Genomic DNA, 72,089 nt, shown 5'->3' with positions numbered 1-72,089 from the left:
ATCATGCTGGTCACAAGCAAACGAGACATTCTTAAAACCTCTTGAATGTTTGTATAACCAAGCTCTTAAAATCATGGCTAAAAGGACTGCATCACCATCACTATATACTGAACAAATATAAGATAAGTTTTGAAAACAGAACCACTTTGGCTGATGTGTGTTTAGTTTTTAAATTCCTCTATGATCTGTCACCTGCACCTCTCGAGTTCATTGTTTTCCATAACTTCCAACTCCCAACTCACTTAAAAACTAATACAGGTTATACAACCTTTCTGGGGGAATCCTTTCTGGATTTTAAAACCCATTATGTGTTCATTAATTTTTCTTAAGACGTATATTTACATGGGTGAAACCTTTACCTGCATGTGGATGACCGTCTCTGGACTTCAGTCTTTGCATTATCCAGAATGAGGATCTGCTGCCCCGCATCGGGGGACAGGTTCCTCCATGACACGTAATACAGTCGTCGATCGGTCAATCCATCATTGCTCAATAGCAATATAGCCTGATTGTACAGTCTAAATATGTAACACACAATTCACAGCTCTGTACGCAGTTTTACTTCGCTCTATTCGCCCAATTTGTGCTGTTCTCATTGTTGACAGTCAATACGCTCCTGAACGCGCCTTTACATATCATGTAAATCACTCCCTCCATTCAACTTGTTTGCGTTCGATGTGATCGTACCTTCACAGGTCTCCAGTCAGCAGACTCTCCAAGCTTAGATGTGAATCTCTGCAGCTCCTCCAGAGTTGCCATAAGCCTCTTGGTTGCCACGCCTGGGTAGGGTTACAAATGTGTCATACAATTTCCACTTCAGGAATTTGTATCGAACTGTCTTACATGACATGACCAAAGCTTGAGATATTATTGGTTTATGAATTTGTGACCTATCTGACCTGTAAACTTCTTCATATCCTTCTTCATGTTCTGTCTGTCGTACTCACTGATCTTCATGATACTTTTTGTTCACCACCATTCTCTAGAAAACCTCCAAGGCCTTCACTGAACAGCTGGATTAAAACTGGAAATAAAATACACACAGGTGGGCTGTGCTTAAGCCAGGCGTACACTGTACGAGTTTTTGCCCTTTTTGAGCCGATTCTTCAGCGGTGCGAGATTTATTTGGATCGGGCTGAGCTTCAGCTTGATTGTGCGTCCTGCGTCGTGTAGTATTCAGGGGGTAACAAGGGCCGATTTGCCTCTTGTCACCACCTCCCGATCAGGAATCGTACAGTCGGATAAAAATCAAACATGTTTGAAATTGAGTCGGCCCTCGTGAGTGATCGTGAGCGCGTCCTGCTGTTGAAGCAGAGCTACGACCGATTTCACCTAACCTCGCTCAACGCGCATGTGCAAACAAGGAAATTCTTCTTCTCCTTCTCAGACGAAAATAAAGCCGTGTAGAGAGAAGAATGGTGGCGGTTCGTGTGACATGGAGTCAAACTACGGAGGTGCAACTCATAGAATTGCCAAGGCAGTGCGTTTTGTTCTAGTGAGCCTCATATTTAACAGTGAGCATCGACACTTCCGCCTTTTTCTTCTTCTATCGTTAACATTTGGCTTCCGGATAGACGAGTCCGACAAGCGCCATCTCTCTACGGGGCTAAGTCCAACGTGGTTTTTATACGTACAGTGTGAGCAGTCAGGTCGCATCAGAGCGTCGAGCCGCACAGTGTAAGAACAGATATGGTGAGCAGTGAACTTTTAAACCCTGCAGTATCGTTGTACAGTTTTAAATGTATCTCAACGACTGAAAATATCGTACAGTGTACGCCCGGCTTTACTGATAATCTCACTTCTATCAGTTGCAACAGATTTAATGTACAGGTATTAAATGCAAAGGGGCGGAAAACATGCTACACTTTTAATATTCTTATTTGTTAAAATTTTTTAAAACACATGACACTTTCCTTCGACTCAGTCAAATGTATTGAAGTTTGTGCTTGGAAAACTGCAAGCTGTGAAAAAGAGGTTTGAACTAATTCAGCGAAACACTGTATCTTGTTATAAGAGATTCTTCAACAAATAAAGCCATGTGTGAGAAGTAGGTCTCCTCTTTAAGATTATGGGAATAAAGAAATACCACTTTCATCCCTGCAGTGTGCTTCTGGCCTGAAAGTTTACAGTTATTTGTGTTTGTTCTTCTTTGAGTGACCTTTAACACACGTGTCACAAGCATCACAACGGCTGGAAAGCCTGTGTGAACATGCGCCGCAGAAATGTTCTCATGAACTTTGACACTGGCAGTGTTTAGCGCAGAGGACTTGTGGCTTGGCGTTGATTCATAACGTCGACTACGAGCGAGGGGCTTTGTCTCGCAGTTGTGCTGAGGTGGTCTGACAGGAAAAAACACTGATAGAAGCTGTAGGCGATAAGTCACCAAGAGGCCATCCGACTCTTTTTCTGAGCATCGTTTTATGTTTTTAAGATCCTATCACACTTTTTCTCTTAGGTTAATCAATCCCACATTGAATCGTCTGTAACTACCTTTAAAGTACAGTTCAGCAGGGCATTCTTTCTCCAGCTGGTCCAGTGGTCATGTACCACGGATGGTTTTCTCAGCATCTCACTGTCCTGTGTCAGGATCAGGGGTGGCCAGGCCATGTGAGAAATTAAGAGAGGACTTTCTTTTCCCAGAGGACAGGAAAAGTTGGATCTGGATCAGGCCTGGGTCAGGAGAGATTCTTCACTTCTGTACATCCTGATGTACTTCCTTTAAGCATATGTTTACGCTTGCACTTTTTTTGCCCTCCGTCAATTGTGCAGGATTAGATTAAATTCCTGTGAACGTTCTTGGCCGTCTCAGGATGCTGGCTCTGTCACTGTATCATATGTTTTTATCCTGATCCTTTATGTATTTTATTTATTATTTTTTTAGATTTGTTATAATGTTCATCCCTGGACAGATGTCCAGTGATGATCAAGTAGTAAGTCATCTACCCACAGAGGTTTGTGTATGGGAACAAACTCCTGCAAGCGGGTCTCCCATAATGATGCTGGAGTGAGTAAGAGCAACGGGATTCATGGCAGCTTCCCAGCTCACTGGATGTGGGAGGGAGAATAGAAGCAAAACGAAGACTGGGAATGTTCAGAGTAACTTTACAAGATGCATGTCTGTCTGGGTCAGATGCAATGACCCGAATTCTGTCCTGTGCCATCTTCTCCATCCTTAGCTGTAGAACTTCTCTGTTTCACCCGTCTACTCTTTCCTATTCTTCTTCACACTTCCCAAACCCTGTTTCACACAGGTCATAATGAAATTGTCTCCACATCCGCTTTAATCTTCTCCGTGCCGCTTCCTCTTCTTCTTCTAGGGGTGTTTGGAGGCGTTTCCGCTCCCAAACTCACCATGAGCCCTGCTCTCCCCAGCGGGATATTAATAGGAGAGTGGAGTGGGACACGGAGATGCACTCCCAGGAGGGACGATGGGTGGGAAGTAAAAAGTGGGAAAAGGGCCAATCTGCACATTCACCAGCAGTTGTAAATCCATCATGCATGAGTTGCAGACACACACACACACACACACACACACACACACACACACACACACACACACACACACACACACAGAGATAACAGCTTGTTCTTGTGGAAGAAATTAGAAATAAATCAGTTGAGAAAATATGAAGTGTATTATATATCAAGTACAAATCTATGTTCCCTTTTCCCATAAAGGTTCTAAAAATAAGTTACTGTCTTGGTGGTAAAATCTGCTTTAATCTGTTTTAATTAATTGGTTTGCATGGAAAAAAGAGGAAACTACACCCCTTTAGTTAAACCATTTATTAAATTAATTACATTTCGGTAAAATTCGAGGTTTATAGTAATTTCATGGTTGTATTGGGAATTGGAAACTAACTCACATTTTTTTTACGTGGATGGAAAAGAGCCCAACGGTTTTAAATTTATGCTAATTAAATTAAACTGAATTCTGTTTGTTTCTTTAATGCCAATTCACACCCAATTCATCCTCCAGAGGCAAAAAAAGAAGTCAGAACATACTCATAAAAAAACACAGAAGTACTTTCTATGTTAAAGAAAAAGTAGACAGCAGTAGCTCCTTCAGTGACTCAATCTGAGACAGAAATACTTAAACTGAACCACTGATATAGACAATAGGATAAAGGAAACCACATACAAATAGTTATTTGAAAAAAAAGGATTGGTCTGCATATGTATTCACCTCCCCTTTCTCAGATACTCTTAATAAAATTGTGTGTAACCAATCACATTTGAAAAGTTATCAATTATTTTGTACATGTAGCCCACTTATGTAAATTAATCTCATAGTCAGTTGTTTAGTGAAGGCTTCTGATGTTTGTTAGATAATGTTAATGAACAAAAAAATGCCATAAACACCAAGGATAACATTTTGGAGAAGTTTATAGCAGAGATATGTTCTAAAGTTACATCCCAAGCCTTGAACATTTCACAGAGCGCCGTTCAATAGATTTTCTGGAATTGAAAAGAGCATGGCATAACTGTGAAGTTACTAAAACATTGTCGCCCACCTAAACTGGCAGGCTGGGGAGTGGGAACGTTAATCTGAGAAGCAGCCAAAAGGCTCGTTGTAACTCTGGAGTAGCTACAGAAATCTGTGGTTTAGGTGGAACAATCTGTTGTTAGGATTCAAAAGTTTCTGGCACAACTTCACCAACGTCCAAGGTACATGAAGAGAGGGATTGACCCAGAAGAAAGCTACAAGCCGAAACACGTTGGTCTGCAAGTAAAGTCTGCTAAAGTTTTTATCTTACCAGAATCTGTTGTTAGCACATGTATTAATTGTGCACTCCACACATCTTTCTTTTATGGAAGAGTGACAAAAAATACAACGATAAGAGAAATCCATCAGAAGCTTTACGTGTTGTTTGCCACAAGCCATGCAATTCCTGAAGTTTTTCTTTTTTTTTCTGCAATATCGACCCAGAGGGGCTAAACACAAACTAACACCACAATCTGACAGATCTTTATGTACAAAAAGAATGTCAATTTCATTCCAGCTTTGTATTGGTCTATTAAATTAAATCCTAATAAAAAAAAGGATTTCAGAGGCTCTACATCACTGAGCGGCTCTGCCTCTGATGTAGAGTTGTTGTCGCTTGTATATGGCAACATCTGAAGTGTCTTAACGTGTTAATTTGTGTCCACAGAAGACTGCTGAGTCCCTGTATTCCCTGTATTGAAAATAAACTGAAGTTAGCAAAACACTGTTAGCAAAACAAAAGTTAGCAAACATGAAGTTTTCTCTTGTGTGTTTTCCTGCACGTAAGTCAGGAAAGCACAAAACGTGCCATTGCTAATCTAGGGTTTAGTTCCTTTATCCTTATAGTGATCTGGTTTCTGTAGTGCTTGAAATCCAACCAAGTAAAGCACTTGGAGAATATTCTCCCATGTCTCTCAGTTACACCAGCGAAAATTGGGCTGAGATTATTTTGAATTCCTTAACATAAGTCCAGTTTAATTGATCTGGTTTTCCTAGTAATTTCCTTTTATCCTTATAGTGACCTGTTTAGCTCGATGAGGAGATGACTGCTCCAGCGTCTCATGAGCCTGGAACCCACGTTCAGATCTGAAGAGGGCTTTTCAATAATAAGTTAAACATCTTCAAGAAACAAACAGACAAACAAAAAAAATCCTATAGTCTTTTTATTTAATTACCTTGTATCTGGAGTTTTGAACTGGGGAAGTAATGTAGAGTGCTTTCATAACTATTTTATCAGAGAGGATACTACTTTTATTACCATTATCTACATTTTGTCTCAACGTAGAAAAACAAATATGTTGACTTCAGCTGAAGTTGAGGCAGAATTTGTGTTAACAGCAAACCTTCTTGTAGCGTATTGTGGGTCTCAAGATGTTAATGGTTTTGTTTGCAGGAGAAACATCACAGACTTACAGTCTTTAAAAATTTTTGGACAAAAACAATATACAGCAGAAACATCCCTTCCTGATATGATGCTATCAAGTAACTCTGCCATGATATTAATCTGCTCAGACAAACAAAACCTCTCTAATATTTCTAAATGTTACGATTGTTTCAGACCTGTTTATGCCACATTTCTGGTTGAAGATACCTCATACTCCTACAGCCATCTTTTTTTTAATGTTTTGGAGGTCTATGCACTGTTAGTTTGCTGAAGGAGGATGTTTAAAAAGTTAAAGGAAATACAACACTTTGAAGCAGGAGGCTTGTGTTTGCATCCTGTAACTTGACCGTCTCTGTCACGCGCTTGTTACGAGTGTTTTGCACCAGCTTCAGTTTTTATTCAGTGTCTGAGTAGTTTTCTTGACCTAACCAAACTTCCCAAAACTAAGAAAACATTATGGCAGGAAATGCATTTCTCTGTGCAACAAGGCTTCCCTTTTTGTGGTTTATTGAGACAGTTCCTGCTGCCTCAGATATTGGTAAAAGCTTTTTTTTTTGTACATTCGACAGAACTGTTCTGCACAATATGTTAAACTGCTGCCCTGCTCTTTTAGACCTAAAGGGGTCCTGGGCCTTGAAAGGACACAGCAATAATTTTGGGAAGTAAATCTTCTGTCTGTTTAAAAAAAAAAAACGCTCAACAATTTTCAAATTCCAGATAAAATAACATATGTGGGCATTAATGACACGACAAACAAAGACAGACAATTTTAATTACAGTGTATTGCACCCTCCAGGTTGGGAGTAATTCTCTCCCATAAGTTTAGGGGGTATCGGGATGCATCTTGCTATCTTGTTCACTAATGCTGGTTAGAAGGAGTAAGTTGAAAAGAGAAGCACTGAAACCTCCTCTGAGTTTAGTACTATAATCAAGACAGGCTAAACCGTAACCAAGACAGGACTTAACACACTGGGTGTCCTTTCTTTCTGTGTATTTTACAAATAGAAACATCTGTGTTGCTACACCGACAAATAATTCTCCTTCTTGCACTCATCCCTTTCATCTTTTCATCCTCAATACGTCTGTCCTGTGATTTTAATATTTTTCAGCAGAGTTTATTTTCTGACTATTTGATTTGACAGTAGTTTTAGTTATCCTTTTATTTTCCTGTGCCCATTTTGCTTTGTTATGTTTCTTTAATTGCCTTAAATCCCAGGTACCCCTCACAGCTGCTCTTCACCAGTGTAATAAGAATCATCTTTTTCTTGTCCCAGTAATTACCGTCCCCTGTATTTATACGGCTGATTTGCTCTTTTTTAGGTCCACTTGCCACTTAATGTTGTAAGATCTTGATCCATGAATCCCATCACCATCATTCTCTCCATCTCCTCCCTGCATTTGGGTCCAACTCAACAACAACATGTTTTTTAATTGACACTTTTGAAGGATGGTGGCAGTCGGGTGTTGAACAACTTACTAATCCACCCTAGATAAATAGCATATATAGTCTTTTTTGTTGATCTTCTGCCGTTCAACAGAAATGTCATTGTTTCATTCTCTGTTCTCTTGAAGCAAGGGAGCTGATATCAGCAACTATCAACCTCTGCTTGACGATCTTGAAGAATGACACAAACTGACCTCAGTGTTGTCACTTCTTCTATTCAGTTTGTTTCCAGTTTAATCAGACATCCGCAAAAGTCAATTAGTCATAGATGTGTTAGTGCCTGCACCATGGCCTTAAACCAGTTGTTCTACTCTAAAATGTATATTTAAACCTTCATCTTTTGCACAGATTGATGGTCACTTCTGTTTCAAAATCAGCTTTCTTTGTTTCTTTTTACACATTTTAAGCAAGAAGGTTTCATGTCTAATAAAAAAAAAATTAGAAACAGTTGTTTTGCAATGTTATGACCTTAGATTTTACAACAATATGAGGCACTGGGAAACAGGATGGACTATTCTGTTATGGTTGTGGTAGAAAGGACCAAAGAACAAAGCTTGGCAGTAGCTAAACAGAGTTTTTTTTAAATGATATAAATAAAGAAATGTACAAACAAGATTACAGGAGGAATAAGTCACGGACATTGTGACTAATCTCTACGTGGAGGAAGTGGTCAAGAAAGCACAGAGTTCATCCGAAGGAAAACCACCAACCCACAGACTTGCGTATATGGATGAAAGCCGGATCAAAACCCAAGCAAAGGAAGTAGAAGCTTTCACCAGACACGTTAACCCTCTAGATAACAACTTCAACTTCACCGGAGAGGACAGCAATAGCAGCAAGTTGGCTTTTTTGGACTATTTGGTCCACAAGAGAAAAGAAATAAAAGTCTCAGCATTGGAGTTTAAATCCAACCAATCCACTAAGATCAGTACTTTCTGTTTGACTTTCACTTCTAGAACACAAACCTTCTTTCATAAGAACTCTACAGCGGTGGGCTGAACACGTTCATATGAAGACAGAAAGAAAAGGAAAAGAACAGAAGCACGTAAAAAAAAAGCTCTTTAAACTTGTGGATATCTGAACTCAGCTTTTTTTCAAGGCAGCGAGGACATACGGAAAACAGAGAACTGAAAAGGACAAGAAAAAACAACAAAGACAAAAACATTTTCATCCCCAGAAGAAAACCAGAAAGATTTTCCTCCAAACACAACACCTCGGTGCATTTCAGAACGAATCAAACTCTCAGACAGAGGTTGGTTCTTCCCAATGACAAAATCCCTAAACACAAACTGAGCAGCGTGGTGTATGCAGTTTAAGGCAGCGAGGAATGTCCACACCTCAGTATCTGAGGAACAAAAGAACCTCTCCACAAATGCATGGCTCAACACAGGAGGGCCATCGCTTCTGGAAAAAAACATCAGCTGTGCACCTACACCTCAAGGATGAGGGACAGATATGTTCACATTTTGGATAGAGAAGATAGATGGTTTGATAAACGGAGTGAAGGAAGCAGTTTACATCAAAAGGGAACAAACAAATCAGCATTGAGTCTGATGCCCCAGTGAGTTTCAGGATAGTTCACATCATCTTGCATGTGACCAAACATCTCTCAGTGAGCTAGGCAAACAACAGCACTAAGGGGAGTCCAATCTGCATGTGAATTTAGATCTGCAGAACAGCACGGCCCTCTACCTTTAAAAAGCTGGGAATTTATCTCTTACCAGCTCTGAAAAAGGGCTCAGAATGAAGAGCGAAATGTCTTCAACTACAAGACTTGAATTACAGTCATCTTGTTTTTAACCTTTTCGTTTTGGATGAGTCATGGCTCACAGAAAGTAACAGCTAGTCTGATGGACAAGGTAACAGAGTAAATGTCAAAGTGCAACTGTTCACGCTCCGATGTGATTTCTTTGAAACACACAGGATTCAACTAGAGGTTTGCAATATTGGATATTCATGCGAGATAATGTAGCGGAAATTGCGACACAGCATAAACACAAACTTAGGCAATGATCACAAAACAGCAGTTGCTGCTTGAACAAGCTCAAAGAAGATCATCATTTAACTTTTTTTTCAGTATGTTTGTGCTCCTACCGGAAGAAAGTCAGTTCTATTCCATCCCTACTGACCGCCAGAGGCGGTGCTTTAAGCACTGAATGATCATTCTTGCGCATGCGCAGGTCGAGTACTAATGACAACAAAGTCACCTGTGACCTGCCGGGGACCCACGTGACTCTATATAGTCACGTGGCACCCGGCGTTCAATCCCTTCGTTCTTCTCGCGCGCAGGTATGGTCGTGTGAAGCTGACTGCTTCTGTGTTTAGCACGTGCTAAATCTAGCTGCTTGTTGCTGGTAGCCCCGTGACCGGGTTTGGTCGGAGCTGCGGGTAAGTTTCGCCCTCCAGGGGCTGCACAAGCTGCTTTCACTTTACCAGATTTGCGGTCGCCGCGACATGAACTGGTAAGTTTTGTTCTTTTCTCAGCAGTAGTTTACTGCTCGCGCTGAGTTACCACGGTAATTTTGTGGTTCTTTTTACTCACCAGTAGCGTTGCTGCTCGCGTTGAGTTCTCTATAAGTTTGTTTATCTGACTCACCTGTAGCGTTTTCTGCTCGCGTTGAGTTCACTATAAGTTTGTTTATCTGACTCACCTGTAGCGTTTTCTGCTCGCGTTGAGTTCACTATAAGTTTGTTTATCTGACTCACCTGTAGCGTTTTCTGCTCGCGTTGAGTTCTCTATAAGTTTGTTTATCTGACTCACCTGTAGCGTTTTCTGCTCGCGTTGAGTTCACTATAAGTTTGTTTATCTGACTCAGCAGTAGCGTTTTCTGCTCGCGTTGAGTTCACTATAAGTTTGTTTATCTGACTCACCAGTAGCGTTTTCTGCTCGCGTTGAGTTCACTATAAGTTATTTTATTTGACTCACCAGTGGCGTTTTCTGCTCGTGTTGAGTTCATCCTTAGTTAACAAGCGGACTCGCTGGTGGCGTTTCTGCTCACGCTGTGTTCGAAACCTCTAAGGGAGTTTTCCTACAACAGAGTCGCCGGTGGCGTTTCCTGCTCGTGGTGACTTCTTGTTGGTGGCGGGCTGATCACGCCTTTAGCATTATGATGCTGGAAAATTTGTGTTGCTCGACCTGTCTGGCTCCGCTTCAGCCCGACGACGGGCATGATTTGTGTCCCTCCTGTCTTGGTGTGGAACATCTCCGGGAGGCGCTGTCGGATAACGCCTGCCCTAACTGCTCCGTCATGCCCCGGTCGGTCAGACTGAGTCGGTTGGCTGCGCTGCAGCAGCCTACCGACTGGGCGGGCGCTGCGCCGCATAGTCTGTTGCCACCGGGAAAGACGATGTGCAAACGGCCAACTGTGGCTGCACCTTTGGTGCCGCCAAAACGAGCCAGACAGACTGATGCAGGGAGATTGTCCACAAGAGTGGATCATCTCACCTCGGAGCTGGCCGAAATGAAGGCCCTTCTCCAGTCCTTTCAGGCTGGGGGTGATGGCAGCGCAGCTCTCCCTCCCCAGCAGGATGAAGTGTCAGTCATGGATGATGATGATGCTATTTCTGTGGCGGCCTCTGGCACCCACTTCTGTGAGGACCTCCAGGAGCTGGGCTCCGGGGCCTCCGGGTCTGATTCCATTGCCTCCCAGGAGGATGCGGGGGAGTCTGTGACAGCCGCCATCCGAACGGCACTTGCCCGTTTAAATATTGATGTTCCTCAGACCCAGCCTGCAGCTTCCAGCGCCTTCTTTAAGCGCAGTAGATCAGAGACTGCCTTTGTGGTTCCTCCCTCTGGGGAGTATATACGGGAGCTGCATGCTTGCTGGTCAGACACCAAGGCGCTTTCACGTCTGACAACAGATGGCAGGGTCCTGGCAGCTATGCAGGAGGCACCCAGGGTTGGCTTGGGGCAGATGCCAGCGGTGGAACCTGGCATTGCCTCTCTTATTGTCCCACCTGATGAGGTTTTGCGGCCCAATGCGCGTTGTCCGCGCCCTCAGTGTCGCATTACTGACGACCTTCTCTGCAAGGCCTATGACTCTGGGGCCCGCATGGGCCGGATTGGGAACTCTCTCTCCCATCTTATGTTGGCCCTGTCTTCCTCACTGGAGTCTGTTCCACTGGACCACGCCACGCAAGGCCTGGTTGATGCATCTCTGCAGGCCTTTGCTCTCATGACTAGAGAGCTTGGACGCACACTGTCCACGCTAGTTCATGCTCGCCGCCAGGTCTGGTTGGCGCAGTCGCCTCTTACTGATCCTTGTAGGAGAACCCTTCGGGCCCTGCCTGTCGTTCCGGGGGAACTTTTTGGCTCTGCAGCACTGGAGGCATTGGACCGTACAGCTCAGGCCTCTAGAACAAGGCAGCAGCTGGCAGGCCTTCAAAGACGTGATCGCCAACCTGTCCGCACTTTGGCAGCTGCGGGTCCTTCGCGGAGGCCTTCACGTCCATCTCTTTCCCTTGAGCCACAGGGGCTGGTACCAGCCCAGACATCGGTCCAAAGGCCTGCCCCAGGTCACGGAAACCAGGCTCAAGGCCAAGCTGGGGCAAGGTCATCTCATTCCTTTCGAGCCACGCAGTCTGGTCGGCGTCCTCCCAAGCCTTCAAGGGGCCGGGGGGCCCGCAGATGACGCCTTAGGGCCTGCGGTCGGTTGTTTTACCCCAGGACGGCTCGGCTTCTGGGCTGCCCACACCCCAGATTTGTGGGTGTTGTCCACACTGTCCAGGGGGTACCGTGTTCAATTCCGCCGCAGGCCACCCGTCCCTGGCCGGGTCAGGATGACTGTGATCCGCGACCCGGTGAAGGCACAGGCACTAAACCAGGAAATCTGCACCTTGCTGGCCAAGGGCGCTATAGTGCCTGTGGACCCCCTGCGGGATCCAGGGGGCTTTTATTCAATATATTTTCTGGTTCCGAAGAAGACGGGGGGCCTGCGTCCAGTCTTGGACCTCAGAGGCCTGAATGCGTACCTGAAGGTCATGCCTTTTCATATGCTGACCATCAGGGAAGTGTTGCAGGCAATTTCCCCGGGCGATTGGTTCACTTCAATAGATCTCAAGGATGCCTATTTTCATGTTCCAATCGCTCCGCCACATTGGCGGTTTCTTCGTTTTGCCTTTCAGGGGAGGCACTTCCAGTTCAAGGTCCTCCCGTTCGGACTTTCGCTGTCTCCCAGGGTGTTCACCCGATGTGTCGCAGCGGCCCTCTCTCCTCTGCAGGCACAAGGAATAAGAATCCTCCCTTACCTGGACGACTGGCTCATTTGTGCCGCGACACGGAACCAGGCAGTCCGAGATACCCGGTTAGTGCTCCATCATGTGGGATGTTTGGGCTTGCAGGTAAACATGGAGAAAAGCAGTCTGACTCCCTCACAGCAGACTGTCTTCCTGGGCATTGCCATGGATTCTGTGTCGATGACCGCTTGCCCGTCACCCCAGCGGGTGAACAGCGTATTGAGCATCCTTCCGGAATTCAGGCGTGGCATGGCACCACCTCTTGTGCGGTATCTTCGCCTTTTGGGCATGCTCACAGCCGCATCCGCCGTAGTGCCCTTGGGACTGCTGTCATTGCGGCCCCTCCAGATGTGGTTGAACAGCTTCGGTCTGGACTCCACACGGAACACTCATCGTCTCAGACGACTTCGGGTGGGGCCTCAGTGTCTTCAGTCTCTGTCCCAGTGGAGGGTCAGGGCGTTTATGACGACAGGGGTTCCGCTCGGCTCCCTCCCGTGTCGTCGGGAAGTTGTGTTTACGGATGCATCCTCCACGGGCTGGGGTGCAACCTGGCGGGGCCAAATGGCACAAGGGACATGGTCCCAGCGGCAGTGCAGGGAACACATCAATGTCCTGGAATTGCAGGCTGTACTTCTGGCTCTTCAGAGCTTTCTCCCAGGCTTGTGGGGAAAGCATGTGCTAGTGAGGTCAGACAACACTGCTGTGGTCTTTCACATCAACCACCAAGGGGGTACCAGGTCAAGGAAACTGTTGTGTTTGACTCAACAGCTGCTAACCTGGGCAGCTCCATACTTGGCCAGCCTCAGAGCAGCCTACATCCCCGGGCCAGAGAATGTGCCAGCAGATTTTCTATCCCGCCAGAAGCCGCTTCCAGGAGAGTGGAAGCTTCACCAAGAGGTAGTGAAGGACATCTGGAAGGTCTTCGGCAGGGCGGACGTGGACCTCTTTGCCTCAAGGGACGCATTTCACTGCCCCCTGTGGTTCTCCTTGGACGACAGCAGCCCTCTGGGCCACGATGCGCTGGCACACGACTGGCCCCGGACCCTCCTTTACGCCTTTCCACCGTTCAGTCTGCTTTTTCAGACTCTCCTAAGGGTACGCCAGGAAGGGCACAGGGTTCTGCTGGTGGCACCCTTCTGGCCAGCGAGGACTTGGTTTCCTCTACTGCACGAGCTCAGCTCCGGCTCGCCAATGCGTCTCCCCTGCAGGACGGATCTCCTCTCCCAGCTGGGGGGTCAGATTTTGCACCCCAAACCAGACCGGCTCCAGCTCTGGATTTGGCCCCTGCAAGGCCGGGGTCCACTTTCTCGAGATACACTGGGTCAGTAGGGCATACAATGGCTAATGCATGGGCGCCATCCACACGAGCTGTCTATGATAACAAGTGGGCTCTCTTTGCAACCTGGTGCCGTAATAAAGGGCAGGACCCGGTGCAGTGTTCAGTCTCTGACATACTGACCTTCCTGCAGGAATTGCTGGATCAGGGGCGGTCTCCATCTACCTTAAAAGTATATGTAGCTGCCATTTCCTGTCGGCATGTCGGGCTGAATGGTTGCACAGTGGGCCGAGACAAGGACGTTGTGCTGTTTATGAGAGGTGCTCGGCGTTTGCATCCACCCAACCGCCCTGTGGCACCGGCATGGGACCTTTCTCTGGTGCTTGAAGCTCTTCGTTCCCACCCATTTGAGCCCCTGGCATCAGCAGACCTCAAATGGCTCTCACTGAAGACAGCGTTCCTTTTGGCGATGGTTTCAGCAAAGCGTGTGGGTGAATTGCAGGCTCTCTCGGTGGCCGAGCCCTGCTGCCGGTGGAATCCTGATGGGTCAGGTGTCACACTGTGGCCTGACGCAGCGTTCATTCCTAAGGTGTCACTGGGGGCGGACGGTAACCAGCCACTCCATCTTGCTCGGTTTGATACGGGATGCCCCTCCGAACCACTGTGCCCTGTTCGTGCCCTTGAGGCATATATCAATGTCACGGCATCCTTTCGAAAGACAAATAGCCTTTTTGTTTGCTACGCCGGCTCACGGAAAGGTCAGGCACTTTCTAAGCAGCGACTGGCACACTGGGTTGTGGATTTGATCTCCAAGGCTTATGCCTTGCAGGACCAGCCTCTGCCGACAGGAGTGAAGTGCCACTCTACAAGGGGCATGTCGACATCGTTTGCTGCCATGACTGGGGTGCCGTTGGATGTTATATGCCGTGCGGCCTCCTGGAAATCACAGAGTACCTTTACTCGGTTTTACAGGGTGAATGTGGCTGCGCCTCATCCCCTTCAAAGAATTCTGGAGCAGCATACATCTACAACACGTTAGGTGAATATTGCTGATTCCTCGTGACCTTGTTGACATAAGTCATCCAGTGCTTAAAGCACCGCCTCTGGCGGTCAGTAGGGATGAAATAGAACGAAAGTTACTGCTGTAACTACGGTTCTATGAATCCCGGATGACCGCCAGAGTGCTTGGTCCCTCGGAATCTCTGCTTTTCACGAGAAGATTGAGGGATTGAACGCCGGGTGCCACGTGACTATATAGAGTCACGTGGGTCCCCGGCAGGTCACAGGTGACTTTGTTGTCATTAGTACTCGACCTGCGCATGCGCAAGAATGATCATTCAGTGCTTAAAGCACCGCCTCTGGCGGTCATCCGGGATTCATAGAACCGTAGTTACAGCAGTAACTTTCGTTACATATTGAAGATTTTACAGAGGTCATCTCTCAAAATGTATAAAGTGACAACTAAAGATAGTAATAGGGGTTTCTGTATAAAAGTGAATCTGTAAGCACCTAAATCCAAGCACCTATAGGTGTTTGCGACAGTGCACTTGTGTATGTAAGATTTATCTATAAGAAAAATGCTCAATAGTGGTTGTGAGGAGCCAAATACCCCCAGAGGACAGAGGCAGACAACGGGGCAGTCCACAACTCAACCTGACAAAAAAACAAACAAAAAGCCAGGTACACAATCACATTCACACGTTGCCCCCACATGCATACACTCTTACCCACAAAAAGAAGGGATGCTGGGGGGGGTGGGGGGGGTGTCACTATCCAAACCCAGCAGTCCCCACAACCCGGCCTGCCCGGTCTTTACTCCTGCCTTAACCCTCCACCCCAATGCCATCACAGACAACCCACGACCCGTACAACAATACACAATAATAATATTGGTAGTTTTTGGATATGACTCATAATGAACTATAACAAATCATAAATTAAAAGAAGTATCTTTTCAGCATCAGCCTGTATTTTTTGCAGTCTGAAAGGCTCACAGTCAGACATCTGGAAACAGAGCATCGCACCTCAGCGTCAGTATCGTGATCTCAGGACCACAGCTTGGTGCTGGTTGACAGAGTTGACGGCAGGATGTAGAGAAAGATCTGACAGAGGTGAATGGAGGGTAGGAAATGACTGTCAAACACAAAATATTTTTCTCACACTGCTCTGCTTATTTATACACACACTGACACTTCCTATACATTAGTGATGCACATCACAATGAGCTTTTAACATTCCCACATACTGTAATGTGAATTTAAACACCGGGGGGAGATGGTGACTGAAGAACGTGAGAAAGCTTGAAACTCTTAGAGCAAATTCTCTTGGGAAAAGGGAAAATGAGGCCAGAAATGATCACTTTTGGTGACATTTGACAAAAGAAATGAACAAATTCCAAGAGTAGATCATGCTGAACTTTAAAGTTATCTTAGAGGTCAAGAATATGACAATGTGTGGGCAGCCAACAACATTGTTTCATTCACCTAACAAAAATTTAGAACTACTGAACATAGCGGATTCACACTATCAGACAATGCACAAGGTTTCATAAATTAAGGAATCAATTCTTTCTGGCTTTAACACCCTCAAATAGGACTTTAAAGCACACAGTAGGTTTTTTTTGTCCATTTTAGTGATCCAAGTCATTAAAGCTAACTCTTTATGCATGCTTGATATGAAGGATTGCTTCCAGGAGGAGTGAATGCTGCAAGTCAGTGAGTCAATGCAATCTGCTGAGTTTCCTTTGATAGAAAACTTTTTGACCAATCAGATTTGATAGATTTGACTCGGTGTCACAATCCCCAGGAATTAGGCTGGTTTACTTCATGTTGGACAGATCATGCAGCCTTCATTTCAGTTATTAGTGGGTTTATTTAGTTATAGAAGCTGTTTATTCATTGTAGTTTTCATGTTCTTGTTAAATTCACTTTCCTCCTTGTCATATCATTGCTCTCCTTCTCCCTCAGCTCAGTCTTCTTGACTTCCACCTGTGCTCTCATTATCACCTGATCCTCTCCACCTGGGCCTCATGTCTCAGCTCTCCCTCTCCAATCAGTTCTTAAGCAGTTTTGGTTCCATGTTCAGGCCACTGGTTCCTACTATTTCCTACCTTCCCAGTGTTTCTATTGCTGCAAGTTTGTTGATTTTCATTAAAAATCTCCTTAACCTGTACTACGTTCGGCTTTTGGGTTCTCCTTCTAAAAAGCCTGACACTGTAAAGTATCTTGAGATGACGTGTTGTAAATTGGCCCTATATAAAAAGAACTGATTTAAACATTGACATTTGCTGATACCAAGCTCCCATTCAATACAACATTAAAGTTAATAAAATAAATGGCATACATATCTAAAATCTTAGCAGTGTCTTAAGCGGCTGCAAAATGCCGCAGCATTCAAAATTGCATTTAATGCATTTAATCGGTAGTCTACAGTAGTTTCTGCTGCACATTACTCACTTAATATGGTTTCTGCCAGTCTGTTTGACAGTAACAGATGTTTTTTTTTGCACATATACATTCCATGATAAACTCATATTTAAAAAAAAAAAAAAACATACAGCTTTTTCAACTTTAACAACTGTCGCTTCTCATCCCTAGCAGGTGTCACATTGCTCTGGATTTGCTTTAATTGCCAAAATCGCTCGTTTTGGGTTGCTAGAATGGCCTCTCTGGCCTCGCTTAGCGTCAATTTGCGTCACATCGGGATATCATGTAAATCGGCCTGACACATTCATGTTCAATGTGAACGCACCTTTAGGCTTTGTTAGCATGTTTACTTTTTGTTTTGATGTGACTTGTTAATACTTTAGCTCATGACAGCATTCAGTTTGATTCCAGTTAATCTAGCGAAGACAAAATTGGAATCTAACTTTTTTTCTACTCCTTCCCAAACCCAGCCATTTGCTTTGATCAATCTAAACGTAACCCCTCTTTAAAGCACTCCACAACCTGCTTGGTGTGTTCCTTCATCTGCATGTTTGTTCTCTAATAGTCTCCAACTGAGGTCTTCACAAGAACAGCTGGGTTTATAGTGAGATTAAATTACACAGAAGCAGAATCTATGAAGTAATTTAGCTAATTTATAGGTAGATGGTTATTCTGAATGTTTAAAGGGAACATATCATGCTTTTCAGGTATTCACTTTCACATTTAAATCATCATTCAGTTGTGGTCTATATAAAGTGGAACTGCAAAGTTTGGTCTGAATTGCTCGAAAATTTACCCCCATGTTCTGAGGTGTGTCTGAGAACAACTTTGGTGCTTTGGCAGAAACACCCATTTCCACCAATTTTGGGCACCAAACATACCAATGCTATGAAATGTATATATATTTTTTTATATTAACGTCTTTTAAACATTATGAGAAAGCGAAGAACCGGCGCTTTTGGGTGACTGAAGGGTAGATGGAGACGTCTTATAAAAAGAAATGACTGCAGCCTGGACCTTACAAAGAAGAAAACGGTTACGGTTAAGACCATACATGTATAAATAATTAATATGCTTAATCAATTAAAACTAATTAAAACCAATTTCAATCCATACTGGCTGACCAGAGAAAGGAAGAAATTTTAGGAGAGAGTCAGTGTTGAAAGAATAATATTTTTAATATACAGTCCGTTTTATTTTTCTCATTAATACATAACTATTTTTTACCAGATCAATAAAAATCCAAATTATTTGAATAATTCACATGTGGTTGTGCGTTCAGCACTCTCCTTATGTTCTTTATTTTTATTTGTGTTCTGATGTCACGGTTCCGAAGAACAACCAGCTATTTTGCGGTGCCTGAGTTGAACCACTTTTTGTGGTCTGGCACCTCTTTTTTTTCCCGTGCTACATGTTACATGACAGACTGTGGTACGTAAATACCTTTGTATAAAACTGTATAATTGACATAGCTGTGACTTATTTAATATTTGCAAAATAATAATAAAAAAAGTACATTGCATTAGACAAATGGTGACCAGGCCCCTTGCAAAAGCAGCATGAAAGTGTGGAAAATCATGATATATTTGTTAAGCCACTTTTTATTGATTGAAGTATGCTTTCAGGAACGCAGAATAAGATGGAACCATAATGGAAGTGACAGCGAAGAGCTTCTCTAAAAATACCAGTTGTCTTGATCTGTTCAAAACAAACAACCAAAAAAACAAGGCGGCACACTCTGCAATCAGTCCTGACAGAATGAAAGCTGTCAGGCTTATTTGTCATTCTATGAAGTATACTGAGTCTGCTAAGCGTTTTCATTTTCTTTTTCCAAAAAAAAGAAAGGGGAGCCAATCAGTGAAAGCAACACTTGGAGAGATGAAGGAATGACTAGAAGTATGATAAACAAGAGATAAAACTCATATGTTTCAATGTTAACATCACCAAAGGGCCAGGAGGATTTTAAAAAATGTCTTACTTTGCTGGTAAAGAACAAGTCATGCCAGACTGAAATACAGGAATATTTCAGACATTTGTTCCCATATTAACAGCTCAAAGGAGACAATTTTTTTTGAGAACTTCTATTTCAGCTGTGTGAAAATATTTCGATTACAATAATAACAGCAACTGATTACGATTATTTTTATACTTCGAAAAACAGCCTCCTTCGAACCTGACAGACGCAAACGCGACTTCTGTTTAAGACAGAAGTCGCGTTTGCGTCATGTTTCCTCTTTTGGCTTGTTTTATCTTTCCTCGGTATTTAAAAGTTCCCTTTCTGAACACAACGGGACTAACTAAACATTTTACTTTGATCTCTTTATACATATATTCTTGTCATTCACAACAGATTGAGGCTGATGTTTTACAGTAATGGAATCATGCCACATCTATTGCAGCAGCTATGACGGGTGATGATCCCAGACTGCCCATTGCTCAAATGAAGAATTCAGATCCACATGTTGTCAGGGCTCAGCAGGCAGATCCGTGCAGCCTTGCTGGCTCTGCGCTCTCCTCTGCTCACAGGTGACAGCAGCTGACCGGTGGGCGGGACTGACACACCTGCAGCGAGTTCAGCAGCGCCTCAGCGCACTATAAGATCAGCGTGGATGATATCCTGATTTACTCTCGTGATCCTACAGAACACCAGCATCATGTTCGCCTTGTCCTCCAGCGTCTCCTCGAGAACAGGCTCTATGTTAAGGCTGAAAAATGTGAGTTTCACAAATCCACAGTAAATTTCCTTGGACTCATCTCAGAAGGAGGCAGAGTTCGTTCTGATCCGGAAAAGATCAAGGCTGTCCTCGACTGGCCCAAACCCAAGGTCAGAAAGGAACTCCAGCGTTTCCTTGGCTTCGCCAATTTTTACCGGCGCTTCATCAGAGGTTACAGCCAGGTCGCGGCCCCCCTTCATGCCCTCACCTCTGTTAAGATCCCGTTCGTGTGGACCCCTGAAGCCGATTCTGCCTTCACCGCCCTGAAAGAGAGTTTATACTAATACACCCTGATCCTCAGAAACAGTTCATAGTCGAGATCGACGCCTCCAACACTGGAGTGGGGGCAGTTTTGTCACAACGGTCAGACCAGGACCAGAAGTTACACCCATGCGCCTTCTACTCCCTACGATTAAGCCCAGCAGAGCGCAGTAATGATGTTGGTGACCGTGAGCTCCTGGCAATCAAGCTCGCTCTGGAGGAATGGCGACACTGGCTAGAGGGGTCCGAGCGGCCCGTGCAGATCTGGACAGACCATAAGAATCTGGCTTACCTCCAGTCCGCCAAACGCCTAAACCCCAGGCAAGCACGTTGTTCTCTTTATTTCTCTCGTTTTAACCTGACCATCTCTTACCGCCCAGGATCCAGGAACCAAAAGCCAGACGCTCTCTCCCGCCAGTTTTCTCCCACCGACCTAGAAAAGGAACCCGCGCCTATCTTACCTCCGACCTGCACTTTCGGTGCCCTGAACTGGGAGATTGAAGACCAGATCTCCCAGGCCCTGGCTTCAGACCCGGACCCTGGAAATGGTCCTCCCAACCGCCATTACGTCCCTTCGTCTGCCCGTGCTCAAGTAATTAAATGGGCCCACTCGGAGAAGTTTTGGACCCATCCTGGGTTTTTTCGCATGAGTTCTCACCTCTCAAGACACTTCTGGTGGCCCCACATGTCCCGTGACATCAAGGACTTTGTTCTCTCCTGCCCTGTCTGTGCCCAGAACAAACCCTCTAACCAAGGACCAGCAGGCCTGCTCCAACCGCTACCTGTAGCCCTTGATTTCGTGACTGGCCTTCCCTCCTTGAATGGCATGACCACCATACTCACCGTCATCGAGTCCTGCCAAGTCCTGCTATCTGATTCCTCTCCGTAAGCTCCCCTCTGCTCTTCAGACGGCCCAGCTCCTGGTCAAACATGTCTTTCGCCTACATGGTATACCTCAAGACATCTGTCTGACTGTGGGCCCCAATTCACCTCCCGCGTTTGGAAAGAGTTTGCCTCAGCCCTAGGGGCGAGGTACACTCTAACCTCGGGTTACCACCCCCAAACGAACGGTCAGACAGAGAGGATGAACCAGGAGCTGGAGTCCGCTCTCCGCTGCCTCACATCCACTAACCCCTCTGATTGGAGCCAGTACCTGCCTTGGATAGAGTACGCCCATAACTCCCATGTCTCCACAGCCACCGGAATCTCCCCGTTCGAGGCCTCCCTCGGTTACCAACCCCCGTTGTTCACCTCTGAAGAGAAACAAATCACCGTTCCCTCAGTCCATCACCACATCCACCGCTGCAAACAGTTCTGGACCCAGACTAACCAAGCATTACTACGTACAGCTGAACTCGACTCCAGCGCCCCAGTACCATCCCGGTCAGCGGGTCTGGCTCTCCACCTGAGACCTACCTGCCCACACCTCCTGTCGTAAACTGGCTCCCCGTTACACAGGTCCCTATGAGATCATCTCAGTGATCAGCCCCACAACTGTCCGCCTCCGCCTGCCTTCTCATTCTCGTATTCACCCCTCCTTCCACGTGTCCCAAATCAAGCCAGTTTTTTCCAGCCTGTTGTGCCCTCCGGCCGAACCCCCTCCACCCTCCCAGGACCACCAAGGACGCCGGATCCGGAGGATAGTAGATTCCCGTCAGCGAGGAAGGGATTCCAGTACCTCGTCGACTGGGATGGCTGCGAACCGGAGGACCAGTCATGGGTGCCCGGTTCCTCCATTACTGACCAGTCTCTCCTCTCTTCCTTCCTGTCCTCTCGTCCCTCCACCTCTTCCTCTGGGTCGCCGAGTGGCGACCGTTGAGGGGGGGGGGGTGTCAGGGCTCAGCAGGCAGAGCCGTGCCGCCTTGCCGGCTCTGCGCTCTCCTCTGCTCACAGGTGACAGCAGCTGACCGGTGGGCGGGACTGACACACCTGCAGTGAGTTCAGCAGCGCCTCAGCGCACTATAAGATCAGCGCACGAACAGCGGGAGGATGCCAGAGTGTTAGCTTGTCGCGGTATGCCTAAAGGCCAACAACGACCTCCTGAGCTTCAGACCCGTGAGTTTTTCGATCCCCATTTTGGATCTAATCATTGTCTCGTGTGTTTTCTCCAGTGCTCTCGTGTTTTTGGAACCTTCCTCTCGTGTGACTTTACGCTTTGAAGACCAGGCTCCCAAATCCACAACCCGCTCAGATTCTGCTCTGGCGACCTTCCCCTCAAACTCGCTTGGTGGTACCAAGTTGGGCACGAGTTTTCCCTTCCCGGATTCGCCCTGGTCACCCCAGACTCTCCTGGTTCCTCCCGCTGTTCATTCCGGATCCCTGGACCCGCCGGCGCTGCTCGGACCCTGCCTAACCTCCGCTCACCGGTCACTTTGTCATCTGCTCCTCAAACATCAGCTGAGACCATCTCACTCCCCCCGGCTTAGTTCCTAGAGCTCCATGGTAAGCGTATGTGTTTAGTTGTACTTTCTCTTGACATAATACTCTGTTAACCATTTTCCCCTTTACCTCACAGATCCCATGTTACCTGCCCGAGTCGGTCCCTGCGTTTCCCCAGTTCTGAGACTATCCCTGAATCCTAGCGCTAAGATCAATAAAAACTGTTAAAACTGCTTCCTGTTTGCCGGTGTTCTCTGCATGTGGCTCAGACATCTTAAACCAAACATGACACATGTAGACAGAGGCTGCATTGATTTCCTTCCTCATTTAAGAAAAGGGAACTTCAAGCTTTGGTATGTGCACACTCTGCTCCAAGAGTATGTGGGGGGAGAAATTCATTGTAGCCTCTCTCTTTAGGACATGGTTATACAATACCCAGCACACATGTTTGTTCTTCCTATTCCTTTCCTTCTCATCCTGATCCAAGGTAAATCCATTTTTTAGTTGGTGTTATTTGTAGTTTGCTCATAGATGAAGGGGATTTGTTGCTGTTTGTTTTATTGTTTGATCTGTTATCACTATCTCTTCACAGTGTCATCCTGCACCATCAAAGTCACTGGTTACATCGGGCAGGATGTGACTTTGCCCTGCGCTTACGATGCCCAAAGTAACGGAGTTTTAAGTTTCTGCTGGGGACTCGGGAGGGTGCCCCGATCCAAATGTGCCGACACGATCCTGTCGTCGGAGTATGGGGAGGTGACTTACAGAGAGTCCTCCAGGTACCAGCTGCTGAGCCAGGTGGAGCAGGGCAATGTTTCCTTGACCATCCTCAATGCTCAGAGAAGTGATGCTGGCATCTACGGCTGCAGGGTGGAGATTCCTGGGTTATTCAACGACCAAAAGAGCAACATAAACCTGATTATGGAAGAAGGTAATGCTCACCAAATGAAACATCAGCATGCATTTTTAACTGGTTAATCTGTTGTATGCCACCATGAAAGCCATGGCAGTGAAGGAATGCCAGTTTTTTCAAACTTATGAACAGGATAGTAGTGGATAGTAGACAAGGATCGACTCCTCACATATTCTCCACAAAAGATACAACCTCTGGACCTCTGTTAGATGGAATCAACACCTTCACTGCAAACCAAACCAGGTCATTAGTTTCTTTCCATGGTTGATCCATCCCGTTGAGGGCTGATAAATTGTGGAAAAGCTCAGTGCGCTAAAGTAGCAAGTTGTGAGTAACACGTTATATGAAATGTTCACATGTTCTTGGATCTGTGTTCCCCACAGCAGGAGTCTGCAGCCCATTGCTCTGATGGGGCTTCCAAGAGCTTTACAGGCATTCCTTAATAGTTGTAGCCAAACATTAAAAAAGCTAGTGTTCTTTTTTTATTATTCTATAGAATTTCCGAACCAAAATGACAAGGTATTGGTTTTTTTCTTCATGTTTAGTCAAGATTTTTATCATTGCATGATTTTATTCGTAATTTATCCAGAAAAAAATATGAAACCTTCCTTACAAGAAAATTATCATTCTCTTGTTTTGAAGTCTTAAGGCCTGATCTGAAGGTTTGTGCATATTTATACACAAGAATACTAATTAGCGTGTGCAAACACTTCACATATTACACGTGCAATTACTATTATTTTTCTTCCTTTTTTTTTTTTGCCCATGCAATGTAGCACCCCTTCTTTAGAAGCTTTGAAGATCAGGCACTTGTTCCTGTTCATTACACTTAATTGATAATTAGGTTGCATTATTCAGCATAAGCAAAGGTAAAAGTGGCTTTTTGGATTGCACGGTGTTGCTGACACCTGTCCTACGGGACCAATAAAGTCTGTTTTAATCAATTCTAAAACCAGAAGAATATTTTTGACGGTTATGGTTTCAACTTAACCTAAACAGGAACATTTCCTTCAGATCCTATGGAACAACTTGACAAAACTTAGCAGATCATTCATTACCTGTATTAAAAAAGCACATGTGCATCTTTATAATTAGAATATAATTTCAATGGTAATTTATTTCAGTAATTCATGTTAGAAAGGGAAACTTATTTACCAATTCATTACACATAATGTGCTGATTTTCAGTATTTTAATTCTGTATAGTTTAATGAGTATGGCAAATGGCTAATACAAAACCTAAAATGTATTCTTTGGGAAGACTGATGGCTTGAAAGTCGTTCAGATAAATGACGCTGAGTGTGGCAGAAACAGCGGCACAATTAACAGGGATAACCAAAGCCTTTGGAGGATTGTGAATAAAGCCCATTAAAGTGTTTGGGGAATACTTATAAGTCGTGGACAGTAGGTGGAGTAAGAGCTTCAAGAGCCGATTCCCGGAAATGGGCAACAACTGTTGTGTTCTTTATGCTAAGCGACGCCTGAACAAGAGACAGCCAGAAGTATCTTGTCTGGACGAAGAAGAAAAATAACTGGACTGGTCCACAGTGGTCCAAATGCTGTTCTCAGCTGAAAGTAAATTTTCATTTCATTTGAAGATCAAGGTCCTAGAGTCTGGAGGAAGAGTAGAGATGTTTGTAGCTGTAGCTGAAGGTCGATATGAAAGCAATGCGGGCTATCTTAAGACCAGAGTGATTCACCTTCATGTCACGCTGCCCTCATGCAGTCCTCAGTGAAATTATGCAAAAGGAGCCTTGACCTTGTTGTGAGTGAACATCCTCTTCAGTAGGCTGACATTTATGCATCCAAAGCTCTTTTAGTGTTCTTATGTAATATTAAGATTTTCAGAGAAGTTGTAAATATTTCACTCTGTATAAAGTAAATACACTTTCTTTATATAGCATCTTTCACAGGATAAAAATCAAAGAAAAAGTGTTTAACAATAAAACAAGCATGAAAACAACACAGACAATAAAAAGAAAATAGAAAATAAACATGAATCCATGCAATATACACATTTTATTTTTTAGTTGGCTTATTGAAAACATGTTATATTTGGTAATATTCTATTTTGTGATATTCACCTGTAAAAAAAAAATGGATGATGAAAATTTTGTATTTTGTTCTTTCAATTCCAGGTCTTATTAAGATGTTAAATGTTTAGGTTAAAATATAAAAGTTTGATACTTGACGGATCAATTTAATTATTGCTTTTTTTACAGAAAGAGTGATTTCACATGAGATGGAAGCTACAGATGCAACAGTGACAACACCTCAGAGTCCAACCAGTCCGGTAAGAGGACGTTTAAGGGAACAGCTAAATTGGCAATTACATTTTCAAATGCATAATAGGAATCCCATGTGACAATGGTGATTTTGCAAAGTTTTTACTTTTTGTAAAGTTTGGCCTCAATTTCAGTAATTTATCACGTGACCAACTTCAGGAAAAATGTGCTCTTTTCAGATTAATCTAGTGAATGACGAACACAGCAAATATGTCAGGAGCTCGCAGGTAAAATGTAGACTTTACTTTGCAAATTTAACTTTGAAATCAACCATATTTATATGTATGTATCAGTATGTTACACATCTATTCTGTTTTGGAGCCATTTCAAACTTGGAGCAAAGTCACAAAAAAAACACCAAAAAAAAACAATCAGCAATCACACCCTGAAATACGTATTTTCAGCTATTTTTGTTTCTTCATTTGAAAAATAAAATTATTAAATAATGTCTATTTGTAGTGAAAAATATTAAGTAGCAAAAACAAAGAATATGTCTTTTTTTGGTGTTAAATAATATTCTGATGTCACATTATTAACTAAAAAATAATGGCACAGATCAAAACTAAAATTAATTTGTAATGTTCCCGTCTTTTATGATAAGGTTAATTTTTAATTGCAGGGAAATTTCAAAGCCTTCTTAGGAGAGGAGAACATTGGGAGAATTGCAGCTATTTTCCTCTTCACCATAATCCTAATCCTCATCCTCATCTTTAGTAAGTGTGAAGCGATTTATAGATTGTTACCCATCCATCTGCTGTCCGGATGCATTTTGCAGTAATCCTTGTTTTTCAGACTGAAAACACTTATAATCAATGCATTTTTGCAATGCAGGAAGGAACGTTTTGATGCGTAGGACGAAGCCTTTGCAGCTCCACACCTGCACCGTCGTTGAGAATATGTACGACACCATCCCGATGGCAAAATGATGCCACTAACTTCAAGCTGTGTTCTAAAAATATGCACCTTGTTGTATTTTCACCATGTTAAATTATGTAAATGTAAGATCTTTTTTTTTTAAAGAAACAATCATGTCTTTAAATATGATGCCAATGATTACCAGAGATTGATGATAAATGTAGATCCCTATAATTAATTAATCGTCTTAAATTTCTCTGTTCCTCACATGAAATGACTGGTTTACAGTAGAGCAACAAAAAAGTGAAAACATTATGTTTCGTTGTCTCTGGGTGTTAGGTGTAATCTATGTGCATTCTGAGCTGGTGTCTCACCAAAATTTCATTATGACATACTGCCAATAAAGTTTGTTGATCTTGTGGACACAGTGCCATCTACTGGACGAACTACATATCATAAACGATCATAAACAATGAAGTGATGTGACAAGTGATATGACACACTGCATCTATGGGCTTAAACATGAAGTGGACAAGGGGCCTGGACCTCCCTCTTCCCTTCCTCTTCATCCTGAGGCCCCCACCACACGCAATAAATCATGAAAGGAACCTTTCATTTCTCCATAGAACGAAACATATTAATATTGAGAAGCATTTTGCTCACTTAATTACTTTGGTTGAACCTTGACTGACTGCGTTTATTTAGCCTAGACTAGATTATTCAACACTAATAGCAGAAAACTTGGACTTGGATTTGTGAAACCTTTGAGATTTCTGAACATTCAATAAAGGCTGATTTCAGTACTTTTCCTTGTATCCGGACCACATTAGAACTGGTTCCAATTAAAAACTCCTGTGTTTAGACTCGTTAGACCTGGACTAGATCTTTCTACACTAATTGCCGATTTAGTTGATAGAGAAAACTCAAGACAGGGTAAAACAGTGCACAGTAAAATAGCAACTATTTTACAGTAAAAATGCACAGTAAAAATGCAATAGTTACTGTAAATAAGTCAAACATTTACAACTTCAAATCAAACTTAAACAATTTTATTGATATGGCAAACAGATTTTATTGTATTTCAATACAATAAAATGTGCACGGCTCTCAATTTATGCTCTCACTTGGATTAGCAGCTCTTCTGTCTCACTGCAAATTAGGCGTTCGGCGATGAACTGTTCATATAGTTGAGGGTTTTTTTTCTCTCCATTATTATTTCTGATGCTCCTCTTTCTTCTGTCACTCTTATTTTCGTACCTCTCTTCCATCTGCCCAGGCCACTGCCTCAGCCCTGGTCAGCCTGATTTGAAACGTTAAAAAGCTTTTTTTTAAATATCCTAATATTTCTTCTGCATTCTATTAAAGTTATTGAGAACGTTTTGTTTCACTTTCCGCTAACTTGTTTCATAATGTCTTCTCCAAACTGAGCTACCACCTGTGTCCTGACAGGACCCCTTGACTTTCCAAAAAAACTGCTTTTTATTCTGAAGGTTTTGTAAAGAACGAAGAAACTGGATCCAGTATTCAACCAAGACAAATCAGTGAAGTTTACAAACAGTTTATTGTGATCGTAAGCGCAGCAGTTCGCCGGACTATTTTCTGCACCTAAGACCGGAACCCCTGGAGGCAGAGACAGCAGGTTAGTGATTTTAATAAGCTCCTCATGCCCAAACTTGTTTAGGGGAAAGATCACTGACCTATTTCGAGACTGGGTCCGAAGCTACTAAGTACCGGCTCGTGCTGGTGGGCGGCACATCAGCAACTCCCGTGCTGCACGGGGAAACCCTCTTGTGGGCTTCGGCTGGAGCTCAGTGGTCCAGGGGCAGGTAGGGGTCCAGAACCATGACGACAGTGCCAGGCAGGAGAATTTGAGGGGATTTTCAGGTTTGTGTTCTGAGGTGTGGTCCGGGGTCAGAGCCGATAGATCAGAGGTCCAGAGAGAAATCCAGGGAGGGAAATCCAAAGCAGAGTCAGGGCACAGATCCAGGTCTGATAACAAGATGGCTTGAAAGGCACACAGGGATCAGGCAGGTTCGTTAATACAGAAGCAGAACGGGTCGGGCTTGCAGGTACAGGCAGGCGGTCCTAGTCAGGCAGGGATCAGACAGGCTCGGTAATCGGAGGACAGAACAGGTCAGATAACAGACAGATAGGTAGGTAATCAGGATTGAACGCTGGATTAGTTTTTCCCAGTGGCTCGAGATAATCTGTCACTGACGACTGGTCTGAAGGCTGGTTATATACTGGTAGGTGCAGGTGGATCAGGTGAGAGTTGATTAAAGACGGGGCTGGGCAGGTGTGTGGAGTGGGTGATCAGTCCAGCATCAGTGCTGATGTCATTATAGGTTTGCGTGAAGCTACAGATCTTATTCATTAGAAGGTGGGCAGGAAGAAATGTTGGTTTGGTTTACAACTAAACATTTTACAATATACACTTTCTCCAATCAGGCACTTTTGTTAATTCTAAAACTAAACATATTTCATCTAAAAAACTAACAATTTATAAATAAAGTCAAATAAAGTCAACAGTGATGGTAACTTACATCAGAAAGCATTACCTTCAGTGTGTATTTGCTCTTGTCTAAAGACACTATTCTTAAGGCCTCAACTGAGACGTTTTTGATGCTGTCTAGCAGGTCTCACAGGTATTTCATTATTTTGTCAAGTTTTTTATTTTCATGAAAGATGACTGGAGACATTTTTTCTTTAATAGCAAACGTGGTATCACCTTACCAGTGACTATGTCCTGTAAAAAAGGAAAAAAAAGAAGACAATTACGTTCTAAGTGAGGTTTTGTTTTTACAAGATTGAAACAGGAGCCTCCCATCTTTCTTTTGAAGGATTACAAGAAATGTTATCCAGTTTGGTCTTTCACTTCCCCTAAAAGAAGGATACAGTACTTAAAATATGTTTTGTTAGTGATGATTTGTAAGTTAATTGAAACCAATAAACTCAAAGTGTATTTATACAACAACTTTACCGTGCTTTCTGTATAGATTCTCAATAGACAACATATATGCGTTTATTTTTTTGTGTATTTCCCTTTACATGCATTTCTTTGATATTACTAAATAAATCTGCTTTTTAATTTAAATTAGACATACCAAGGATCATTTATATGAGGAAAAAAACACCCAAAAAAGAATAAATGTACATCAAAAGGATTAAGCTGGAAAAAAAACCTTAACCTAAATGAAGCCTTACCTTTAGAGTTTTCTCTACAGCTTTCTTATCTACAAACAAACTCTTAATTTCTTTCTTATATGACTTGGATTGTTTCAGCTGCTTTGTTTAGCATTAAATGTAATGTTGTTCTTCATTAAACGAAACTGATGACAGTGGCACTTTTGTTGAGTTTCAAGTGCTGTGCAGTTAAAAGAAGATATTTTGTTCAATATTACTTTGAGCAAAACAGGTCTGCAGAACAGAGAAAATTGTTTTCTTGTTATCTGTCAAAGCTTACCCTAAACATGACTATATGCTCAACACTGGCTTTATTTCTAAGTATTTTTTAATAGCTGTCTCTGTGACTCCGATATCTCCACTCCCAGGTTCACATATAGGGTAATTTAACATGGTGAATATACATCTCTGTCTCACTTTGTCATTTAACAGAGAATATCAGAAAAAAAATGAATCCCCACTGGAACAAGAATGTGTAAAAAATTTAAATAGATCCAAAATTCCAAAACTCTCGATCTACACGGACTCTTTATAAATATTATACTATAGTGCTGATCAAACGTAGATTTAAGGTCCGCTTTAACCTGTTTGGAGTGTTTCTTTAATTCTGCTCAATGTGTGCAATACATTTAAAGCACATAAGAAATTAATGAGTTTTTGACCTGCCTTAATGTTGAAAAAGATACCAATGAAAGGAAAGAGTAATTGATACAGCTTCATAATAAATGTTTCACAGAAGAAAAAAAAGAAAAGATTTTACAAATCAAACTGAGTATGAAGCATTCTGCTTTTATTGTAAAATGCTCTAGTCCAGGTTTGAAAAGTAGTTTTCAATCTACACCAGTTCTAATGTGGTCTAGATGGAAAAAAACTGCACTGAAAACGCCTTTATTGAACTCAAATATGAAATAATGGTTTCACAAACAAAAAACTGTGTTTCAAGTATTCTCCTATTAGTTTAGGATAATTTAATCCAGGTTTGATGAGTTTAAGTATTGTAGGTTTTAAACCAGAGCAGATTAAAGAGTCTCAAACCGGTAGAAAAAAAGGGTGGAATTGCCCTTTAGCCGTTTACTGAATCGGAACCTACAATCAGAAGCCAAATTCAGCACTGTGGAAAACTCTAACAATTATTATGATTATCAAATACATCCTGGCCATTCATTTTCAAGATAATTACCAGCTATGTAGTATACTGTGAACAGTACTGATACGGTTCCAACTGTACATTTTATAACAGCACATTTCACCTGACCTTACGTGTCCCGAAAATGTCTTTTGACAAATTTCTTTGTTTATTGTAACACATTTTTTGTTCAGAGTGTGTAAACTATGAACAAAATGTCTTTTTCTGTGGATTTCTGTTTTTTTATTTGAGACTTTTGAGGAATTTAAAACAGCTTAGGCTTTCAGTACATAGCTCTGTATAAGTGGAACTAAACAGGGTTTTAAAAAAACAGCAACTGTTGCAGTAACAACACATTTGTATGGGAAAGAGGAAGCTGTCACAATCTGCAGACTGGTTAATTGTCTCTCCGCAGTCTGCAATGTCCTCGGCTCATTAAATGGCCACACTGTTTTCTAACACTGTTTGTAATTACCAGAGACAATTTGTTAAAACCGGTGAAGTTTTGTCTATTTCAACTTGAATGAAACTTGTCTTCCTAATTCAAGCATGTATGCACAGAGAGAATCAAGGCTTTGCCAACAAACAACAACTCAGTGATTCATCTCAGGAGGTCTTTTATTCTACCTTCTGATTGGGCCATTAACCTTTAAAGATTGAATCATTTAACCTGGAAGGGCAGCCAGTCTCCACCAATCATGGCAACAGAACCTACTTCATCATCACCAGAGAGAGCAATAGATGTGGGAGGGCAGCATTCTGCAGTTTAAAAAGATTATGAGGCTGAAACTGCATTACCTTTGAATACTATGTAGATTTGTTCTGATATATTCAGAAACCAGTCTTTAAAAGCTGTTTTTGTGGGTGCTGGATGCATTTAATCTTGATTGGTATCTGGTTGTTGAGAGGTTATTAGAGTTCAGATGCTAACCAGAACTGCACGAATGAAATGCAACAAGCCCCATTCCCCGTGCCTTCACCATTTATTTAAAATAAGCCTGTTGCAGAGCTTTTCCAGATAATACCATGGGCAGGCATCAACTTTTTATACATTAAACTAGATGATTTAATCGTAGCTGTGCCTTTATGTTTTAAATAATTAAAGTAAGACCTGAAGAAATGGCCTCACATTATGTATGCAAGTATTTGTAAACCCTTTGTAATCTGCATTGTCTGGATGGAAAAGGCTATGAGCAACTTGAGAAGTTCTGAAGCGTATCAGTGCCTCTGCAGTGATAAAGTTGGTCTGGTTTGATGACAGAGGTCAGACAGTTGTTAGACATGTTGCCTTGCAGCAAAAACATCATGGGTTCTAATCCCAGCATAGTGTCTTTCTACATGAGTTGGCATGTTCTCACCTTGCATATGTGAGTTCTTTCCAGTTACTTCCCACAGTCCAAAAACATGAATGTAATGGGTTAATATAAAATTCCCGTAGTTTTGATTATGGGTATGCATTGTCCTGTGTATCTCTGCTTTGCTCTGTGATGGACTGGCGACCCGTCCAGGGTGTACCCACCCTCTCTTCGATGGCCACTGGAGATAGGCAACAGCTCCCCTGCGGACCTGCAAGGATAAGTGGGTATAGATAATGGATAGATGGATGTTGATAGAGTGTTTTCTTTGCTTTTAAATCTGCTAAAACAACATTGTTTTCCGATGTAGTTTATTGCAGACACGGACTGAAAGACATGGATAGTTTTATTTTTTTGTCCGTGTTTATGGCTGTCTTTCTATTGTGGCGTAGGAGGTTTTCTGTTTTGGCAGCTGGTTTTCGGGTAATTTTTGTCTTCATGTTTTCTTTGTTTTACTGTCCTTCCTCTTTTTCTCTTATTATTTCCTTGTCCCTCTTGACCCTCTCCTCCTGTTATGTTTGGCATCGGTTTGTACATAATACCTTAACAGCAATAAAATAAATCATCAATTGTTGGGCGTCAAGGGAGGATTTATAGGTATACAGCCTCTCTCAGTAAACCAAACATAGTAATTTTAGCATAACTACGGCAGCCAGAGCTCCAGCCTGCGTGCCATGAAGCTGGAAGTGACAAAGGGAGAAAAAACATTCATCATTAGAAAGCTAAACAAACCCTTTTCTACATCTGCTGCTATTTTACCAAAAGTTGATCCCAAACAGGACCGGATCTGGACATTTGTAAGCCATAAGCAGAATAAGTTTTAGGGGTCCTGCTTCACCTTAAGTTGCCAGTCGAAGATACTCAAAACCAAATGCTGTATGCAATTACATAGCTGGTGGTGGGCACAGTCGTGCTAATAAGAAAACAGATATTTGTAATACTAACTTTATGTTCATCACATTATCATTCACTCGCTGTCCTGGCTTCTCTAAGCAGTAGCAGTCATGACTCCACAAAAAAAAAAAAAGTTTAAAACTGTGCTGTTTTCTTCTTAGCTTTCTTCTTCATGTTATGCTGCTGTCGGCTCCCAATGCGCAAAAAAAGAGACATCAGTATCCACATGTTTTTTCTATAAACAGTGCACCGCTGTCTGACCCTAATTAAATTATTAGTGGGTTCTGGGTTAGTTACTGGCCAGCACTGCATGTGGTGGAAGGAGGCTGAGCTCGGAGCTTTGCTTTTTGGGTCGCCGCATGGCTCAGTGGGACCCGTTATTTTTTTCTGAGACTTTGGTACAAAACCCCAGGCGATTTTCTTCCTGGCTGCTGTATGGAAATCCTCGAGGGACATTTAACCAGTAGGTACAAAATAGGAAAAACAATTTTCTACACAGTAATGATGAAACCAATTTTCATTTATGCTTTTCAATTAAAAATTGTTCCCATTAAATATATGATATTATTGATGTTACAACAACCCAAAAAGTAACCCAAAAAGGCACGATTTATTGTTATAGAGTGGTGACAGAAGGGAAAAGGAACCGAAACTCTCTCCCTGTGTTCCAGGCTTCCAGCAGTGTTACCATGTCCGGTTATCATCAGGGACTTTGGGCTTGTTCAGATAAACTGTTTATAAGGTGGAGGTAACGGAGCTGGTTGCTTGTTTCTCCTGCAAAAACTGGCAACAATGGAATGGCTTTCTCGACTCGCTGTTTTTTTCCTTAAATGCAGCTGTCAAAATATTCTTCTCAAAAGCTTTCTCGCCATTTAAATGTTAAAGTTTAAAAAGTAATTTATCTAAACTAAAAGACCTATTCTCTCAAACATTGCAGTGCTATGCATGTTCGTCATGCGGCATGTGTGCCTGCAGCACCTTTTGCCTGAAGACTTGTGACACAGACTGACAGCTGGAGGTTAGCGGTTAGCAGCTAGCGTCCTCAAATTTCCTTTTTTTCTCTTCAGTTTAACGGGAGCAATGTTAATATTTTTATTCGGGGAGTATAAGTTTACAAAGCCAACTTTTGGTTTGCTGTGCCCACTACTGTAAATATTTTTTACAGAACATTTGACCTCAATGATCACGGTGTATCATGGTTAACTGCTAACTGAGCGCACTCAGTGTTGAGTGACTGCATGTATGGATGGGATGAGTAACCTGGTTGGCTAGAAAAGAGTTATATAAGTACACTCTATTTACCATTTGCTTGTCTAAATAGTGCTTTGTGTAAAAACCTGTTGAATGGTATTTACTCAATTTTACCACTAAAGGGATTATAACCTAAATTGTCACATAAAATATTTAGTGGCCATTTCACAGAATAAAAATGAGTGCAATGAGATTATGACATGCTTGTATATTTATTCTGTAAATTGTAACAGGTAACAAGTCATTTAAGAAAAAAACATAAATGGTAAAAAGAAATCTTAAACACAATACTTCAGGGGTGCGTTCATGGCGCAGCGGGTAGCGCGACCCATATACAGAGGCCTTTAGTCCTCGACAAATTCCCTTTTAAAATATTATGTTCCTATTAATAGAAATTGTCATGAAATTGTGGGTCTTGTCTGCATTTTCAGAAGCAAAATCAGTTATTATGTTGTCATATAAAATGTGTGACTTCAAACCTCATGGCGACTCTTAAGCGCTCCGGGTCACACAGTTTGAAGCCCACACAGTAAATTTGTCTGAGCTTAATTTATTTAGATAAAATTTGGTCACTCTCAAAAAAAGTTTCTCCAATTTGAGTACATTTTACTCAGACAAATTTCCTGTGCTGGGGCCTACAGAGTGGGCCAAACATTAGGTTAGTGATCAGTTTAAAAAAATCTGTCTTTTAATCAATCAATCAAGAGTATCAAGAGAATCTATCACTCAGTTTATTTGAACGTTTGAGTAGCTACTGATTGACCCAGTTTTCGCATGATAAATGTGAACTCTAGGGTTGTTGCAGGAAGTGGAGCAGCAGTGAGTTCGTTTTTCAGTGAGTCAATCTTGTGGGGCTCTACACAGACACTTAATCTGTTTATTGGTCCAACAGTTCTGATCCTAAACATTGTTTTACAGCAACGCAGCCAGGATTAAGGTGGGAAAGAGTGAATTTTGTTTTAGAGGGACTTGTACCATAGATTCTTCATAAAGAAACAACACACGGCAACCTATTTATAATAAATAACTAGGAAATAAGTCCATATTCAGACAGTTTTAGTGACCAAATTTTGTTTTATTATTAATTTTGTTGTATTAAAAAAAGATGTTCTTAAGGTCTAAGTGTGAAGAAAGAAAGGTGATTTTATGGAACACCAGGTCCTTTCCATTGTCTGACATTGTCCCATTCTGAATAGTGTGTGTGGGATCAAGGCTGTGTATGTTACTCTTGCTGTGACATCACAGTCTATCACAGTCTTTTGTTAAAATTGACGAAAGCTATTGACCTTCTGTGAATTAAATAATGCTCTATGAGTGGTAAAAAGGGGTCACCTAATCATTTGCCAAAATAAGAAATAATGCTTCCCACATGAAACACCACAAATATTTAAACGTCAGAGGAAAGCATGAGTGTGTATGAAGAGGTAAAATACCAACACCTAAAATGAAAACAAATTTTTATCCATCCCATTTCACTGAAATAAAGTGTCATTTTTTGTTCCTTTTTTCAGATCCTGTTTTTATACATTTGTAATATCAGCATGTTGTACCTTCCCCCATGATTGTCAGTCTGTCAAGTATTCCTCTCACCCATTGACCTTTGGAGATATTCCCAAAGTGATTCATTACCCTGTCAGATTAAGGTTTAAACTAATTTTTAAATTTCACAGAAGCATTCCTTCTGATGGCAAGATATATAAATGTTTTGGAGTGACCCAGCTAGAATCCTTTCTGGAAAATGGTAGAGAATCTGTGGTGGAAGCAAAATATCAGGGTGACGGCAAGAAGGCCTCCAAAGCTCAGACTTGAAGCTCATCAACAATGCCCTTAGAAATAAGCAAAAAGCTGGTCAGAATTTCTAAGATTTGGCTTCTTTAAGGGTAGTATAGATTTTTGAATAATATTAAAACTGTATTATAAAGTATAAATAAAAACAAAACTTTTTTCACAAACGATACACCTTCTACCCTGTTGTCGTATATTTTGAGAGATACTTAGTCTCATTTCCTACCAGAAACATTGTTGAATAAAATAATTTATAATCTAAATCTGCCAGGGGGTTATGAATAATTTGAACCTTGTAAGGATTGACTAAATATAGAGAACAGATGAATACATTTTGCAATTGTATGTATTTATATCAAAGAGCACGAATGCATTGTAAGGTCTTCTGAACCCTTCCAGAGTGAATCCTCTTTTTCCCAAATACAGCCCCTCTGTGACCCTGAACAGAAAAGCCTTGACATACAAAACGATTGAATGAATAGGAGGATTAAATGATTTCTTTAGTTAGACTTTCAGTTTCATTTTAACAGGTCTGAGGGTGTGGTTATACGGTAAATTTGTTCTGGGAAACTTTATAAATGTGTTTGTACTGTCATAATAATTTAACCAAAGGTTAATAAAGTGTGCTTCTCATGCATTCAATTTTGAGATTATATTGAGTTACCCCATTCTCATGCTTCATGTGGAGAGGTTACTGAGGAAGTCCCTTTCTGGATTACAAAACATCCGAACAGACCCAAATGTTTGCTCAGCACTCCAAAAGCCATGCAAGAGTCGATGGCTCTGAGTAAACCAGACTTTCTATTTTCACTCATGTCAGAGAGGACACACTCAGTTCATCTTAAACCACTGTCTGTTTCCTTTTAAATGTAATGATTAAATCACAGGTCTCACTACCATTCACCCCTGGGCAATGCATTTTGGGATTTTGACTGTACAATGTCGTTCTGATTGTTCGGGTTAGGGCTGAGCAGCTACTGCACTGATTTTGCGGAGAATAAATAAATAAAACTGACACCAAGATGGCCGAATACATCCTGAGGGCGTAGAAGGCCTTAGCATTATGAACATTAAAAGCCTTGCAGCTCATGCTATTGAGAGGGAGGGACTCTGCAAAAAAAAAAAAAAAAAAAAATAGCATTTATGCCCATTAGTGGCTGAAATAATGTAGAAAACAAGATAAAGTCTAATAAAAATGTTTAAATAATAGTAAAATATCAAAAGAGCATTTTTATATCTTTAAAAAAAGGAGGTTCATATACATTTCCTTAGTATTTTGGGTATGTTTTCCTCAAGTTTCTCACAATAGCTGGCAGTAATGTTGGCTCACTGCTCATGGCAAAACTGATGTAACAGATGTTTAGACCTCCTTGCTCACACAGACCTTCTCAATCAGGTACATACATTTTTTTTTACTGGATCTTGGACCATTCTGTATTGTTTTGCTGGAAGATGCTAATAGCCGTTAGCAGCTTCCTTGTTTTATCCCCTGCTGCACATGTGCGGTGTAGTACTTCCTCTGATATTAAAAATAAACACGTAAGCCTTTATTTACTAACAAATTGAGCAAAAACAAAGCATAAAACTAATACGCCAGCAGGACGTGATAATCTTTCATAAAAACCTGTGTATACAACCAGAGTGAGCTACTGACGTATAAATAACAAAAAAAGTCAAATAACGTGGCTATGCAACTTTAAGCATCTTTGAACTAACACTACACTACATCATTAATCTAATAATGAGTTTTGCAGCTGCAATGACTCTACAAAGCTGTGATTTAGGTGAATCTCAAGAGATAATCTCTCATCAATGATGCAGTTTGATTGAATTAATTGGTGGTGTTGAAGAAACAGAAGGCATCATGTCGTCTGCTCCTGGGGCTCCTGTGCCACAACTCTGCATCAGGCTGTGAGAAAAAAAAAAGACTGTTGCGTACTGTCAAGGTGAACAAATTCAGGGAGATTTTGACATGGACGGACGGGGTTTTGCGAACTGAATGATGCGTGTATAAAAGTACAATTTGGGCTTTTTGCATTCTGTTATTTCCATGTGATGAATGAAAAGAGAGGCCTTGTATCTCTCTGAGGCACCGAGCATGGTGCTCTCAGTCCTGACCAGGACAGACCTGCTCTACGCACCAGAACTGCACAGATGAAGGGGAACAATTCATTTATGGGAGCTTTGTAATACAAAGTGTGACTGAAATTAGTTTCATCTTCATCCAAACTAATCCAAATCTTAGTTATGCATAGAACATTTTCTATGTTCATGTTTATTTATGTTTGTCTTGTGGAAAAGAATATATGTGAAACAACACATTTAAGTCCAGAATAAAGCTGATTTTAAAAGGTTTAGCTCTTAAAGCATAAAAACGTTTTATGGAAAATGCTCTGTTTCCACAGAAGATAAAGTTACAATTGAGACAAAGTGACAGAAAACAGACAACACAGCTATTACACTGAGAACCCCGAGACTCTTCTGTCTATTCATCCAAATGTAACTTTTTTTTTTCTGGCAGAGGGAACCAAAACCACAGAAAAGGAAACAGCTTTTTTCTGCATTCCTCTTCTGCCTCCAAAAGTTGTTGGTGTGAGCATATCAAGGGAGGGATCATGTGATCTGTCCACACTTCAAGGCTGAAACCACTCTGTGTTCAGGTCAGAGCTGTGTGTAAGGTGAACTAATCACCAACTCAGAGGAGAACTGTAAGATGATTCATCTGAGGATCCGGTTCATCATTTTGTGCTCCTGTCTTCTCTTTTGGCTGAACACAGGTAAGACGACTGTTAAGGAAGAGTTTTATTTTAACGACAATGGAGTGAACCTTTCCTGAAAACATTTGTGGCTTTTTCAGGTGATGTCTCAGCCAACTCCATAATAGCCACAGTTGGAACAGATGTCACTCTAAGATGCAAGTATGATGCTGCGTATTACTCCACCCTGCCTTTCTGCTGGGGCAGAGGAAATATACCTAACAGTGGCTGCGCCAATGAGGTGCTTAAATCAGATGGCACACAGGTGCTCAGCAAGGTGTCGGAGCGTTACGCTCTTACCGGTAACCTCGGCTTGGGAGAGGCTTTTCTGACCATCAGGCAGGTTCAGGAGAGCGACTCAGGCATATACGGCTGCCGTATCGACATACCGGGCTGGTTCAATGATCAGAAACACGAGTTTACCCTCACAGTAAAACCAGGTACTCTTTCAATTCTGCGTAATACTGAAAAAAAAACAAAATATTTGAAATAATGCATGTTGGATGCGTCAAAACATCTTAAAATTGACAATTCATAGTGAACATTAATTAGCCGTTCTTGGTTCTTATTTTTGGTAGCTCTGTAGCTGGTTCAGTCCTGCTTTTCAAATCTTTTTTTCAGGGCGGCCTTTCCCCATAAAGGTGGAAACAAGAGAGGTGAGGGAGCGAACTGTTACTGTGCGCTGGACTCCTCCATTTGACGGTGGCAGACCCATTACAGCCTACAAGGTGGATTTAAAATACAAATACGGTAAGATCAAGAAAAGCACCCTGGTAATTCTCATCACATGCACATCTAACAGCTCACAGTGTAGCACTGAAGTCGCGAGTGAATAAATAGTTTCTTTAACACTTGTTTCTGAGGAGATACATGTATTTGTAATATTTTAAAGGGATTTTGTTCTAAAGTGTTGAGATCATCAGATAGTTATTCAGTAGATTCTGACACACAACACTCTTTATTCTGAATAAAGAAAATTATAAAATGGAAGCAGATTTGATCTTTTCTTTGCATCTGTGTCCCACAGCATCTTGGGATACAGCGAAAAGAACTGATGTGGCAAGAGCTCACCTGAATCAAGTGACTTTGGTTGACTTGCGTCCCACCAAGACCTATAACCTCCGCATGTATGCAGTCAACAGTGTGGGAATGAGTGAAGCCAGCAATGTTCTGATATTCACAACAAAAGAAGCAGGTGAATGCCTCTTTATCAAGCCTTCAGCACAATTACGTTACAATCAAGCTAATTCTGAAAGCAGTGGTACTTAAAATATGACTTTTCTGCAGCACCGGAGGGCCCCCCAATCAATGTGAAGCTCCAGGCCCTCAGTTCTGACAGCATTAAAGTTACTTGGAAGGTAAAGTCGCAAACTTTATTTGCACATGAGATCAAAGCCTATGTAGACCTTGTAAGCTATAGGAATTTCAGAAATTTAGCAACTTCTGAAATTGGTTTATTGCCAGTTCCCCCTTAACCGGAACTAGCTCTAAGTTTAGCTCACACCATTAAAAGTGAATTGATTTATGATCCTGATTCACCACCTGAACATCTGGAGGTAAATACAAAGCCCCACAATTAACTAGTTCTCATTTATTCATCAATACTTTTGTGGCAAATAAAAAAGTCTTTAAAAACATATATACTACGATGTCACACAGGCGTACTGATAATGCCTTTATGGAGAATTTATGAAAAGATTAGCTGTCTTACTTGTATCTTCTTATTCCTCCCATATTCTCTCTGCTTGCATTAACTTTTTTTTAACGGGGCCACACTTTCCAGCTGATCATTTTTATTTGACAAAAGGCAAATGAGGAGAAAATTATTATTATTATTTTTTTATTGCTGTCCCCCTTAAAGCACTGTTTGTTTGTTGTGATGGGTGGCGGGGTTATATTTTTTTGTTTTGTTTCATGTTTTGTTTGTATTGCCTTTTTCATTTCCACAAATAAGCTGCGATTTCACCTGGTTTATTATAACCATATACAGCACGCCTAGAGTTGTTCACACACAGCCACTCGCAACAGGCGTGCAGTAGAGGCGCGGACACAGCCACCGCTACATCCGCTTTGTGAGCGTGCATCAGCAGGCACATGAGAAGGGGGAAAATAGCAAAGGCATTTTTACTTCAATGATAGGATAGAAAATTACAAGGGGGGCAATAAGCTGCCATGCGTCGGCAGCTGTGACCTGATAACCTGGAGGTTATCAGGTCCTCCCTCTGTCTCGTCATAGTCCAAGACAATTTGTAGTTTTCTGTCTTCTCTGATGCTCATGGCAGCATCTTTGTGCCTGATGCTCATCAGCAGGACATCCTTCCTTCTGTTGGGGAATAGGACATCTCAGGGTGTCAGTCAGGGAAGGCAGACGTTGAAGATGTTACCTTGCTGTTCTTCATCACAAGTAGCTTGGGGAAATATCATATGTAATGTTAAAACTATTCAGTCCTTCAGCCATGTCTTGTAGCATCCTCATACCCAGAATACTTTTTCAGGTGCTTCCTCAGCAGATTTATCAGTCTACAAGTGCATATTCCAGGCATAGCTGGACTGTGCATCATGTTTCTGCCAAGGGTGGACTAACCATGTTTACACATGATTTCCTTTTTTATATTATGTCAGGATAGTTTAGATTTTTATTCCTTAATAATTTAACAAATTATTGTTTTTTTTCCTCCACTATGGTTATCTGTGTCTATCATTAACATTTTCAAGTTGACCCAAAACATTTATGTGTTAGAAATAAATTTGTAAGGGGAAAATGTTTTTCATGATAATGTATGTGCACAGCAGTCACCAAGGAGGAGAAATGTAGAGACTCATAAAGAAGTAGAACACTGTTTCTTACCATAAAATAATTGAATAAAAAATATTCACTCTAAAAAGATTGCCAGGCAATAATATCAGGAATGAGATGTAAAAAAAAAAAAAAAAAAAAAAAGCTGTACAGCTGAGTTCTTAACTTGCTTTTACACGACCCTGGCTGAGATCTTCACCTCATCACCTGTCTGGTAACTGTGCTTGTTTTCTTCTTATTAGCCTCCGGGTGTTGAACTCAGAAACGGCGTTCTGCGCAGTTATATAGTCAGCTACAGAGAGTATGACCCTGCAACCCGGCTATTTCAAAACTGGCAGCAACTTAGCGTGATCGCCACAAGTGAAGAGGAGAGCACCGTTCTGACCAACCTGAAGCCTTCAACCCAGTACAATGTTCGTATTCAGGCCAAAACAAATGCAGGACTAGGACCAGTTTCAACCGCGCCTTTCTGCACCACTCTGGATGAAGGTAGAAAACGTATAAGACATTAACTTACAGATCGGTTTGATGTCACACTTATCTGCATTTCTTTTTATTTCAAGTTAAAGAAACAACAGCGGCCACTACTCTGCTGTCTACTGCTGCTGCATCCACAAAGCTGATGCAGTATACAAGTCTTACTACTCGTAAGTACTAAGATTTTTCTAAAATCTATGAAGCTGTAAAATAAATAAACAAACAAATAATTGATCCTTGATTGCCTTTTCAGCTGTATTCCAATCTCACACTCCTCCAGCTGGTACCGTTTCTACGTCCACAGTTTGGGAACAAAGTACTCTGCAAAGCACAAGCCTCATGACAGGTGTGATTTTAGCATATATATATATATATATATATATATATATATATATATATATATATATATATATATATATATATATATTGAGAGAGAGAGAGAGAGATATTTATATGTGTGTGTGTAATTTATTTATTTTACATTCATAGAGGTGCTTGTTTCATATACTCTTGAAAAAAAGTCAGTATCTACTGGTTAAGGCTTTTTTTGTCATATCATTTCAATGTATTTATAGAAGAAGAGTATTTACAAACACACATACATTAGGGTGGTGTAAAATCAAACTTTGTTAATGAATATCCTTGCTGTTCTCCTCCTAGTGCCTCCAGATCCACCAGTAATTGTGTTGATGGAGGTGACAGACAACACGATTTCACTTTCCTGGACTCCTGGCTTTGAAGGTGACAGCCCCATTACTGGTTTTTACCTGGAGTATAAAGCAGCAAATGGTGAGAGAAGCCCTTTGGAACAATGATACTTACACTTTCCTTTATAACACTGTTGATAAATTTTGCCTTTAATTACATTGTATATATTTTTTTATTACGTCACAGCTTCATGGGATTACACAGAGGCTATCATAGATTTCAACTCCAATGAGACAGAGGCCACAATAATAGAGATGTATCCTTCGACATACAACATCCGCATGTTCGCTACAAACAGTGTGGGCACCAGTAAACCCAGCAACGTTCTCAACATCACCATCGAAGAAACAGGTGTTGTTTTCTTATCTTCCTCATCTGCATGTGTTTTAGGGCAGAACGTGATTTTATATAAATATTTTGAACATAGATATTGCTGGAATAGCTGATATTGTTACTCCAGTTTTAGTAGCAGCAGAAGGGAAGCTGTATTTGCATTCCAGCCAAAGACTTGCAGTTTTTATGAAAACACAATTACAGTTCCCAGTTCTTCAAGTAATAATTTCCATGCATTTTAATAAATGTGTTGTTTTGTGAAAAGAAAAACTGATAACTTCCCTTTGTTTAAATACTCTTGTGGGTGTCCCTGACAGGTCAGCAAAACAGCAGTTTCAGTTCCACCATGTCAACTATTACTGAGGTTTCTGTAAGTATCAAATAAAGACTGGTCAGTAAAGTCACGACTTTCACTTAAGTATAAAACACACACACACACACACACACACACACACACACACACATATATATATATATATATATATATATATATATATATATATATATATATATATAAAACCATTGCCCTAATTAAACCTACAAAAACAAAAATTGCATAAAAAATATTTATTTTTCTGATTATTTTGATGTTATCTGGGACGTTTACTTGTTACTTTCATGCACATACTTAAAAAAAATCTAGAAATTAACTTCCACTTAATCCTGTAGTACTTTTCAACCACCTATAGCACAAAATATAACTTTTGAAGCACATTACTGGGAATATAAACTGATATTTGTGGGCTAATTTGTCAGTTTTCTGCCCTGCTAGCTAGCCTGCCGTCACCTGAGAGATAACTGTAGTTTAAACACTGTTACTAAGATAACAGTGTTACCATAGTAACATTCTTTTTTTTTCACAAGATTTGTCTACATTTTTTGCAAACAGAAATGTTTCAAAACAGGGAGGAAAAACTGTAGTAGCCTTTTTCAGCCAACTTACTGGCAGTGCACAGCAACAGGTGGGTTAGTGGCATTGCTATGTTACTGTTACTGTACTTACTTTAAGCAATTGGTTGCTCAACCACAATATTTTTCAAAGAGCTTTACACCATATGAAGCGTGTTGTGGGATATTTTTTTGGCTGTTTTGAAGCTATAACTTTTGAAAACCTTGGTATGCCATGAAACCAAACACTAGCCCCTACTTATCTATTGTGTATAAAAAATATAATTTGGTACAACCACGACTCTTGTCAGGTAAGTGATGATTGAATGACAGTAACACCTGAGATTACTGCAGGGACTGATGGGCATAACCGAATATCTATGAGTTGTTGTGTAATTTATCTACGTAAACTACAACCAGAAAAAAACAGAAAAAAAACTAACCTCAAACTGCAATGCTGTTTGTAACATGCAGTCAGTTTGAAGTGCTAACACCTGTCTTCTTTGGTCTGTAACGTTTTGTTCAGGTGTCCACACATTTCATCATAATAACTGTTTTTTTACTTGAATAGAGAACTTTACTACCTTTTCCATCTCTGTATATAACAGATCAGGCGTGTCCAAACTTTTCGGCACATGGGCCGACACTGTCAAGTGAAAAGTACTTGAGGGCCAAGAAAATTGATAAACATATTAAAATATAACCAAAAAAATTTTATTTTTTTTACCAGCTCTCCAAAATATGATAATTTCACTTAAACAAATTAGTCAGATTTTCTGAAGGAAAGGGATGTTAAATCACTGTAGATCCAAAGTTAAAAACGGGGTTTGCTCCTTTGCTTTACTAAAGGATGGTCACCCAGTTTGCAAATTATGTTGGACTCGATTGGAAAAAAAAAGTTATTTTTGGTCTAGCAATATGAGAACAGGATTGGGGCTGGTATTTCTCTGAAAACACTTTCTGTATTTAGGTAATTTTAATAAATGAATTGGAAAAAAAAAAACAGCTTTTAAATGCACAAAAGGTTGCATTTGAGATAATGTCCTCAGATAGATGTGGTCGTATTTACTCTGAAATGAAATAGAATGTAAAACGTGTGGTTTCTAAAAGATGACCCAACATTTTCCATTGTTAGATCTTAACCTGTCTGTAATCATTTTACCCTAATAAAAATGTAAAGTTTCCATCTCCGTCAGTCATCTGGGATGGTGGACCAAATCTTTCCTGAAATGCAGTTGGGGGGCACACAAAATCAGTCCAGGGGCCGCAAATGGCCCCCGGGCCATACTTTGGACACACCTGTTATAGATGATCATATGGGATATCAGATCAGATCGGTCTTGTTGCTGAGGTATTTTCTCAGAAAACTGCTATAGTGAAGTAAATTTACCAACACGTCTTCTCTGACAGGTGTTTGCCGAGAACAGAGGTGGTGCTCATACGACCGGCATCATTGTGCCGGTTGTGCTGGTGGTATTGATTGGTGCCATTATGATTGGTTGGCAACTTAAACGTAAGTTTTGTCTCCTTATTGCATTTTGCATAAACCAAACCAACTACCCACTCATAACTGATCCTCTCTCTCTCTGTTCACAGGTATAAAACAAAGGAGCGGCAGTCTGAACATGTAAGTGTTTGGGGTTGTTTGTTCATTTGTAAAGTTAAGATACTTAAAAGAAATTCTGTTGAGTTGTCAGCAAAGACGTCGCTAACTGTGGTAGATAACTACCCTCAGTTTGGAGAAACATAAAGAGGTTTCAGCTGGATAGTTGAGCTAAAGGCTAGTTTAGGGTTTGTACAGAAGCAGATTTATTGTCTCTTTATTTTTAAATACTTATCTCTGAAGTTATCATCAGTTGAGGGTTCATTTAGCAGTAGTAGATGCATGTCACATCGCAGTGAGCTTTTAGAAAAAGTAAATGAATCCTCAGATCATTGGAAGGCAAAAAGTGATTTAAACAGACTAGCTGATTGTATTAATTAAAAAAAACGGAAAGCAATATTGAGAAGAAATTGTTGTTATTTTTTTGTATCCTTAAATCATTTTGTTATTTGGATTACTTGTGTGGGTGCTTGTCCAGAGGAAGTTAAATCTAGCTGCATTTTGAACTTTACTACAGCATAATCTCAGTTTTTGGAGAGGCTTTTGTTTTCACTCCATGCCGAAGGGCACAACATGCTCCCAGCTGCTACGAGCTGGCTGATGCAAAGTAAGGTGACCTTTAGCAGGGAGTTTATATGTTTGTATGAACTAGATGCATTGTTGCTGAGAGTCTGTTTATACCTGACTTGACGTTTCGAATAAAATGAGACATTTTGCAGATTTCCATCAAACATGTAGTTGAAGTCTTTGGGTGTTACAATAAAAAACTTGCTGTTCTTCTGTCTGTTGTGAGCAAATTATGTATAAGCAGTTAGTGCAAACGTTATTTAATTTGGTTAAGCACAGTATTATTTTCCCTTCAGATAGTTACCATCCATTCATCCATCCATTTTCTTCCACTTATTAGGTCAGGTTATCAGGTCAGGTTGCGGGGGTAGCAGCTTCAGTAGGGAGGCCCAGACGTCCCTCTCCCCAGCCACTTGGGCCACCTCCTCCGGGGGAATCCCAAGGCGTTCCCAGGCCAGCGGGGAGACATAGTCCCTCCAGCCTGTCCTGGGTCTTCCCCTGGGCCTCCTCCCAGTGGGACGTGCCCGGTACACCTCACCAGGGAGGCGTCCAGGAGGCATCCTGACCAGATGCCCGAGCCACCTCAACTGGCTCCTCTCGACGTGGAGGAGCAGTGGCTCTACTCTGAGTCCTCCCCGGATGACTGAGCTCCTCACCCTATCTCTAAGGGAGAGCTCAGACACACTACGGAGAAAACTCATTTCAGCCGCTTGTATCTGGGATCTCGTTCTTTCGGTCACGACCCAAAGCTCGTGACCATAGATGAGGGTATGAACGTAGATTGACCGGTAAATCGAGAGCTTCGCCTTTTGGCTCAGCTCTCTCTTCACCACAACGGATCGGTACAGCGCCCGCTTCACAGCAGACGCTGCACCAATCCGCCTGTCGATCTCCCGCTCCATCTTCCCCTCATTTGTGAACAAGACCCCAAGATACTTGAACTCCTCCACTAGGGGCAGCACATCCTCCCCAACCCGGAGGAGGCGCTCTACCCTTTTCCGGTTCAAGACCATGGTCTCGGATTTGGAGGCACTGATTTTCATCCCGGCCGCTTCGCACTCGGCTGCGAACCGCTCCAGTGAGAGCTGTAGATCACGCCCTAATGAAGCCAATAGGACCACGTCATCCGCGAATAGCAGAGACACAATCCTAAGGCCACCAAAACGGATCCCTTCAACACCTTGGCTGCGCCTAGAAATTCTGTCCATAAAAGTTATGAACAGAATCGCTGACAAAGGGCAAACTTGTTGTCATTGCTAGATAGTTACCCTTAGTCTTATTTTGTAGTACATCCATAATGTGAGATTTTTTTTTGTTTGTTAATCAATTTCTTCAGTGAAGACAATCGTTGACCTCCCTTGCAAAATATCAACAATGTAGAGACTGGAGTCATTTTAAGGTGGTAAAAATCCTCTTCGAACCTGCCGCTATTCTAACTAGCTGGTAACTCAGCTGTCTGGTGAGCCTGCCTCTCTCCATCTCCTAATTAAAAAGGTTGACTGTTATCTACGTTTAGGCAAGACACTGACTGCTGACAACGACTCCACTGAATCTGACGTCTCAAAAGTCAAATGATCCCTTGAAGATACATTTATATGTACTCTACTAATCTATTCCTCTCTATTGTTTACAGGTGGCTGACTAACAGAGCAGTTTATGACAAAGGATCTGAGCCGCTACAGGAGCTGTGAAACTCACTCCACATTCAACCTTCTGAAACTCTTAACTCATATTGCCAATTCTATGTAATATTCAACAATGTTTTATTTCCTTTTGTTCTGTTAATGTACTAAATGTGCTACTTTGTCATATTCACATGTATCTGAGTCAAACTAACCACAGGAAAGATAAACATATAAAGCTCTTTTAACTTTTTATGGTGATTGTTATTCTTTAAGTGGCATACCACTTCTCTGCTATAGTTTTATTTTTTCACCAATTTCATTTGTGTTGTTTGTTTATTCAAATGTCAACCAGTATGTTTTCAACAGTTTAGCTGTTTAATGTCAACTTTAAGCTTTGAACATCCTCAGTGTTGTCCACTAGCATCAACTGTCAGGTCAAAACTTTGCACATTTTCATAATCTGCCTTATCAACAAAGCAGATAAAGCTAATGATATGCCAGAACAAACACTGTGATCAAGTTCAAAAGGTATAAATAACCAAGTTGAATACTTTTTGTAACATGAAGCTACTTGAGTGGTCTCATAATGAATCCTGCTTGGGATAATATTTTTAAAGTACATCATTTGGGTGTTAGAACTGTTTTCCTGAGGTTCAGATGTTCTGGTGCAGGTTAGAAATGTATCACATTGCACCAATATTTCATGCTGTCTGTACAAACATGTGCTGTAATAATTTGTGATACACTGACAAAATAAAAATACATCAGAAATTAAATAAAATTATATTTTTTTCTTTTTCTTTTTGCGAATGCATTCTGCGTATCTCCTCTTTACTTTGAAACACTTGATAAGGCCAGACTGTCCGCTATGTGTCCAGAGGCCTCATGCACGAAAGAGTGCGCAGCTTTCATAATAAAAGTTGCCGCTAGGAAGAAATCCTGAAACTTGTGGTCAAAAAAAAAAGTCAGATGCACAAAAAAATCAAGAATATAATTTAAAATTCTTCTTCTAACATATAAAGTCCTTAAACATCAAGCTCCATCATATATCAGAGCTCTGATTACCCCGTATATTCCTAACAGAGCACTTCGCTCTCAGACTGCAGGTCTGCTGCTGGTTCCTAGAGTCTCTAAAAGTAGAATGGGAGGCAGATCCTTTAGCTATCAGGCTCCTCTCCTGTGGAACCAACTCCCAGTTTTGGTCCATGAGGCAGACACCCTGTCTACTTTTAAGACTACTTAATACTAATCTTAAAACTTTCCTTTTTGACTAAGCTTATAGTTAGAGTGGCTCATGTTACCCTGAGCTACCTCTATAGTTATGCAGCTATAGGCTTAGGCTAGTGGAGGACATCAGGGTCTATTTTTCTCACTCTACTGAGTTCTACTGTTCTCCAGTTTTGCATTGCATTGAAATGACTGCTGTCATTTCAGCTTTTAACTTTTTGCTCTCTCTCTTTTTTTTCTTCATAGTAGGTACACCTGATCTGATGTTCTGTTAGCTGTGACATCATCCAGGGAAGACAGATCACCCGCTGTTACCATCTAATGTAGAACAAATTAGTGGATCAATGTGTGCTTCTGTGCTTGTTTGTCTGTCTTGTTGTGTCTCTGCTCTGTCTTCTGTAACCCCCAGTCGGTCGAGGCAGATGACCGTTCATACTGAGCCCGGTTCTGCTGGACGTTTTCCTTCCCGTTATTGGGGAGTTTTGCTTTCCACTGTCGCTTCCTGCTTGCTCAGTATGAGGGATTGCTGCAAAGCCATGGACAATGCAGACGACTCTCCCTGTGGCTCTACGCTTCTCCAGGAGTGAATGCTGCTTGTCGGGACTTTGATGCAATCAACTGGGTTCCCTTATATAGGAAATTTTTGACCAATCTGTATAACATGATTGAATTTGACTTTGTAAAGTGCCTCGAGATTACATGTTTCATGAATTGGTGCTATCTAAATAAAATTGAATTGAATTGAATTGAATTGAATTGAATTGAATTGAATTGAAGTCTGTCCCCTCACACACACTTTCTAAAGTACTTTATATCTTTAAAACTAGTCAGGTTTGTGTGTGTATGCAGGCTTTGTGCATGAGGCCCTAGGATATGCTGCTCAGTCAGGACAAATCTTAAAAGACTAAAAGGGTTCAAAAACATTTGGATGCTAAACTTTATTGTGTTTGTTTTTATAAAATATCACCAACAGTGTTTTACAAGCTTTTAAGACAAATTATTTACAAATCACAGGTATTACTTGGAATTAATTTACACATTAAGCTATCATTGGCAGACAGGATGACTGATGTCTCAAATCCAGCAATGCAGCAGGTTGCTTGCTGTCATCTTCTCCTGCGTCAACTTTACCACCAGCTTTCAGGCAAAGGTACATGTTTCACAAAACATTGCATGCCCCAAACAGCACTGCTCTTTGAAAATCAGATACTATTTGTCCTGGTTGTAATTTACAGAAGTATGAATTGCTTTAAATCCAAGTATTGAAATGTGGAAAAGCCGCACCAATGCAGATTCGTACTTTTTTAAGGTTAATCTTTTATCATCTAGTGCAGGAAGTAACCAGAACCCTCTTCAGGGTGAGACATGTTGACTAAGAGGCAACTTATTTCTTCTTTTTACCTCTCGAAGGACAATTCTAGTTTTGATTAGCTGTGAAGGGCAGCTTTTGAAATGTGGCTAATCTTTCCTTAAAAATAGGATAGTATCTTATCAAAATTTAAAAATAACTAAGAAAACTGTTTTTTCACAGCAGTGGGGGGGGGGGGGGGGGTTCTGTTGTGGCTGACTTTTCATCACCTCTTAGAAAGAAAATAAATATATTTAAAAAGGGAAAAGGGGAGTATGTACTCCTCAGCAATTTGGCAACAAAGAAGGTCAAATAATTCTATTAAGACATAAAGCTGTTTGTTATAATAATGCAACCTAATGTACCATTAGGAAACTAATGGTACATTTTGAAACTAATGTGGACGACATTAGACTTGAATTTAGTTCATGTTTATGGAAATGCTGCCCCTTGCTGGAAGTACATCATATAATAGGCTACATTTGGAAAAATGTGGTAGATCCCAGCCTGATTAATTTGTGAGAAGTAAGCTGAAAATACTTTTCATTTAAAAAAATGTCTGTAACATGTTCTGTGAAAATAAGAAAACACTCCGGCATAATATCTGTGAAGTCAGCAAAGTCTTTTCTTAGTTTGTTTTTTCTCTCTTTCCCTGTAAGGATGTTTGTAGTAAATTAATCTTGTATGTTTGTCTGTTTTTGTTGGTCATAGACGGTGCTAAACAAAAAAGAAAAAGAAAATACTTAAATATAACTGTAAATCACCTTTCATTTGATGCAGCACTGCAGTGATCTGATGATCAGCTGTTTCTTCTGCGCTAATCCTTCGGAAATAAACACAAGCATTGAGGAAAGATAATGATGACCAGTGAGTTAGTCTGCTTGGCACCCATGTAGAATCTTGAACTGACTAATCAGACTAAAATAGCACAGCAGCAGTTGGTTCTCTGTTACTGTATAGTTTATTATTAATGTGTTTTTAATCCAGCTAATGGCCAGTCAAGACGGGGCTAATTCCATTCATTTTCAGACATTAAAATATCTCCAATCTCAATAAATGTTTTCACAAATCATATATCTTTTGTTTATTAAATCTTCCCGGGATTATTTTGAATTAGTTATTTACATTAAAGTCCATGTTGGCTTGTGTCTGGGTTTTTTTGCTGGGATTTTATCTGACTGACAAATTTATTGTGTTTGAGTTGTAGTCAAACACAGGTTAGACATGTCAAGAAAGCAAAAACAACACTGTTTAAATTATTGCATTATCAATGTTGAAACACCCATCCATCTGAGTCGGGCATTTAAAAACCATCCATCCATCCATTTTTTAACACGTCTATACCTTGTGGTGGTGCGAGAGGTGCTGGTGCCTACCTCCAGTTGCCAATGTGTGAGAGGCGGGGTACACCCTGGACAGGTCGCCAGTTTATCGCAGCATTTAAAAACTACATTTGAAAAAAAAAATTGCACAAATCATACTGTTTATTGTTATTTTGACTCTGTTTTGGAGACCATCAGGACATCACAATATTAATCAATTGAAAGTACCCTTTTTCTATTTTTCTTCCTGTTTCTATTTTTTTCTATGAAATATATATTTTTTCCTTAGGTTGTGTATGTGTGCATTCAAGAGGCAATAATAAAATCAAAATACTTTTTAGAAAGCCTGCATGCTGTTAGTGTATGACAAGTTATTCTTTTTCTTTTATGTTTTTATTTTTGTATAAAAATGTAAATCCGTGCTGGGTGGTTTCAGCTTGCCCAGGTTGAACCCTAACCCCACGCCTGACACTGGTAACAATCAGATAACACAAAGTAAACAAATCACAAATACTGTTCATTGTTCTGGGGAAAATAACATCGCCGTTGATGTGGACCTGACCTTTTTCAGTTAAAGGAACCCGATTTCCGAAGAAGGAACCTAAAACATGGAAAAGGAACTGTATTTTTGCTGCATCCGCTGCCAAAGGTTGTGCCTTTGAGCCTTTTTGAGGGAACTCAGAAATATTTAAAGGCTGGGGTTTGTTGAGGTGGTGAGCAGATAATCTAATCGCTGATCCACATCAGAAGAATAAGATGAATCATTTGGGAAGCAGATATTCTGCTTTGTATTGCTTTCTCCACCTTTGTCTGCTCAGGGGTAAGACAGCCGTTTATCAGATGGACATTTTTATTTGATGAGGACTGATTAAAGGGCTTCATCTGATCAATCATCATTTCAGGTTGTGCATCCCTATACGTAACAGCGAAAGTGGGAACAGCCGTTTCTCTACCATGCACCTATGCTGCGTGGAAATATGGCCGGCTGCCATTCTGCTGGGCCAGAGAATCTACATCCGCCTTCGGCTGTAACAATCAGGTGATACAGTCAGACGGGACCAATGTACTCAGCAGGCTGTCATGGCGTTACTCTCTTGCAGGTAATCTTGCTACAGGAGACGCCTCGCTCAGAATCAGCCAGGTTCAGGAGAGTGACTCGGGTAAATATATCTGTCGAGTGGAAATACCCGGCTGGTTCAACGATCAGAAAACCGAGAATACTCTCTATGTCTTTCCAGGTATTTTTGTTCATTAAAACAAATACAAACTAAATGAAGACCTGAAAATTTAAAAATAAGAAATTACTGCATGTTTCATGTTTGTGCCTAATGTTGTCTTTTTAATTCGATACTTAAGGAGAGCCCTCTCAGCCACAGGTATATCTAAGAGAGCTGAAGCAAAGAGCTGTCACAGTTAGCTGGAGTCCTCCATTTAATGGTGGCAGAGTCATTACAGCCTACCTGATTGATATTAAAAGCAGAGACGGTGAGCATAACGAGATAAGGCCAGTCATCCTAAACAATTCATCATACATTATGGATTTTTTTTTAAATGTAGTTTGGATCACAACATTTACGTCTTTACATTTACAGCTTCATGGAATACAGCTGTAAGAAGTCAGGTTGTACAGACTGTGGCGACTTTGGTTGATTTGCGTCCTGCGGCGACCTACGAACTGCGCTTGTTTGCTGTCAACAGTGTGGGGACGAGTGCCGCGAGCAATGTCCTGACCGTTACGACACATGAAGCAGGTAGAAATGAGCAGGTAGACACTGATATGCAGCATCTAGCGAAGGTTTTAGTCTCACATTTTGTCACATTTCATCCACATTCTTTAATGTAGAATATTGAGATTGTATGTAAAGGGAGGGGGAAATTATTCATGGTTTCAACATTATTGTTTTGAAAAGAATGGCATGTATTTGTTAGTATAATACATTAACTTAAAGATTGTTTTGGCTAATTTTGAAAAAAGTGATACTTAAAATATGACTTTTCTGCAGCACCGGAGGGCCCCCCAATCAATGTGAAGCTCCAGGCCCTCAGTTCTGACAGCATTAAAGTTACTTGGAAGGTAAAGTCGCAAAATGTATTTCCACATGAGTTTAAAGCCTGTGTAGACATTGTGAGCCATGGAAATATTTCAGGCTTTATCAAATGAAGTTAAAAGTGAAGCATTAAAAGTGAATTGATTCATGATCCTGATTCACCACCTGAACATTTTGAGGTAAATTCAAAGCCCCAAAATTAACTATTTTTCATTTATTCATCAATACTTTTGTGGCAAACAAAAAAGTCTTTAAAAATACATATACTATATATAAATACTTGTATTTTTTTATTCCACTCATATTCTCTCTGCTTGCATTAACTTTCTTTTAATGCGGCAGGACTTTCTAGCTGCTTATTTTTTCAGGTGCTTCCTCAGCAGATTTATCAGTCTACAAGTGCATATTCCAGGCACAGCTGGACTGTGCATCATGTATCTGCCAAGGGTGGACCAACCATGTTTACACAGGATTTCCTTTTTTATATTATGTCAGGATAGTTTAGATTTTTATTCCTTAATAATTTAAAGTTTTTTTTCACTATGGTTATCTTTGTCTATCATTAACATTTTCAAGTTGACCCAAAACATTTATGTGTTTGAAATAAATTTGTAAGGTGAAAATGTTTTTCATGACAATGTATGTGCACAGCGGTCACCAAGCTCTCACCACGGAGAAGAAATGTAGAGACTCATAAAGAGGTGGAACGCTGTCCAACAAGGCTCTTACCATAAAATGATTGAATAAAAAATATTCACTCTAAAAAGATTGCCAGGCAATAATCTCAGGAATGAGCTCAGATGTAAATGAAGAAAAAAAAAAGCTGTACAGCTGAGTTCTTAACTTGCTATTTCACAACACTGGCTAAGATCTTCACCTTATCAACTGGCTGGTAACTGTACTTGTTTTCTTCTTATTAGCCTCCGAGTGTTGAACTCAGAAACGGCGTTCTGCGCAGTTATATAGTCAGCTACAGAGAGTATGACCCTGAAACCCGGCAATTTCAAAACTGGCAGCAACTTAGCGTGATCGCCACAAGTGAAGAGGAGAGCGCCGTTCTGACCAACCTGAAGCCTTCAACCCAGTACAATGTTCACGTTCAGGCTAAAACAAATGCAGGACTAGGACCAGTTTCAACCGCGCTTTTCTGCACCACTCTGGATGAAGGTAGAAAACGTATAAGACATTAACTTACAGATCGGTTTGATGCCACACTTATCTGCTTTTCTTTTTATTTCAAGTTAAAGAAACAACAGCGGCCACTACTCTGTTGTCTACTGCTGCTGCATCCACAAAGCTGATGCAGTATACAAGTCTTACTACTCGTAAGTACTAAGATTTTTCTAAAATGTATGAAGCTGTAAAATAAATGAACAAACAAATAATTGATCCTTGATTGCATCTATCTATCTATCTATCTATCTATCTATCTATCTATCTATCTATCTATCTATCTATCTATCTATCTATATATATACATATATATATTATATATATATATATATATATATATATTTTTTTTTTACATTTATAGAGGTGCTTGTTGCGTATACTTTTTAAAAAAAAGTCAGTATTTACTGGTTAAGGCTTTTTTTGTGATATTATTTAATTTATTTATTTTATAATTTATTTAGTATTTAGAAACACACATACATTAGGGTGGTGTAAAAACAAACTTTGTTAATGAATATCCTGGCTGTGCTCCTCCTAGTGCCTCCAGATCCACCTGTAATTGTGTTAAAGGAGGTGACAGACAACACGATTTCACTTTCCTGGACTCCTGGCTTTGAAGGTGACAGCCCCATTACTGGTTTTTACCTGGAGTATAAAGCAGCAAATGGTGAGAGAAGAGCCCATTGGAACAATGATACGTACATTTCCTTTATAACACTGTTGATAAGTTTTGCTTTTAATTACATTGTATAATTTTTTTAACTATGTCACAGCTTCATGGGATTACACAAAGACTGTCATAGAGTTCAGCTCCAATGAGACAGAGGCCACAATAATAGAGATGTATCCTTCGACATACAACATCCGCATGTTCGCTACAAACAGTGTGGGCACCAGTAAACCCAGCAACGTTCTCAACATCACCATCGAAGAAACAGGTGTTGTTTTCTTATCTTCCTCATCTGCATGTGTTTTAGGGCAGAACATAACTTTATACAGATATTTTGAACATAGATATTGCTGGAATAGCTGATATTGTTTAGTAGCAGCAGAATGGAATCTGTATTTGAATTCCAGCTAAAGACTTGCAGTTTTTATCAAAACACAATTACAGTTCCTCAAGTAATAATTTCCTTACTTTTTAATAAATGTGTTGTTTCTGCTTGTCTAGTATGTTTTGTAAAAAGTATGTTTGATAACTTTCCTTTAATTAAATATTCTGGTGGGTGTGCCTGACAGGTCAGCAAAACAGCAGTTCCACCATGTCAACTATTACTGAGGTTTCTGTAAGTATCAAATAAAGACCGGTCAGTACTACAAACTGTTGGGCTTGTACCCAAGAAGAGAGCAAATTCTGATTTTTTACTCCTGCTGCTGTCTGAGTAATAATTTTGTTTATATTAATTTTATCTATTGCCGTACTTTTTGGACTGTAAGGCGCAACGTGAATTTACAAGTCTACGTGTGTCTTTGTCCACATATAAGACGTACTGGATTATAAGGCGCATTACATTTTCTGTGTGTAATATCACTCCGCACCTCCGGTAGGGTCGCCAGATACCCCCGATTTCCGGGGACAGACCCCATTTTAGATGACCTGTCCCCGGCAAAAGCTGTCCCCGGAAATGACCCCGATTTCAGTGTATCAAGATGGAGTAAAAACGTTTAGCACAAGAAGAGGTACCAGGTCCTGCCGCTTTCCTGACGTAGTAGAGCTTTGCCGAACACACCTTCCCTGCGTCCCCCTGGGCTTTGCAGTTCAGACAAAACAAATCAACCCCAGGTAGAGATTCTGTGCTTACCAATATCAGAGACGTCCCCAGTTTTCAGTAGCGAAATCAAATGTGGTCACCTTAAGGAGGAAATACACTGGCCGCGTAACGTAAGTGGAGCGGCCTATGGGCGTGTTTTTAAAAATGTAAATTTACACCAGACACTGTAAAGTACACAGTTGCCTAATTCTGCAGAGAGAAGTACTTTTGTCATGGGTAAGTAATTAAAGGAAGACAAATTACCAGTAATTTATGGGTAATGTATTCAATTATCAGTATTATATCCTATATAATACTGATTATATATACACTGCCCTGCTTCCAACATAAGGCCAAAATAAACGTAACTTTTATACTGAATTAACTTAATAGGTTTTTTGTTGCTAGCATGTACTCCGGGCGTGGGCTGCCTTACATGAATGCACTTCTAGTTTCGACATTACAGTCAGGCAGTCTTGTAGGCAGCTCAGGGGTCTGATTGGGTTGTGGCACAGTGTACCGTAATGTCCATTTAGTGGAGCGGCTTTGTTGCTAACCAAAATCGTACTTACACATTTTAACAGATTTTTGAGCGTATTGTACCACATAAAATCAGTCAGTAAGCACAACCTTAATTGTATACAAAGCACACTGGATTATAAGGAGCATCATCAATCTTTGAGAAAATTTAAGGGTTTTAAGTGCACCTTATGGTCTGAAAAGTATGGTAATGTAGGTTTTGTAATCAGTCACATTTTAGATTATATTTGTAACTCATGCTATACAGCATTCTCACTTATTGTGTTCCTTCAGGTCTTGGTTATTATTCCGTACGTTTTTCAGCATTTAACTACTCCTGCATACTTCAACTGATTTAAATAATTTTCGTATCAAAACATTCAGCTCGTTCACTACATTACTGCTATGTCTTTTGGTAATTATAACTTTTATAATATTTAAAATATTTAACTTTTTGTGAGTTTTTTGCTTATATTGAAATTTAATGGAGAATCCTTCAAATTCTTCAAATATTTCAGCTTTTTCACAGCTTACTGCTTCAGCCTACTGTCAGCCAGAAATGCCATTCAACTTTTAAAATGTAGTGATATCTTTTGGTTATTATGGTATATTTCAGCCTTTTCATATATTTTACCATTTTCATATAGTACCTCCTCAAAATTATTTAGCATTTTCTTAGAATTCAGAAAAATGAATGCGTTGCTATGGTTACTAGGGAGTTCACTTAGAGTGGCCACTCTGGCGTTTCCAATAAATTTTCCTTCTCTGAACAACTTCTTCTCACTCGCTCAATTTTCACTCTATGCACATAAATTATACATCAAAACGTAGGAAGTTTTGTCTGGATTCAGAAAATGTAACCATCATTGGTGTGGGATGTATAGATTTCTCACAAATCACCCCAGAGTGACAAAAACTCCAAACACCCTCCATTGATTTTCTATTGAGGTTGGGTGAAAAATCACACCTGACATTCCCAAGCAACACATGTTTTTGCATCGTGGCTACTCCTAAACCGTTTGATGTACAGGCATGACACTTTCACACATTCATGTCCAGACCCTTCTGGCTCTCACGAAAAAGGAATTTTGTCAATAACTGTTACGGTTTTGCCGCAGGAACAATTTGTTCGGAAGTAGTGTTTTGGAAAAATGCTGAAACAGTATCAGACTTCCATCCCCCCAAATGAGGCACTGTTCTACATCGTTGCTACAACCATGGTCAGACTCTTCTGGCACTCACGAAAAGGAATTTTCTTGATAACTGATATGGTTTTGCCGCAGGAACAATTTGTTCGGGCGTAGCGAATGTGCAAAATCCTGAAAACGCTTTGGACCTGCATCCTTCCACATGATGCACTTTTTTACATCGTTGCCATGCCTTCACCGATTTCTCTACAAACATAAAAAAATAAGCACAGTTGTCCTCCAAAGCCTGCGGATTCTCACGGTGAAAGAATTATTTATACTTTACTGATAAGAATCTCTTATACTTTTTCAGCTAGAGCGATTTGTTCAGGACCCTTTTTACAGGATTTTTGCATTTCCATAAAAATCCCCTTTATATCATGATTTTTTGCGCCTTTATTAAAACATTTCAAGAAAAACCAATAGCTTGTCTTGTTACCCTATCCGTTACAAAATAAACGCAGAAAAAATTATGTCTCTAGCCCTAATGGTTGACAAAATATCCAGAGTTGTTCAAGGCAAAGTGATGCCATTTTTTTCCAATTAGAGCTCTTCTGACCCAAAGTGTGCCTGCAGTAGATGGACACCAGCAGGTGTGAGTGAGTTTCCGTGATAATGGAACTCTGCTGGGCAGAGGTTACTACAGGTCATGCTCTATTGGTATAGCATGGCACCTTTTGACGCCCACTGCAGGGGCTGTAATGAACGTAGGAATCTGAAATTCGCCGAGTCACATCCTTTTAATATGTTTTAATTTTCCAGTGAATATTAGGCACCTGTCATTTTTCTGTCACTTATTGGATTTCACATAGTTTTCCTATTGGGCCTTGGACTCCAACAGGACCTGGCAGGATGCCCAGACATGACCCACCTGGCCTAAACAGCACCACCCACCTGGTTATGATAACTTTTATACTTTTTAAAATATTTGTACTTTTTGTGCGTTTTTTGCTCCCATTGAAATGAATGCAAATTCCTTCAAATTCTTCAATTTTTTCATATTCCTTCAAATTCTCCTAATAGTTCAAATTGTTCAAATACTTCAAGTTCTTCAAATTTTTCAAATTCCTTCAAATTCTTCTGATACAACTGATATTACTACTACTACTACTACTACTGATACTGATACTACTACTAATACTACTACTAATGATACTATTGCTGCTGCTACTACTACTACTACTACTACTGATACTAACTTTCAAATATCCTTCAACTCTCTTGAACTAGTTCAGTTTTTTCATAACATTCTTCTAATCTTTCAGCTGTTTTTCATTACTACTGATAGTACTACTGATACTACTATTACTGATACTAATACTACTACTGCTACAACTAATACTGCTACTACTACTACAACTGATACTATTGCTACTACTACTACTGATACTATTACTACTAATACTACTACTGATACTATTACTACTGATACTACTACTATTACCACTACTAATGATACTGTTACTACTACTGATACTACAACTACTACTACCGATAGCACTACAACTAATACTAACTTTCAAATATCCTTCAACTATCTTCAACTAGTTCAGTTTATTTAATAACATTTTTCTAATCCTTCAGCTGTTTTTCATGTTAAAATTGGTTATTTTATTTTATTTCAGCTAGTTTTTTTCTCTTCTTCAAAGATCTTATGCATCTTTTCCTTAATCATTCTGCAGGAAAACATTCTCACTGCTGTTTCGCAGGAACAGCTTTTTCTAGTTTTGGCTATTTTGAAGCTATAACTTTTTAAAACCTTGGTATACCATTAAACCAAAAACTAGCCCCTACGTTTCTATTGTGTATAAAAATATAATTTGGTATGACCACCACTCTTGTCAGGTAAGTGATGATTGAATGACAGTAACACCTAAGATTACTGCAGGGACTGATGGGCATAACCAATTATCTATGAGTTGTTGTGTATGTAGGCTACATAAGTGAAGAGCCACTGGTATCCATGTAAACTTCAACCAGAAAAAAAAAATCTCAAACTGCAATGTTGTTTGTAACATGCAGTTGTTAGTTTGAAGTGCTGACACCTGTCATCTTTGGTCTGGAACGTTTTGTTCAGGTGTCCACACATTTCATCATAATAACAGTGCTTTTACTTGAATAGAGAACTTTAGTACCTTTTCCATCTCTGTATATTATAGATGATCATATGGGATATCAGATTGTTGATTTAATTTTTCGGTCTTGTTGCTGAGGTATTTTCTCAGAAAACTGCTATAGTGAAGTAAATTTACCAACACGTCTTCTCTGACAGATGTTTGCCGAGAACAGAGGTGGTGTTTATACAACTGGCATCATTGTGCTGGTTGTGCTGGTGGTATTGATTGGTGCCATTGTGACCGGTTGGCAACTTCGACGTGAGTTTTGTCTCCTTATTGCATTTTACATAAACCAAACCAACTTCCCACTGGGTAGCGCTGTTGCCATGCGGCAAGAAGGTCCTGGGTTCAAGTCCTATGCTTGCCCTGAATCTTTCTGCATGGGGTTTGCATGTTCTCCCTGTGCATGCGTGGGTTCTCTCCGGATACTCCGGCTTCCTCCCACAGTCCAAAAACCTGACTGTTAGATTAATTGGCCTCTCTAAATTCTCCTTAGGTGTGAGTGTGTGTGAGAATGGTTGTTTGTCCTGTTTGACTCTGTGTTGCCCTGCGATAGACTGCCGACCTGTCCAGTGTGTACCCCGCCTCTCGCCCATTGACAGCTAGAGATAGGCACCAGCACACCTCGCGACCCTAATAGGGATAAGATCATGAATGGATGAAAGTTAAGATACTCAAATTCTGTTGAGTTGTCAGCAAAGAGGGCGCTAACTGTGGAAGATAACTACCCTCAGTTTAGAGAAACAGAGAGGTTTCAACTGGATAGTTGAATCCTCAGATCGTTGGAAGGCAAAAAGGCGATTTAAACAGGCTAGCTGATTGTATTAATTCAAAACAACTCAAACTGCAAATGTTTATATCTGTGTGATGGAAAGCAATGTTGACAAAAAATTTTTTGTTTTTTGTAGACTTAAACCATTTTGCTATTTGGATTATTTGTGTGGGTGCTTGTGCAAAGGAAATGTGTTAAATCTAGCAGCATTTTCAACTTCACTACAGCATAATGTCAGTTTTTGAAGAGACTTTTGTTTTTACACCATGCAGAAGGGAGCAACATGCTCCCAGCTGCTACGAGCTGGCTGATGCAAAGTAAGGTGACCTTTAGCTGGGTGTGTTTCATTGGTTTCTAACCACTTAGGTTTATTTATTGTTTTAGGTTTATTTATCTACTTTTAGGCAAGACACTGACTGCTGACAATGACTCCACTGAATCTGATCCCTTGAAGATACATTCATATGTATTCTACTGAACTATTCCTCTCTATTGTTTACAGGTTGCTCAGTTTATGACAAAGGATCTAAGCCATTACAGGAGCTGTGAAACTCACTCCACATTCAACTTTCTGAAACTCTTAACTCATATTGCCAATTCTATTTAATATGCAACAATGTTTTATTTTTATTTTGTTCTGTTAATGTACTAAATGTGCTAATTTGTCATATTCACATGTATTTGAGTCAAACTAACCACAGGATAGGATTTGGATGTTAGAAGTGCTTTCCTGAGGTTCAGATGTTCTGGAGGAGGTTAGAAATGCATCACATTGCACCAATATTTCATGTTTTCTGTACAAATATGTATTTGTGATACACTGACAAAATCAAAATGAAACATTTTTGCTTTCTTAAATCCTGACATCCTACATCAGAAATAAAATAAAATAATATCTTTTCTTTTTCACATGCATTCTGCGTATCTACTCTTTACTTTGAAACACCTGATAAGGCCAGACTGTCCGCTATATGTCCAGGGGCCTCATGCACGAAAGAGTGTGCAGCTTTCATAATAAAAGTTGGCACTAGGGAGAAATCCTGAAACTTGTGGTGCGCCAAAAAAAAGTTAGATGCACAAAACCATACGTTGTCAGATGTGTGGAAATAATGCGACAGTTCACACGTATCTTGGGCCGCGCTGTCCCCGCCCCTAAATACATGTGCAAATCAGAATAAATACCCAGCAGGCCACATGTCCAAATAACCACGGCAACGGTGCTGTCAGGCAGTCACAGGAACACGTTGGTGCATAGTTGTGATGAATTACAACAAACCAACAGCTTATTGAGTGACATCAGCGACTCATTAAAGAAAATGTCTGCAGATGAAAAGTTTGTTTGCTTGTATCTGTTTTGTTCTACAGTGTCTCCAGTCTAGCTGCTGCATTGAGCTCAATTATAGCTTAATGCTTTTGGCATCCAACTTTACTATGAGTTTGTTTTATAAAATATCACCAACAGTGTTTTACAAACTTTTAAGACAAAGTATTTGCAGTTTACAGGAGTTATTTAGAATATATTCACACATTAAACTATCATTGGAAGACAGGATGACTGATGTCTGAAATTCAGCAGTGCAGCAGGTTGCTTGCTTTCATGTTTCTTCTCCTGCATCAATTTTACCACCAGTTATCAGGCAAACGTACATGTGTCACAAAACATGTTTCTTTGAAAATTAGATGCTATTCTTCCTGGTTGTAATTTGCTGAAGTATGGATTGCTTTAAATTGAAGTATTGAAATGTAGAAAAGACGCATCAATGCAGAGTTGTACTTTATGTCGTTAAACAATATTATTGACAGAAATTTAAACTGGTAATATTTTATATTTGATCAGGTTTCTTATGATAAGATTAATATTGTATCATCTAGTGCAGTAAGTAACCAGAACCCTCTTCAGTGTGAGTAATGTTGACAAAGAAGCAACTTATTTCTTATTTTTCCTCACGGATGACAATTCTGGTTTTAATTAGCTGTGAAAGGTAGTTTTTGAAATGTGGCTAATCTTTCATTAAATAGAGGATAGTAGCATATCAAATTTTTTTATAAATGAGTAAGAAAAAAGTTTTTTTTACAGCATTGGGGAGGTTCTGTTCAGGCGGACTCTTAAATATATAATAATGCAACCTAATGTATACATGCAGATGCAAAATAGGGCCTACACATTTTAAAACTAATGTGAACGACATTAGGCTTGAATTTACTTCATGTTTATGGAAATGCTGCCCCCTACTGGAAGTAAATCATGTAATAGGCGACATGACGAAATATACGGTAGATCCCAGCCTGATTAAATTGTGAGAAGTGAACTGAAAATACTTTTCTTTTTCTTTTTTTAAATACCCCATTTTCTGTGACATGTTCTGTGAAAATAAGAAGACACTGGGGCATAATATCTGTGAAGTCAGCAAAGTCTTATAAAGACATTTCTTAGTTTGTTTTTTCTCTCTTTCCCTGTAAGGATGTTTGTGGTAAATTAATCCTGTATGTTTGTCTGTTACTGTTGGTCATAGACGGTGCTAAACAAAAAAGAAAAAGAAAATACTTAAATATAAACTGTAAATCACCTTTCATTTGATGCAGCACTGCAGTGATCTGATGATCAGCTGTTTCTTCTGTGCTAATCCTTCGGAAATAAACACAAGCATTGAGAAAATAATATGATGATGAGCAGTGAGTTAGTCTGCTTGGCACCCAGTAGACTCTTGAACTGACTAATCAGACTAAAATAGCACAGCAGCAGTTGGTTCTCTGTTACTATATAGTTTATTATTAATGTGTTTTTAATCCAGCTAATGGCCAGTCAGGACGGGGCTAATTCCATTCATTTTCAGACATTAAAATATCTCCAATCTCAATAAATGTTTTCACAAATCATGCATTTTTTGTTTAATAAATCATCCCAGGACTATATTTAATTAGTTATTTACACTAAAGTCCATGTTGGCTTGTATCTGGGTTTTTTGCTGGGATTTTATCTGACTGGCAAAACTCTAGAAAGACGATCGTTTGGGACATTTATTGTGTTTGAATTGTAGTCCAACACAGGTTAGACATGTCAAGAAAGCAAAAACAACACTGTTTAAATGATTGCATTATCAATGTCAATTAACCCATCCATCTGAGTCGGGCAATTAGAAATTAGATTTGAAAAAAATATTGCACAAATCATACTGTTTATTGTTATTTTGTCTCTATTTTGGTGACTGTCATGACATCACATAGAATATCAATCAATTGAACGTTCTTCCTGTTTCTATTTCTTTCAATGAAAAAGATATTTATCCTCAGGCTGTGCATGTGTGCATTCAAGAGGCAGTAATAAAAACAAAATACTTTTTAGAAAGCCTGCATGCTGTTAGTGTATGACAAGTTATTCTTTTCCTTTTATGTTTTTATTTTTGTATAAAAAGGTAAATCCATGCTGGGTGGTTTCAGCTTGCCCAGGTTGAACCTCACCCCACGCCTGACACTGGTGACAATCAGATGACACAAAGTAAACAAATCACAAATACTGTTCATTGTTCTGGGGAAAATAACATCGCTGTTGATGTGGACCTGACCTTTTTCAGTTAAAGGAACCCGATTTCCGAAGAAGGAACCTAAAACATGGAAAAGGAACTGCATTTTTGCTGCATACGCTGCCAAAGGTTGTGCCTTTGAGCCTTTTTGAGGGAACTCAGAGATATTTAAAGGCTGGGGTTTGTTGAGGTGGTGAGCAGATAATCTAATCGCTGATCCACATCAGAAGAATAAGATGAACCATTTGGGAAGCAGATATTCGGCTTTGTATTGCTTTCTCCACCTTTGTCTGCTCAGGGGTAAGACAGCCGTTTATCAGATGGACATTTTTATTTGATGAGGACTGATTAAAGGGCTTCATCTGATCAATCATCATTTCAGGTTGTGCGTCTCTATACGTAACAGCGAAAGTGGGAACAGACATTTCTCTACCATGCACCTATGATGCGTGGCAATACGGCCGGCTGCCATTCTGCTGGGCCAGAGAATCTACACCCGCATTCAGCTGTAACAATCAGGTGATACAGTCAGACGGGACCAATGTACTCAGCAGGCTGTCATGGCGTTACTCTCTTGCAGGTAATCTTGCTACAGGAGACGCCTCGCTCAGAATCAGCCAGGTTCAGGAGAGTGACTCGGGTAAATATATCTGTCGAGTGGAAATACCCGGCTGGTTCAACGATCAGAAAACTGAGAATACTCTCTATGTCTTTCCAGGTATTTTTGTTTATTAAAACAAATACAAACTAAATGAGGACCTGTTAGAATCATTTTTACTATTCCCTATATGTTTTATTTCATTTCCCATGTTTATTGCATTTATCACGTATTTACTCATTACTATTAAAAAGGTTTTAATGGTTGAGCTTATTCAGATATTAAAGTTTTTTCAGAAGACTGATATATCTCTCTCCTATGTCACCGACATTTCCTTACAGGAAAATGAGTAGGAACTATGTTCCATATGGGGTAAAACAAAGTTAATGTTTTGTTTTTTTTCTGTGGAAGAAAAGTCAAAATCACGGCTGCACCCATAGTCTTAAATAACTACTTAAGGGAAAAGTGTTACTACTTAGATGATTGGGTTCTCTGGGGTTTTATAAACAGTCAGTCTCTTCTCTGCTGCAGGAACCAGCAGGTCAAACTAAAGATCAGTCAGGGTGGGAGCAATTCCATCCCAAAACAACTCCAGCCGGGGATTTTGTGAAATGTATTCATACACTTGAAACACTCCTGTTACTTGTTATTTGTGACAATAAAAGAAAAAGGAAAAGCTTGTGGTTATTTACAGTCAATATCATTATAGAACTGTCACAATACTCAACTTTAAACCGTCTTTGGGCAAAATCAATAAATATAGGGAAATATCAGCCCTCATTTAGAGAAAAATATAATGGAAACATAATTCCCTTGTTTAGCAAAGTTGTAGACAAGATAACACTCACTAAAATAAGTAAGTAAAACATGTTAGGATATCACAAGATGACAAGATGTCCTAATGGGCTTTACAACAAGGTAACACAACAGAATGTACAGCAGCAATTTCAAAACAGGGGTTATCTAGGTTCGTCTGTTTAAGGGAGTGAATAATCTCACAAGTGAATTTACCGTTACAATAATCCAATTATGCGTTATCATCTCAAGTTCACTCTGAGATACCATGGATCTAAGTTTGGAGATGTTCCTCAAATGAAAAAAGCAGGTTTTTTTCCTTCTGTTTTTAATGATACTCCAAAGAGAAAGCTGTTCAAAAATTATTCCTACATTTCTGAGGCTACACTTCTGTTAGAATACTAAACCGGGTGTTTAAATCTCAACACATGGCACCGTACAATAGTTAAGGTTTCTGTTTCCATTATTAGGAAGTGTTGATATCCTTCATGGAAGTATGTAACTTTGATTCAGTCTGGCAAGTATTTTTATTTCATTATAGAGTGGCTCATACCCTGAGCTATCTCTATAGTTGTGCTGTGATAGGCCTAGGCTGCTGGAGGACATCAGGGTCTAATTTTCTCACTCTACTGATTTCTACTGTTCTTCAGGCTACTGTTCTCTAGTTTTGCATTGTATTACATTGAAATGACTGTCGTCATTTCAGCTTTTAACTTTTTGCTCTCTCTCTTTTTCTTCATAGTAGGTACACCTGGTCTGGCGTTCTGTTACTGTGACATCATCCAGAGAAGACGGCTCACCCGCTACTACCATCTAATGTAGAACAGATTACTAGATCAATGTGTGCTTCTGTGCTTTTTTGTTTCTCTTGTTGTGTCTCTGTTCTGTCTTCTGTAACCCCCAGTCGGTCGAGGCTGATGACCGTTCATACTGAGCCCGGTTCTGCCGGAGGTTTTTCCTTCCCGTTAATAGGGAGTTTTTCTTTCCACTGTCGCTTCATGCTTGCTCAGTAGAGGGATTGCAGCAAAGCCATGTACAATGCAGATGACTCTTCCTGTGGCTCTACGCTTCCCCAGGAGTGAATGCTGCTTGTCGGGACTTTGATGCAATCAACTGGTTTCCTTATATAGGACATTTTTTGACCAATCTGTATAATCTGACCCAATCTGTATAATATGATTGAACTTGACTTTGTAAAGTGCCTTGAGATGACATGTTTCATGATTTGGCGCTATATAAATAAATTGAATTGCTTATCTTTAGTGGGCCATTGTGTGCCTCCATTTACCATTACATTTTCTGATGATACAAGTAAATGTTATTACTGCGGGACAATTAAAGATTTATTCTAGAATACTTGTTGAGTTTCAAAACAAACATTAGTCTAGTACATGCTAAACCATATTTTCCACAGTATAAACAAGGATCTGGTCCCTGCAATTTCGTTTTTCTGCATCATCCCTGTACAATTTCTGCTGTGTTGGAAATTTTGCATAATATTTTCTGTAATGATCAATTATCAGCCGGGTAATTGTTGTTTTGTTGCTTTATTAATTAGCAGCTGACTAACATTTCCTTGCGTCGATTTGTACCGCTGCAGAACGGAGTGTTGTGTGGTGCAGAACTGTGCACCTGTAATAAGCTTTATCCACCTTCCCTGTCCTTCCTAAAAGAAAGTGTCCTCACAGCATGATGCTCCCACCATCATGCTTCAAAGTGATGCTCACTGCTGTTTCCTCTACTTACTGCACTGTGCATGTAGCCAGAGCGTCCAATTTTGGTTTCTTCTGACAAGAGCTGTTACTTTCACATTTGCTGTGTCAAATACATGGCATGTGACAAACTTTAAGAACTTCTGACAGCTTACTTCCAATAATGGCCTTTTTTTCTTGCAACAAAATCATGGGATATTTGCGTTTGTAACCGAAAGCTGCTCTTCTCCACAGCATTCTCCCTGACCTGCCTGCTGTGTTCCTTTGTCTTTGTGGCTCTGTTTGCTGATTCATGTTTTCCAGCAAACCTCTGAGGCCCGCAGAGAACAGCTGCATTTATGCTGAGATGACATCACATAAAGGTGGACTCTGCTTAATAATTACTTGACCTCTAGGAGGCAATTTGTGACACTGGATTTTATTTGAAAAAAGAGGACAGAAAGCATACACCCACCCCAAAGCTATCAGATTTTTATTGTGAAATAACTCATCACCATTATTTACTTTTTTCAAATCCAGACCAGCATTTTAATACTATCACTGCATGAGCTCTCTGTTATGCACTATTGCTGATTTATTGTCATTTTTATTTTGTTTTACTATCATGACTGTATTTTTTCCATTTTAATAATTCAGTTTCTTTTTTGGGACCTTGAGCATTCTGAGGCACCTTTAAATAATGTTGGTCTGTCTTCTGAATGCCAATAAATTGCAATGTCAGACTGAAATACATTAAATACATCCTGTAATTTTTAAATATATATATATATATATATATATATATATATATATATATATATATATATATATATATATATATATATATATATATATATATATAATTTTGCCTCTGCTAATTATTTTAATGGTCCTTAGTTTTAATGAATTTGATGATTGTTCTATCAATCCACCCAGCTGGCATCAACACTCCATGTGTGAGCAGTCATTATGCAAGCTGTTGGCAATTATTCATAAACTTCTGCACATTAATGAAAATTTGTTGCAACAATCTATCAGCCAGCTTATTGAGAAGTTTCAATAATACAGCCAAACAGATATATGATTAAATGACAAATTATGTGCATACAAACAAAGTGCTTTAAATAAAACGTTTAAATAAAACGTATGTGTGTTCACACTCTATGTCCGTTGCACACACACCTTGGATGTTTAATTTTCACTGCTCCCAAAGCACAGCAGGTCAAAAAAAAGACACATGACCGTCATCCTTCTGTTCCCACCAGAGGGCACCAGAGTCCCACCAGTCAGTCGATTTAAGACTGTCTAATATTCACTAAGATCCCTTCTCATCATCATCAGAGCAGTCCTTTGGGGCACACACTGCAGCCAGCTGGATTTCAGTCCATCTGTCCTGTAAATCTCTTAATTGTCCTAATTAAGGAGATGAGGAAAAGGGTGAGATCTGATCCCTCCGTGGGGCTTTGAGGCAGCTGCCTTTGAGAGTTTCTCCCACCAACGGAGAATCTCAGCAGGTCTGAAATGATTTCAAGTCACTTGTCTCGGTGGGGACTACTGAGTTCAATGCTTTTATCTGTATTATTGAAGCCTGTGCTATTTATTTACTTGCCTTTTCGCTTGTTTATATATATATATATATATATATATATATATATATATATATATAGATATATATATATAATATAGATATTATATTTATAGATATTCTAGTAGATTAGATCTGATAGATATATTGATAGTTATATATATATATATATATATATTATATATATATATATCTATATATATATAATATATATATATATATATATATATATATATATAGTTCCAAAGCTCACAATTTGCCCTGCTTCCTGAGAAAAAGACTAATGGTCCAGGTTGATGTAAATAGTGCTTGATTGTTGGTAAGCTGTGGTAGCCCATCAACAAACTCAGGGCTGGCAATACCCAGAGTCACAGTACACTGTGTGACCGTCGTCTGTAAACACAGCTCCACCACATCCCTCCAAAAATCCTGTCATTTCTGCACTCCACTTCCGTTTTCCAGATTTTTGCCTACTCAGTCTGCCTTTGCTTACACAAATACCAGTCCCTGTTCCTGTCCTGGTGCTTTCCGGGATGTCAAAGGCGTCTCTGTCCACCTCGTCTTCATCCATCTCTTGCTTCCTGCTGCCGTCATGCTGATTACACAGCGTGGCTCTTATATAAACGGAAGAAAAGAGGCAAGGAAGGTTGTGGGACGCATGGGCTGGATATCTTTGATGAGGTCCCTTTGATTGGCCACATAGCCAAAAACCAATTAACCCCCCCCCCCTCCCTTTCCTCCACCCCTTCCTCCACCCTTGCAGCCATTGGTCTCTTCATGCCATAGACCTACACAGTGAAACTAATCAGGAGTCAATGCACAAAGCACGGCGAGCTGATATAGTAGAAAATAGAAACCGCTGATTTTGCAGACATGCAGTCAGTTAACAGTGCATGTCATTGCCCCAACAGTGTTGTCATCTCATTCACAATGTGGATAGCCGCTTCTTTCAAACATCTGTGACTGAACATACATTAAGGTAACAGCACAGCACATCTTATGTAAGGTTTTCAGAGCTGTGTCAGCTGTTTCCGCTGAGGGCTTCATGCTGCAGGTGAGAGAGACTGAGGGCCGATGAAGGGAACGCATGGTAACAATAATGGCAGTACCAGCAGTGGGGACAGAGTGCTGTAATTAATCATGCACTGTGGTGCCGGCCACATCAAGGCACCACGAGTCAGGAAATGAAGACTCTGATCAGCCCCACGTACACCAAAGGCTGAGCTCCACAGGAGGGGTTGGTCTGCAGGCCCTGTAACCCCAGAAACGAACGCACAGGCCTGGACTTAAGGAGCAGCCAGATGTTGGCCCTTCTGAAGCACCATATGAAGTTCAGAGAAAGAGAGCAGATGATAGTATTGAACAGGACTGAAATGAAAGGCACCAGAAGTTGAGGTGGAACAAGAAAAGAGAAAAAAGGAACTGAGGTATGGCCTATTTGCTGATGAAAGGACCACTAATTGATTCAAGTCTCTATCCGAGCTCCCTGCAAACTGCAGCAGCTCAAAGAGAAACTTTTCATCTTGTTAGAGCTGGCGCATTCACATCAGTGCAGAGCTGGAAACGAGGCAGTGTTATGATCCTGAAAGTGCGACCAGAAGGTAAACAGAATATTAGAAAATGGTTGTAAATGATGAGAGAATGATGCTGATGTACAACCGCGTCACTAGTCTTTGGCCAGAGGGGAGGCAACACATATCCAACAAGCTACCACCAAGTCATCTGCAGACTGTGTTAAAAAAGACGGTTCCTCTGCAGCTTAAACCAAAGACTGCAGCAACATGCGGCCCCTACAATTATATATTTTACATTTTAATGTGCAGCCCTGACACTTGTACTATAGTTTCTGCACTGTTTTGTGTTAAAACCGAGACAGAGATTACCTAAATCATAGTTTTATGAAGGCTAATGGTGTCAGGGACAACTGATGCCTCAAGAAGATGATGAAGAGTCCTATAGTAACAATAAATCATAATATCCTTAGGATTTATGGAAAGATTTGATTGATAATGATGGGGTCCACCTTACCACAGTAGTCAGAACTCAGAATCAGCGATATATGAGAGCTAAAGATAATGAAAGAGGCTCCCTTTATTACAAACACACTGTGTTACGAAATTTACATTAAGTGGAAGCTCTGGGTATATTTTGGCAAATATTTGCTCCTCGAGATTTCCCTGTTTATTATTTCTATCTTTATTTTTATTTATTTATTTATTAATTCTTACAGATTTTTAGAGAGAGTCAACTGGTGGGGTGCTTGGAGACAGAGGCTGGGCAACAAAGCCGGTTGCCATACGAGTTTTAACCTGAACACTATGACCACTGACATGAACAACACCTTTTTCATGACACCTGCCTGTAGGTCTGACATATTAAGCAGTGTGCAAACATTTTATGCTCAAAGCTTAAGTGTAGGAAGAAGAAAATC

At 40.4% G+C, this 72,089-nt stretch overlaps 3 protein-coding genes across 3 annotated transcripts; all 3 read left to right on the top strand.

Moving 5' to 3' along the window:
- The first annotated feature begins 22,969 nt into the window (after window positions 1-22,969).
- On the top strand, window positions 22,970-27,079 carry LOC105926287 (T-cell immunoglobulin and mucin domain-containing protein 4). Its single transcript, XM_012862932.3, has 6 exons — window positions 22,970-23,091; window positions 23,197-23,535; window positions 25,739-25,809; window positions 25,981-26,028; window positions 26,421-26,514; window positions 26,633-27,079. Exons 1-6 carry the CDS (start codon window positions 23,025-23,027, stop codon window positions 26,725-26,727), a joined length of 714 nt encoding a protein of 237 aa, XP_012718386.2. The 5' UTR covers window positions 22,970-23,024; the 3' UTR covers window positions 26,728-27,079.
- An 11,787-nt stretch (window positions 27,080-38,866) lies between these two features.
- On the top strand, window positions 38,867-48,785 carry LOC105919130 (Down syndrome cell adhesion molecule homolog). Its single transcript, XM_036127439.1, has 14 exons — window positions 38,867-39,027; window positions 39,108-39,446; window positions 39,628-39,756; window positions 40,034-40,201; window positions 40,294-40,364; window positions 42,046-42,292; window positions 42,367-42,450; window positions 42,534-42,626; window positions 42,941-43,069; window positions 43,175-43,339; window positions 43,639-43,691; window positions 45,620-45,722; window positions 45,806-45,836; window positions 48,013-48,785. Exons 1-14 carry the CDS (start codon window positions 38,964-38,966, stop codon window positions 48,068-48,070), a joined length of 1,734 nt encoding a protein of 577 aa, XP_035983332.1. The 5' UTR covers window positions 38,867-38,963; the 3' UTR covers window positions 48,071-48,785.
- Window positions 48,786-52,638: 3,853 nt separating this feature from the next.
- LOC110368646 (Down syndrome cell adhesion molecule-like protein 1) lies at window positions 52,639-62,318 on the top strand. Its single transcript, XM_036127440.1, has 12 exons — window positions 52,639-52,721; window positions 52,804-53,139; window positions 53,258-53,386; window positions 53,494-53,652; window positions 53,905-53,975; window positions 54,870-55,116; window positions 55,191-55,274; window positions 55,661-55,789; window positions 55,896-56,060; window positions 56,362-56,408; window positions 60,852-60,954; window positions 61,971-62,318. The coding sequence occupies exons 1-12, from the start codon at window positions 52,658-52,660 to the stop codon at window positions 62,015-62,017; spliced, it is 1,581 nt and encodes a 526-aa protein (XP_035983333.1). The 5' UTR covers window positions 52,639-52,657; the 3' UTR covers window positions 62,018-62,318.
- The last annotated feature ends 9,771 nt before the right edge of the window (window positions 62,319-72,089 follow it).

The sequence above is a fragment of the Fundulus heteroclitus genome, chromosome 23 (genome assembly GCF_011125445.2).
Source record: "Fundulus heteroclitus isolate FHET01 chromosome 23, MU-UCD_Fhet_4.1, whole genome shotgun sequence".
NCBI classification, from domain to species: Eukaryota; Metazoa; Chordata; class Actinopteri; order Cyprinodontiformes; family Fundulidae; genus Fundulus; species Fundulus heteroclitus.
This window is presented reverse-complemented; position numbering and strand designations above follow the sequence as displayed.

What these genes read in the sequence shown, in the direction of transcription:
- LOC105926287 (XM_012862932.3), top strand. Translation starts at nt 23,025, where the DNA reads ATGGTTATACAATACCCAGCACACATGTTTGTTCTTCCTATTCCTTTC. An exon ending in CCTTCTCATCCTGATCCAAG is followed by an intron (nt 23,092 to 23,196) that starts GTAAATCCATTT and finishes ATCTCTTCACAG; the next exon opens with TGTCATCCTGCACCATCAAA. An exon ending in CTCAGAGTCCAACCAGTCCG is followed by an intron (nt 25,810 to 25,980) that starts GTAAGAGGACGT and finishes TGCTCTTTTCAG; the next exon opens with ATTAATCTAGTGAATGACGA.
- LOC105919130 (XM_036127439.1), top strand. Translation starts at nt 38,964, where the DNA reads ATGATTCATCTGAGGATCCGGTTCATCATTTTGTGCTCCTGTCTTCTC. An exon ending in ATTCACAACAAAAGAAGCAG is followed by an intron (nt 40,202 to 40,293) that starts GTGAATGCCTCT and finishes ACTTTTCTGCAG; the next exon opens with CACCGGAGGGCCCCCCAATC. An exon ending in AAGCACAAGCCTCATGACAG is followed by an intron (nt 42,627 to 42,940) that starts GTGTGATTTTAG and finishes TTCTCCTCCTAG; the next exon opens with TGCCTCCAGATCCACCAGTA.
- LOC110368646 (XM_036127440.1), top strand. Translation starts at nt 52,658, where the DNA reads ATGAATCATTTGGGAAGCAGATATTCTGCTTTGTATTGCTTTCTCCAC. An exon ending in GTATACAAGTCTTACTACTC is followed by an intron (nt 55,275 to 55,660) that starts GTAAGTACTAAG and finishes TGCTCCTCCTAG; the next exon opens with TGCCTCCAGATCCACCTGTA. An exon ending in GACCGGTTGGCAACTTCGAC is followed by an intron (nt 60,955 to 61,970) that starts GTGAGTTTTGTC and finishes TATTGTTTACAG; the next exon opens with GTTGCTCAGTTTATGACAAA.